Raw genomic sequence first — 72,089 nt, 5'->3', positions numbered from 1 at the left:
GGTATATTTATTTAATACATGGCTACATCAGCTATGCATAGTATATAATTTATAGCCAATTACTACATGGGAAGATGATAATAATGACGACCTGAGGATGTTTTCAAGGAACCTCCTCACCTTAGCCAATACGGTATTTATCAGGGAAGATATCTGAACATATACACTCTTTTGTAGGAACTCGTATAAGAAAAAAGGCAAAAACAGAGGATTTGCTAACATTACATTAACTTATTTTGTCACAGACAAATCACTGGTAATAGATTTAAAGAGTTAACACTTACTACTTATGTTAGTATATACAACTTGATAACACAAGTATGGGATTAAAATCATTTTGCATTTCCTGAATTTAGAAAATATGTATGCTTAAGAAATACCTTGAGAGGGGATCTTATGGCATTAATCAGACAGTCCATTCAGTTGGACTTAGTTTTAGTTGATGTTCATATGGAATCATTAATGACTGCTTTATAAGACCCATCGGATATTATTAGAATACTGGCTTGTAATTGAATACCAGATACGAATAAACTAAAACACAGAGCGTTTTTAGACAGACTTGAGACAAGTCTTACAATAAAAGTATACTTCTAGGTGATTTTAATTATAAGGACAGAGACTGGAATACACACTATACAAGAAATATATACTCCTGCAAGTCTATCCTATTTTAGTACATCTCAAATGGTTGAATATTAAACTAGAAGAACTAGATTACTGGATTTGATACTGACCAGTGATCCTAACTTAATTGCCAATATAGAAATTGTAATGGCATTGGGTTAGTCTGACAATAAGTCCATAGTTTTTATAAAAAGAAAGACAAGGGGCTCATTACAAAAGGTTAAAACACATAATTACAGTAAGATTTAATTTAATTTTATTTCAAGTGTAATTAAAGACTAGACTGGAATATTGAATCTGCTTTCTCTGGTTGTTGTTTTAATACTTTTGAAAAGATCTTGAGCAATGAAATTAAATCTACACTACTTAACAATAAATCAAGTAATACATATCTATTCTGGTAGAGTGAGTAACTAATTAGATTTTTTTAAGAAAAAGAAGAGGATATTCTTAAAATATAAACACATTTCCGATATCATAAAAATATCATGAAAAACATTAACTAAGGAACTACAATTTAAAATAAAGCAGGGGAAAACTGATTTTGAAATTAAATTAGCTACCGTTAACAACAAAATGAATTATTATAAACATATAAATTCAAATAATAAATGATAGTTGAATCCATTGGTTACACACTATTTGATCCAGTGGTAATTTCTAATGAATTTAATAAGCATTTTACTGGTATAACTAATGCTCATGGAGTTAACAGTTACGCTTTTTTCAAGTTAAATACACAGCAGTATGACTGTCCTATAATTTTATCAGCTAGTGCTGAAAGAGCATTAGGAAAACTTCAAAAGAAGACATCAGCTGAGCCAGATAATGTTCCATTTGTGTTACTAAGACAGATTAAATATAAATTAATAAACACCCTTGTGTATATTTTTAATTCATTACTAACATACGTGTACAGTCCCAAAAACTTGGAAATTTTAATCAATAATGCCAATATACAAAAAGGGAAAAACAACTGATACAAACGTATTAGACAATAGTAATTCAACATCTACTTCTCGTCTGATAAGTTTAACACCTACTTTAGGGAAATGCTTCAAAAGGAGTTTAGTGGAACTGTCAGAACAAGATAAGGCAATTAATTGTTTGTATGATTTAAAACATGGTTTTGCAGTTTGAAAATACACCAAGTGACATTAACTGTATCAACCAAGGAATGACAGCCTTTGTTATATGCTTGGACGTGGCCAAAGCACTTGATATTCTACAATAAATGAGACATTAAGGATAATTTCAATATGTCTTTTATTAATTGGATGAAGGAATGGCTCTCAAAAAGGGAATAAGTAGTGGTCATTCAAGGACAGGACTCTGATCAATAATATGCACTGCTAATTGGAGTGGCCACAGAGGTTTCTCACTAAAAAAATACAAAGCATAAGGCACATGTCTTATGCAGACTGACTAAAGGCCCGATCCCTTCACTTCGTCTCATACTGTTTACTGAGAGTGGACTTATGCCTGACCTATAAGGCATTCTCTGATCCAGCCCTGATGAAAATGATACATATTCACAAGAAAAATTATACAAGGGTAACATGTTCCATGGACCTGGACTTTATTTCTGACTCTAAACAGAACTTGCTGGAGAGAGTTTCGTATCCCAAAGGGTGCCTCATCTATGGAACAAACTTCCCATATTTGTAAAACAAAGGACATCCCACACTGTCTTCAAAAAGAATTTGAATGAATGGGCGGGGAACTATATATTCACTCCTGGGATACTACCCATGTCCCTTATGGATATAGGTAGTCTGTAAAATGACTCGGGGTTCCAACACCCAAATACCTACTACCCTGATACTACCTCACCCCACATCTGGGGAATTAAGATACAATACTGTCATATCCTGGGTATTATTAGCTAGGCTTGTAAAGGCTCTTGTTCCATTAGCCTAGTAATCTCCTATGAACCTATGGTGTCCCGCAGGGATATACATGTTAGGCCCCCTTTTAATATTGTCTTTGCCTCTTTTGCCACCATTAGCATTTGTTGAATGAAAAAAATGTGCTGAGAAGATGGTAAATAAGGGTTATCATCACTACCGCTAATGATTTTGATAATATGATGAAATGTGTGATATTTAAAGTTTAGAAAAATAGAATGTTATGTATTTTGGTAAGATTATAAAACAACCAGATATTATGTATTTTGGTAAGGTAATGAAACAGCCAGATATGTATTTTGGTAAGGTTATGAAACAACCAGATATTATGTATTTTGGTAAGGTTATGAAACAACCAGATATTATGTATTTTGGTAAGGTTATGAAACAACCAGATATTATGTATTTTGGTAAGATTATAAAACAACCAGATATTATGTATTTTGGTAAGGTTATGAAACAACCAGATATTATGTATTTTGGTAAGGTTATGAAACAACCAGATATTATGTATTTTGGTAAGGTTATGAAACAACCAGATATTATGTATTTTGGTAAGGTTATGAAACAACCAGATATTATGTATTTTGGTAAGATTATAAAACAACCAGATATTATGTATTTTGGTAAGGTTATGAAACAACCAGATATTATGTATTTTGGTAAGGTTATGAAACAACCAGATATTATGTATTTTGGTAAGGTTATGAAACAACCAGATATTATGTATTTTGGTAAGGTTATGAAACAACCAGATATTATGTATTTTGGTAAGGTTATGAAACAACCAGATATTATGTATTTTGGTAAGGTTATGAAACAACCAGCTCTGTTACAGAAACTGTGGATTACGTAGATTTGGGAATATTAATTTCCTCCAACATGGATTTTACTAAACTTGTTAATGCTACTGTAGCAGAAGCAATGAGACAACTAGGTTTACTAATGAAAAACATCTCATTTAGTGAGGAAATGTATATGGTTGAACTGTATAGGACATATTAGATAAGTTTTTGCACTTAAATTAAAGCCTATTATAGTATAAAGGGCAATCAGTAAAACTTGAATGGGTCCAAAAAAGTACTAAAAATGAAAAACATTAAAATGATCATAAATATGAAGGAACGTGTTCCCAGTTAAAATTATTCATAATTCATTAGCAATATTTAAAAGGGAAATTAATATTTGGCTCTAACTTATTTAGAAGTAAATGTTACAGGCTATGTTTAACCTGGATATTAATGATAATATCAAAACCCATAACTGCCACTTAAACCTATTTAACTTCACACAGCCTATCCAATCCCCCACCCATATAGACAAATCCACCAAAAAAGAATCCATATTAGACTGGATCCTAACCAACAAGCCTTCATCTGCCAATATATCTGGTACGTTACCTGACTCCCTCAGTGATCACCTACCCACATTCATACTAAGACAGCACACAAAACCCATAAACCCCCCCCATCCTACTTTCTATCTGTAGTTCCAAAAATGTCCTACCAGACCAATTCATCAACACCTGAAAAAAAAAATGGCCACCTCTTGAAATTCTGCCACTAGATGAAGCCGTGCAGTACTTTAATACTACCTTCTTAGGTATCCTTAATCTTATGGCCCCACAACTTATAATTTGTACTAAAACCAACCAAGCCCCCTGGACCTCAAAGGACACAAGATCCCTACTCAGACAACAAGACATAGCTTGGGCAACCTGGCATACCAACAAAACAAGTACAAATTGACAATACATCCTAGAGCCCAGAAACAAAGCAAAAAAACAACTACATAACGACAAAAACGTTATTATATCCAGCTACAAAAAAATCACTACAACAATCCACAAAAATTCTGGTCAGCAATCAACCACATTCTCCAACCAGGCAAAATCACTTCACCAACCCCTAACACTGAGGGTGATAACAATGATATTGCCACCCAGTTTAATGACTATTTCACTTCCTCCATCCAAATTTCCCCACTACTACTACAAATACCCCAAAATACAAAACTGCCACCATAAGATCAACACCCAATTCTCTCTTAAACCAGTTCCAACTGACCTAATTCGTAAACACCTTGCCAAGCTGAAACCCATCGCACTCGCTGCTGGTAAACTCCCCGCTGATTACCTCAGGATAGCCGCCTCTGCCATCGCCTACCCTATTTCCATACTCCTCAATAGATCCATAGCTGAACAAACTGTCCCTCTCTCTGGGAAATTTCTTACATCGCCCCTTACACAAAGGTGGTTCCTTGATAGAACTTAGTAATTATTGCCCCATAGCTATACTATCTCCCCTATCAAAAATCTTAGAAAAATATGTACACACCCAACAACTGAATCATCTTCTTCAATATAACCTGCTAGCAAATTCCAAACATGGATTTCGGCCAAACCATAGTACCACCTCTGCCCTTGTATCCTTTACTGATCACGTCAACCAACAAAGAAATCTTGGTAACTTAGTATCTGTTGTCTTCCTAGACCTGTCAAAGGCATTTGACATGGTATCCCACTACAAATTACTATCGACTCTCTCTCAGCTCGATCTGGATAACTCCTCTCTACTGTGGTTTAAAAATTATCTGTCCCTACGGCAACAAGCTGTTAAATGGCATAACTCTCTCCCCTCTCCTCCCAGTGGGACAAGGTGTTCCACAAGGATCCATTCTTGATCCCTTACTATTTTCCATTTTTACCAATAACCTCCCTTCGGCTACCCAACAAACTAATATAGTACAGTATGCTGATGACACCACCCTTATTTGTTCTGCCCCCTCTCTATAATTACTCCAAGACAGAACCCAGGAAGCCTTCACTAGTACAGAAAAATGGCTAAATTCTTCCCAACTCATACTAAACCGACCAAAGACCCAACTCAAGATCTTCCACCCATACAAAACTTTCACCCCCACCTCACCATTCTCAATAACATCCTCCAACAGTACCCTTATCACACCAGTAACTCAAGCCAAGCTACTAGGTGTAACTATTGACCAAAACCTAACATTTAACAAACATATAGAACTAACAATTGCCAAAGTTAACAAAAAAACTAGGTTCACTCTACCACTGCAAGAGCTTCTTTACACAGGAATCCCAAATCACTATCTTTCGTCCCCATCTGCTCTCCACCTGACTATAAGTTTCCCCCATTCTAACTAACCTAAACAAATCTGACCTTCTGAAACTATCTACCTGCTACAATAAAATCTCAAAATTTGCAACCAGTGCTAAGTTTCATTCTCACCATTGCCTCCCCCTAAGACAACTAGGATGGTTAGAACTCCCTAACCTACTATAATATTAATCAACTTCTCCTGACCCATCAGCTGCTATACCAACCAAATAAAGTACCTGCCCTCTCTGGTCTGCTCACCTTCCATAATACTGCACATCAACTAAGATCTTCCAATATCACCCTACTGACTGTTACCAATTGCTTACATATCTCAGGCCAATCTCTTTATTCCTATGCAGTTGCTAAGGCCTGGAACTCTCTATCCCCTAACATTAGATGTCTAAATAGTAAACATACTTTCAAATCCCTACTAAAAGATCTCCTATTCAAAACTTGGATATGTTCCTGTACAGAACCAGACTAATTTCACCTGTTCCTGACCTTCAATATCCCTAGAACACAGGTGTACTGTGTAGCTTCACTTAGTGCATAGTACTCTGAACCAGGTGTTTAGGCCACCTTTGTAGTTATGGTTTCTAGTTGATGACCCTGTTTGTCTATGGAAACTTCTTTTTGAATTTATGTTCAAGCGATTGTATATTTGTTGTACAATATCTTGTTTAATTGTTTCTCAATATTCCAACCATTGTATGCTGCATCATTTGTAAAACGCTGATTTTTACTCCTTTTATATGGTCTATGCTCTTTGTACAAAATAGCTATGTTTATATATTTTTTTTATTTTTTTACTATGTATTTGGAGCCTCCACTGAAAACGGTTACCTTGTGTCCAGTCGGACTAACCCAATAAACAAATGGAAAATAAATAAATGAATAAATAAAATATTAGACCTTTAAGACAATGGTCTGATCTGCAAAGCTAGGCAGTACATCATAAAATGAGCTCCTCAATTAAGATATCAAACAAATTTCAATAGGTTAGACCCTCAATAGGTCAGCATTGTTAAAGATAGCTCCTGCATATCAAACCTAGTTAACTTTGAGAGGGTGACACAGAAGACCTAGCTGAAACCTTTGGCATCACACCCAAAGTGGTACTTACTGTAAGCTAAACAGACATTTACATGACAAAATTGATTGCATACTAGCTGAAAGACAGAACTCTCACTGTTTAAGTGTTATGTGTGCTATCCGAATGTATGACGTTACCAGCAGAGTCACCTAAGTCTCTGTACTGGGAATCTTCCTTTTCAGCATTTACTTCCCTGATGTCCATTCTGACAAAGGACTCTGCTAAGTCTGCAGATGAATACAAACTGGGGGTTACTTCAAGACCTCCCTCTTACCTTTTATAAAGGACTTATCCTAGATGATACCTGGTGCCCCAAAAATTCAAATTAAATATGAAAAGGTGTAGTATCATTTCATTTGGCAAACTGCCCCTACCTTCAACATAAAGTTTCAAATGCATATCCAATACACCACTACCGAACAAAAATGTCTCTGGATTGACAGCTCTGTCTCAGTTACTCACCATGACTGTAGTCAGAAATTCTCCTACTTAGCACAACTAATACCAAAAGACATGAGCAAGATTTAAATGTCATCGTTCCCTTACTTTCAGCACCAAAGCTGTAGACTTCAATGCCCTCTTCGGGATGCAGTTTCCTTGACATATTAAACTAAAGAAATCCCAGAGTGTCCTGATTAAGAATGCTTCAAACTTAAACTAAGACAGGCTAAAATCATTGACTTTACTCAGTATCTTAAAGACACTGTTCAAGGGTGATCTGAACCTCACTTCCCATGGCATTAGAGACCATGTTGTCCTCACAGTCCTCCATCTTTGTAAGGATAATAGCTTAGTGAACACCATAATTGCAGAACTAAGTCTTCAGTAGCAGATAAATAGAACATGGTGGAGAGATAGATTCATTTTACCGCTCCTTCCTCATCGCTGAAAGAAGTTGCCCCTACAGGGTAAGCAGGGTGATACATCATCATCATCATCATCCTTCAAATAGACCCTGGATGAATGGATAGGTACCCTCGAATTTAAATCTACTTGAGAAAGGGGGTACAGCATGAGAGTGGGCATTGGTAAGGCATCTACGGTCACAAGACTAGTCTGCATTGAAAATCCTGGGGATCTCTCTCCCACGTTAGGCTCATCATTTTACATTCCTTGCCCTAAGATATGTAGTCAGCACTATAGTCAGTGCAAAGGAGGAATCTAGAAATTTAAAAAGGAATATTATCTACAAATATAGGTAAAACTACAAACGCATTGCTAGAGTTCGGGTAAATAAGCCAAATTGTCTTTATTTATTTAATTACTGGTAGCTGGGTAAGTGAGATGACCACACAACCATTTTCGGGCATGATAAAGGATATCCTCACAGCATGAACACACAAAAATACAAGCATTACAGACATTACATATCAGCATGTTTAATAAATCCATACACTACACTATAGCAAGTAAAATAAGAAACCTGTTTGTATACAATGGTGTTAATCAGAATCACATTTATTGGCCAAGTATGCACACATACAAGGAATTTGACTCTGGTTTTGATGACTCTACAATTATATATTACATAAAAAAACTTACACAAAACTATTAATCACATCTAAAAAAATAAAAACAAAACAAAGAATGTACATAAACATACAAAATACAAAGTGCAACCCATACAAAAAAACAGTATTGCAAAAACCAAAAAGGTTTGGAAAGTAAAAAAAAAAAAAAAAAAAAAAAAATGCCAACACAATTAACTAAGTTAACCATTTATAATCTTGATGGCCTGTGGAAAAATGCTGTTCTTATATCCGCTTGTTATAGCATGTATTAAAATCGATAACATCGAGCTGATGGGAAAAGTTCAAAAACATTATGTCCTGGGTGTGAAGAATCTGTAATGATATTCCCTGCCTGTTTCTTGACTCTAGAATAGTACAGGTCATATAAAGTTGGCAAACTAACACCAATAATATTTTCAGCAGACCTGACTATTCATTTTTAACCTATTTTTGTCATGTTTAGTCACTGACCCAAAACTCACTATTATAGATGAACTGAGAACGGGCGGCCACGGTGGTGCAGCGGTTAGCGTTGCCACCTCACAGCAAGAGGTTCTCCGGTTCGATTCTCGGCTGGGGTGCCTTCTGTGCAGAGTCTGCATGTCCTCCCTGTGGTTGCGTGGGTTTCCTCCCACATCCCAGAGACATGCAGTAAGTGGACTGGACACTCTAAATTGGCCCTAGGTGTGAGTGTGCGCGTGTGTGCCTTCTGTGGAAGGTTGGGCGCTGGGCTGGCAACTCGATACTGTAAAACTCCACTGCCAATCATGAGCGGACAGATGATCCGCTGTGGTGACCCCTAACCAGGAAAAGCCGAAAGAAGAAGATAGATGAACTGAGAACAGACTCAATAACTGCAGTATAAAACTGAAATCAACAGCTTCCTTAGCTGCACAAAAACTACATTCACTGTTGAGTCTTTTTTATAATAGGCCCTACATTAATCTCCCATTTCAAGTCCCAAAAGATAACAGATCCCAGAAACGTGAAAGTTTCCACAGCTAACACAGCAGTGTTCGATACAAAAAGGGGGGATAATATAGTGAAACCCTCTCCTAAAGTCCACTGTCATCTCCACAATTTTAACAGTATTTAACTCCAGACTTTTCTGACTACACCTAACAGCCAATTGCTCAACCTCCCCCCATATGCTGACTCATTATCATTCCTGATAAACCAGACGACAGTTGTATCGTCCATTTATTTAATAAATGTGACAGCGGGGATCCTTAGAGGTGCAGTCATTAGTGTACAATGAGAAGAGCAGAGGGGCAGAACACATCCCTGGGAGCTGCCCGTGTTGATCGTGCGACAGCTAGATATAAATTTCCCCAGTTTCACCTGCTGTTTCCTATTAATCAAGCAATTAGTAAACCAATGACAGGTGGACACAGGGACAGAAAGCTGACAGAGCTTCAAGTAAAGAAGGTCCAGGATTACTGTACTGAATACAGAGCTAAAGTCCTTTAACAAAATCCTTGCATATGTCCCCGGGTTGTCAAGATGTTGAAAGATAAAGTGCAGATCCACATTAACTACGTCATTCACAGATCGCTATTCTCAATACACAAACTGAAAAAGGTCCAACAAGGGAAGTGTCATGTCCTTTAAATGGGCTAACACCACTCTCTCAAAAATCTTCATGACCACAGATGTCAAAATAACATGCCTCTAATAATTTAGTTCTATTATACTGCATTTTTAGGAACTGGAATGATTCTGGCTTGTTGAAGTATAAAGGAATGTCACACAACACTAACGATTTGTTAACAATTACACTTCCCTTATTGGACCTTTTTTTGTTTGTGTATGGAGAATGCTGGTTACTGGCCAAGATTCTTGCCACCCCTATAGTGCGTTTTTTAGGCTGTGTTCCAATGACCAAATTACCACCATAACAGCTACAAACAAATGGAATCTGAGGGTCATGCTGCTCAATGCTAGAATTCTAAATCTCAAAATGCACTCACTCGAAGTACTCCTCAAAATGGAGAACATCGACATTTGTGCTGTAACAGAGACCTGGTTCAAGGTAGCAGAAAGCACCCATGCACTACCAGGCTATAACTCATTCCACGCTTTTCGGCCCCAGAACTTGGACTGAAGCTCCAAAGGTGGTGGTGTTTCCATATTCATAAAGGTTGCGCACACCTCCAGACTGGTAGCCCAACATAATGCATCAGAGATACTTCAGGTGCAGCTAACATTGGGTAAGACAGCGATTCAGGTCAAGGCCTGCTATAGGTCCCCAACCATGTCCCAAGACTCACACTCCAAGTTCCTAAGCACCCAGGAGAATATTAGGGTCAAACCTAACACTCTCTTACTAGGTGACTTCAACTACCCCTCCATTAACTGGGAAAGCTACTCATGTACCAATACACTTGCTCAACATTTCCTGGAGTTCATTAATTCCAATGCCCTGGACCAGCTCGTTCTTACCCCCACTAGAGGTAGCAGCATCCTTGACCTGGTCATTACTAACATGGGCAACCATTGCTCTACACCAATAGTCAGCTCCTCCCTGGTTACATCTGACCACAAACTAATCACCTTGGAAGTCCACATCCCTTCACCCCCCCCCAAAGGTACCACCATGAAAAACTTCTCCAAAGCTAACTTTGGGCTCCTAAAAACAGAGGTGGCTAACTTCACAGCACCCATGCAAATAGAGAATAGTTGCATGACGGCCGAATAATACACCAATGCACTGTACAAACACATACACAAATGCATGGATCTCGCCATACCCAATAGAACCAAGATGCTTTCCTCCAAAAAAAGGAAGCTAATCTGGTGGTCCCCTGCCATAAACAAACTCTACAACAGAAGGAGGAAAGTGATGCAGAATAAGGTGAAGTCCCAAGACTGGAAAAAGTCCATTATCAGCCTGAACAAAAAGTTGAGATCCCTCATCAAATCCCATAAAGCTAGCTATGAAAACAGAATTGCAGCAGACAGTAAAGACAACCACAAGGCCTTCTATAGTTATGTAAAGAATATCCATGGCAATACCCAGATTTGCAATGAGCTACTGCACAATGGTACCTCCTATACCAAGCCAACAGATATTGCCAATATACTGGCACACAGATTCAGTGCCAACTTTACCCCCCCCAAAGGACCAATCACAATACCAGTAGATTGCCAGGCACCCAGTATTACTGCTGCACAGGTTAAAACAGCACTGTTCTAGGCCAAGAATACAGCTTCTATGGGACCTGACAATATCCCTGGTTGTGTTCTACATGAACTACAGAGTGAACTGGCACCTCACCTGTGTGCCCTATTCAATCACAGCCTCACCTCAGGCTTTGCCCTACCAAATAGCGTACTGCTACAGTCATCCTTCTCCACAAGGGAAGAGCGACTACAGACCCTGGGAACTATCGCCCCATTAGCTTGACGAGTCTGATATGCAAAGCTATGGAATACATCATCATGGACCTAATAAACAAGGACATAGGGAATCTCCAAACTCTGGATCCCTTACAGTTTGGTTTTGTGAAGGGTAGATCATGCCTGCTCAACTGGGTTGACTTCTTTGAGTCAGTCACCAGAGCTGTGGATGAAGGCAAGGTGGTTCATACAGCCTACCTTGATCTGGCCAAGACTTTTGATACCATTCCCCACTCAGGAATCATAGAAAAACTCACTAAGCTAGGCATCAACCCCTATATCACTAGGTGCATTGCAAACTGGCTCACAGATGGAGTCAGCAGACTGCTGTATAGTCACGAGTAGAGTCCCACAGGGTTCGGTCCTGGGTCCTCTACTGTTTGATATCTACTTCTCTGAAGTCCAGGCCAACACAAAGGGACTCTGGCTGACAATGTTCACAGATGATTGCAAGTTGGGAGCTATTATTAACTCCACAAGTGATGGTGAGATCCTACAGAATGGCCTCACTGAGACCAACGACTGGTGTCAGAACCATGGCCTTAAGCTCAATGCCAAAAAATGTTTTGTCATTCCCTTTGGGAAAATCCAGCTCCCATGAATTACCACATTGATGGTAGTCCACTGAACACAGAAGATTAATAGATTAATAGATTAGTACAAGGCTAACTGCCCTTGCAAGCCATTTTAAGCCTAGTCAGTTATCCCCTGTGAGATTCAAACCCTGCACCTTGTGTTTGTAAGGCAATTACCTTAACCATTAGGCCACCCTCCCATCCTCCCAGAAGGCATTATAAGAGATCCGGGAACACAGGTTCACAGCAACCTCTCTTTTGATCACCACACTGCCACTGTGGTCAGAAAGTCCTTCTATGTGGCACATCTCATTACTAAGGGTTTTGCATCCAAGAAGAAAGAGGTCATTGTCTCCCTCTACTCTTCCCTCATTACACCAATCGAGTACAATGCCCCATTTGTCATGTACCTCACTAGACACCTGCAACAACTGGAGAGTCTGCAAAAGTACTTCACAAAGAGGATCATAGGCTTTAAACACTTGTCCTATACGGACAGACTCAAAAAACTCCAAATGTTCTCTGTCTCATATCGCCTACTTAGAGGCGATGTCTGCTTGACTCACAAAGCCATGTCTGACCCAGCTCTGTTAGAAATGCTACATCTAAAGAAATCCCAAACCCTCCGCACCACACACTCTAGAGACTTAAACCTCATTACCACAATTAACAGAACATGCTGCAGGGACATGTTCATAACCCAGAGACTGCCCATGCTACGGAACAGACTTCCCATACATGTCAAGCAGAGCACCTCGCTGACCCTCTTCAAGAGAGCTCTTGATAAGTGGATGGAAACAGAAAATTCACCCCGGGGATAACTTCAGTGGCTGTACACGACAGAGGCACTGGGAACTAAGGTCGGGTGGCACTATGCCAGGGTAATCCTATGGCTAGGCTTGTAAAGGCCCCAGGGCCATTAGCCTAGTACACACCAATGAACCTATGAAAAATCTGAGTAAAAACAGGGGCCAACTGATCAGCACATATTTTTAAACAAAAAGGTGAAACCCCATCTGGACCTGTTGCTTTCCCAGTATTGTGCCTTTTAACGAGCTGACTTACATGTTTTTCAAAGATATTCAATGCAGAGTGAATGAGAGAATGGCTGAAAGGAAGGAACATATGAGACTTGGCAACAGTGTCATTTGTATTCTAAGCTTATCAAATCTACAATAAAATGCATTCAGATCTGCCAACTGACGATTTACTACAATCTAGAGTGATGGCTTTCTACAGTTTGTAATATTTTGCAGACCTTTCCACACTTTTCAGAACAATGCTTTTTAGCCAATCTGATTTCTTTCGTCAGTGTTCCTTATTTGTCTAAACAGTGCTCTATCTCCACTTCTATAGGAAGCTTCTTTGGCTTGACAAAGCTGCTTAAGTTTTACAGTGAACCAAGGTTTGCTGCTGCTAAATTTTAGCCAGGTCTTGGTTGAGACACACATATCTTTACATAAACTAACATAAGGTGTTACTATGGCTATCCATTCATGTAAGCCAACAGCAGAAACTTCAAAGATACCCCAGTGTGTACAGTCAAAGCAGGCTTGCAGCTTCAACTTGGCTCAATAGAACACTTTCTTCTCTATTAATCGCAGGTTTAGATGATTTAACTTACGGAATGAAATGGATCAAACAGTGATCAGACAAACCCAAAGCTGCACAGGGACAATGCAATACGCATGTTTTAACACTGTACAACAATGATAGAGTATTTCTCTCTCCAGTAGGGTACCTTATATGCAGTGCAAATTTAGGATGTTTGTAGCTATGATTTGCCTTATTAAAATCTCCTAAAATAATCAAAAAAGAATTTGGATAGTTTTGGTCCATGCTCAATATCTGGTCAGTCAGTGTTTGTATCTCTGCACTCATGCAGGCTTGAGGTAGAGTGTAAACACCAACCAAAATAAATGAAGAAAACTCCTGCAGTGAATAAAAAGGTCTACAATTAACAAAGAATGTTCCTAAATCAGGGCAACATGTTTTACTTAGCATCCAACACCAGTATACTAACCTTCATTGATCTAAAAGCAAATTCTACCCCCCCCCCCCCGATGTCTCCAATGCATGGTCTGTTCTGTAAAGTTGAAAGCCAGGCAGATATAATACAGGGTCTGGGGTGGCTTCATTTAACCAAGTTACTGTGAAACACAGAACAGAAGAGAAAGAAAAATCCTTACAAGTTTTATTAAAAAGTAGAAGTTCATCAGTTTTATTGCCTAATGAATGGAGGTTTGCCAAATGTAAAATAGGAAGCACGACTTGAAAATCCTGCCATCTCAACCAATGAGTGCATCTGCTCTCTTCCCCCTTTTGCAATACATCCCTGCTAATTACATTATAGATGGCACCCCCTAAGTGTAGACTCAGTGGTACGTGATCTGGGTACTCACATTGATAGCAGTCTGAAATTTGACCACCACATACCCATAGTAGTAAAGAAATCCTTCTATGTGGCACATATTATAAGTAAAGGCATCGCATCTAGATCTAAGGATGTTATGATTCCATTATACTAGGCTCTCATCAGACCATTACTTGAGTACAATGCTCCCTTTTGCATGTACCTCACCAGTCACCCGCAACAATTGGAGAGACCACAGAGGTTTCTCACCAAGAAATTACAGGGTACACAAATCTTACGTGGAAAGACTGAAAGCCTTGTCACCGTCTTCTGTCTTCTACAGGTTGCTAAGAGGTCACGTATGCCTGGCTTAAAGGGCAGTCTTTGACCAGACTCTGATGAAAATGCTACACATTTGTAAATCAAACTGCACAAGGATCACTCGCTCCAGGGATGTTAACATAGCCTTTGACATAAACAGGTCATGCTGGAGAGACAGATACATCTCCTAGGGACTGCCACTTCTCTGGAACAAGCTTCCAATTCATGTGAAACGGAGCACCTCCCTGACCCTCTTCAAACTCAACCTACATCAACGGTTGACCACAAATTCACTCCTGGGATGGCACCCATGTCCTTCCTGGACAGAGGAAGTTGCTATTAACTTCCATAGGCCCTTACACCTCTGTGAATGTCACTCATCTAATCAGCGACTACTGGGGCAACCTGGAATAAATATGACTAGGCTTGTAAGGGTTCTAGGGCCATTAGCGCAGTAACCTTCTATGACCCTATGAACAAGCTTTTTAGTGTATGAATAGTTAGTTGGGCATTGATATCAATAAAACAAATACACATATGCCATCTAATCATGGCAGTATGACACACATCTATAGCACTAAACTTTTTGGATCTTTCACTGCAACTTACCTACATATCTACATTAATGATTCATATTTCTATATTTTCATGAATGTGTCTCTCTTAGTTTGCCTGTCGTATATACTTAAGGAGAGAATGGGCTGTAGAGCTCACAGTCAGGGGGAAATGAAAGGGTAGTCTCACACACACAGACACACATTGTCACAGTTTTTAGTATGCTCCATAACATAAAATCAACTATGAACTACACAGACATCAGAACTTCTGTTTGACTTTGCAGATTTCTAATAGTCAATTAAGCCACTTTCATGATTGATGCATTTATTTATGTAACATGCTTTATAGCACTACAAAATCAGATACTCAAATACAAAGAAATCTACAAATGGTTAGAACTGATGATCACAGAATAAGAACAACTTCTACCATAAGGGCAATACAGTGCAATGCTAATTTAATATTTAGTGTTGCTTTACACTGCTGTATTAACCCAAACAGATAACTATTCCTTAAAAATGATGAAACAGGCATGGGCATTCAGAATCACCAATTAGCTGAAACACCTGATGTTCATAAGGGTCATTTGCATATATCCCATATGCCTCTGGTACAAGAGGTTTGGGAGGTCACTCAGTGGAAGTTCTAGATTTGCTGGAGTTTTAATTTTGTTTTTACTGATTGTTTTTCAGTGACCTTCTCACTTATTGATTTAGTTAAAAAAATAAATAAATAAATAAAATCCCATGAAATCTCCCAGTGCACTGCTTACTTCAACATCGTTTCTATGTCCCCACCAACATAAGGTGCTGACTTAGGAAACGCAAAAAACATGCTGCCCTTTAGAAGTCAGGACTAGAATCACAAATGATATTTACTTCACTTAAAACTGGTTTCCTCTGCAGCTCCTGGTAGCTCAGAGTTCCTCACATGCAGCTTTGTACCCTCCTGTTCCTGTCCCTCCCCCTGTAACACAAACTACACTGCTCAAAAGTACAACCACAGCCTTAGGTTAGAACAAAGACCATTTGTTACAGGAAGCAGGTTTTCCCATCTGCTCAGACATTCTTACCTCCAACTTCATGATTCCCTGTTTCAGACTCCAGTCCCACAAGCCACACTGTTCATAAATTAGTAATTACTGCTTTAACATAAACTGGCATAAAAAAAAAGGGTGAAGTATTTTTTGATTCTCAGCACAATTCAAACAACTTTTTTAAATCTACCCCTGACTTCCTGTTCATCTATAAAATATGTCCTACCTGCTGGTAGAACCCTTATTAATATTCATGAAATAATACTGTGATGTAAGAAGAGGAGGGCTTGGTTATCATGAATTTTTAATAAGATAGGCTTTATACTGGTATAGCCCATTCCACTCTGATGAGAGGAACAGCTTTACTGTATGAATTTGTGCTGCAAGCGATGGAAAGCAAATCAAACTGTGTAAATTTCCCTCATCTTTCACTTTCCTGTGTACATGTGTTGCACTGTATTTGTTGCATTGTTACAATTTCCTTCAGTCTCCTGCCCTGTGTGTTATTGTACAGAGTGTATGTTCTACCTTACCTTTTAGTAGTTCTCAGTCACTTTTCAAGTGCCCTATAAAATGAAGTTAAATCTGACTGGACTGGATAAAACAAGACCATAATGCATTAAGACATTAATGAGGAGTCCTATATGATTTCATTACTGCAGGGTAAATATGTATATGAATGAATGAATTAATGAATAAGTACATAGCATACCTCTAAACTGTACAGATATTTAAAGAATGCCCAGATTTTTGCCTCAATTTTTTTTGGTCTGTTCCTCATAAAATTTGTGAATTTCTGGCAAATCATTGGGATGATCTGAGGATTGAAGTCACTCAATAATGATATACATTTATGTTTCGGACTTCATATTGTTCAGAAAAACGCATGTTAAGACAAATCTTGTTATTCTAGAAACTTTCTAAGTTTATAAAAGCAATATTTAAAATATGTCCCTATTTTTAGGCCTTTTCCCCCATTCCTTCAGTCTTTGTCCACATTTTGTGTGCTAAGAGGTTGAGAAGTATGCTAAATAGTGAAGGGAAATATCCACAGTTGTACATTTGCTTCTTCAGCCATGGCTGATCTCAGAAAGATAGCATTTGATGACAGGTAAGAAGAGTTTGACTGATCTAGTTCACCCATTTCTACCATCTTGATAAGATAAATATCCTACTTAACAACCAACTTGTTTATTTTTTCCACATAGCATATCCTGACTACATTGTATTCTTAAATTCTACCTCTGTTTTGATGCTGCAGCCTCTTCGGGAAGGCTAATACAATCACACACCACTCTTTCTGTGAAAATAACATTTTCCATAAGCCTTCCTTCTTGTATCTTTGGATGTTGACTTGTTTTTCTCTTGTACCACTTTTTTGGAAAGTACACGCAGATTTGCTTGTGGTGCTTACATGTTCCTATATCTCCCTGCTGCCTATTTTTAACGCAGTATGTGTTAAACCAGTCTAGTCTTTGTGTGGCTTCTGATGAAAACTGCAGACTGTTTCCATTGCTCGCTCTGTACCACCTCTATCCTGTCCATGTTCTAATAAAAGTGAGGTCTCCAGAACAACATCTGGTACTATAGATAACATCTTATTATCTGTTTTTATTTTTTATTAATTATTTGTTAATAAGCTAAGTGAGCAGATCCATACTGAACCATACAAAGACTTATTGAAGTACAACAGCTGAACATATAAATAGCAGTTACATTGGATAACAATAAGCCTGGATAGGCTAAAAAAGCCATCACAAACAGTATCAATGTATGTACTAGAAATGCAACAATGGCACAAGAGCAGAGAGTTTACACAATAACAATAAAATGTCCCTGTGTACAATAAAAATGCACTAATTAGGTTGACTGTATAAAAGACAAGAAAAGAAAAAGAACAAGTATATATACTTACATTAAATGGCAGAACTCCATAGAAATAATGCCAAAAAATACAAATTTATACAAGTTTAAAACAAGTTATCCAGCAGTTAAGCACATCATCATCTTTAAGAATGATATAGTTACAAAGTAAACAATGATGGATTTGTAATTGGTTAGATTTGCAAACCAATGGGTAGAAAGTTAATAGTCTTATCTATGCCAGTGCACTTGTCAGTAACCCCCTGTCCTTGTGGAAACTGCATTTATTTTCTTGAGAAGGTGATCTCTGAGATCTTTCTTGAATGGTTATCTAGGAGAAGGTGATCGCTGAGATCTTTCTTGAATGGTTATCTTGGAGAAGGTGATCGCTGAGATCTTTCTTGAATGGTTATCTAGGAGAAGGTGATCGCTGAGATCTTTCTTGAATGGTTATCTAGGAGAAGGTGATCTCTGAGATCTTTCTTGAATGGTTATCTTTCTCTCACAAGTGGAAAGATGTCTATACAGCAGGATAACAGCTGCTTGTTTCCTACTGCCTCTGATTCTTCTTAGACGTCTCAGCATACTGCCTGCCTTCTTTGCTCCTTCCCTACACTTCTCACGCACTGTTTACTTAGTTTTAGACAATCTGATATGTGCACCCGTGGGTGTTATACACCTAACCAAAAACACACATTTTTGAATAACAAATGGTAGAACACAATGGTCAAACATCAGCCTTTTGAAAGTTAAACAGAATAAAGAAAAAACATTTTTTTTTTTTTGCAAATGGCAACAACCTGTATCCCCACAACCCATATATATACCAACTCCAAGATTGTAATACAATGGTGAAACGATAAAATCCTAAATCCACAGTGTACTGTGATATTGGACTAACTAATGCCAGCATTCTTTTGTCAAATGATATGTCCAGTGATTGTGCCAGATTCTGAATGTTTGAGATTCTAAACTTTCAATCAACTGTTTGTCTCCTGCGACCACAGAGTCCCTTCTACCATTGTTACTACTATTTCACCTCCAGTTGTAGACTCATTTTCAGATACTATCTCTTAGATTTTTTTTTGCACTGACTTTAATGGACAATGACTTGAACCGTTTTTCAGTGTCAGTAAAGTCTTTACCATTTTCCATCCTTTTTGTGTGTTCATAATATTACATATTTTTATGCTATCAGACTTATTGACGTACAACAGCTGAACATATAAAAACTTTCCAAACTTCATCACACAGTCCCCATCTCAAACATATATTATATATATATATATATATATATATATATATATATATATATATATATATATATATATATACTGTACACATATATATTTATTTATTTATTCATTTGTTTACTATTTCTTCTTTGGTTAAGTTGACTGGTCTAATGTATTTTTTCCTTTAAATCTTCTGCTGTGTTACTTTTAAAAAGATTTAAAAAGCTACAGGCTCATTTCTGACTCACTGTGGTACCATTCTGGTGACCTGTAGTTACTACGACCCAGCCTAGTACTGACTCACTGTGGTACCCTACCAATGACCATCCTATCATTCACATAGTCTCTAGTTACTATGACCAAGCTTTGTGCTGAATCACTGCCGTACCCTACTGATGACCATCCTATTATTCGCATAGACTCTAGTTACTATGCCACGCCTGGTACTGACTCACTGGGGTACCCTACTGATGACCATCCTATCATTCGCATAGACTCTAGTTACTATGACCCAGCCGAGTACTAACTTGCGGCGGTACCCTATTAATGACCATCCTATCATTCGCATAGAGTGTAGTTACTATGACCCAGCCTAGTACTGTCTCACTGTGGTACCCTACTGATGACCATCCCATCATTCACATAGACACTAGTTACTATGACCCAGCCTAGTACTGTCTCACTGTGGTACCCTACTGATGACCATCCCATCATTCACATAGACACTAGTTACTATGACCCAGCCTAGTACTGTCTCACTGTGGTACCCTACTGATGACCATCCCATCATTCACATAGACACTAGTTACTATGACCCAGCCTAGTACTGTCTCACTGTGGTACCCTACTGATGACCATCCCATCATTCACATAGACTCTAGTTACTATGACCAACGTAGTACTGACTCACTGTGGTACCCTACTGATGACCATCCTATCATTCACATAGTCCGTAGTTACTATGACCCAGCCTTGTGCTGACTTACTGTGGTAACCTACTGATGACCATCCTATCATTCATATAGACTATAGTTACTATGACCCGGCGTAGTACTGACTCACTGCGGTGTCCTACTGATGACCATCCTATCATACGCATAGACTCTAGTTACTATGACACAGCCTAGTGCTGACTCACTGTGGTACCCTACTGATGACCATCCTATCATCTGCATAGACTTTAGTCACTCTGACCCAGCCGAGTACTGACTGACTGTGGTACCCTACTGATGACCTTCCTATCATTCGCATTGACTCTAGTTACTATGGCGCAGCCTAGTGCCGACTCACTGTGTTACTCTACTGATGACCATCCTATAATTCGCATAGACTTTAGTTACTATGACCCAGTCTAGTCCTGACTGACTGTGGTACCCTACTGATGACCATCCTATCATTCGCATAGAATCTAGTTACTATGACACAGCTTAGTGCTGACTCACTGTAGTACCCTACTGACGACCATCCTATCATTCGAATAGACTCTAGTTACTATGACACAGCTTAGTGCTGACTCTCTGTTGTACCCCACTGATGACCATCCTATTATTCGCATAGACTCTAGTTACTATGAACCAGTTTAGTACTGACTCACTGCCGTACCCTACTGATGACTGTCCTATAATTCCCATAGACACTAGTTACTATGACACAGCCTAGTACTGACTCGCTGCGGTGCCCTACTGATGACAGTCCTATCAGTCACATAGACTCTAGTTACTATGACCCAGCCTGGTACTGACTCACTGTCGTACCCTACTGATGACCACTCTATCATTCCCTTAGACTCTAGTTGCTATGACCAGGCTAGGACTGACTCACGGTGGTACCCTACTGATGACCATCCTATCATTCACATAGACAAAGTTACTATGACCCAGCCTAATAGTGACTCACTGTGGTACCCCACTGATGACAGTCCTATCATTCCCATACACTCTAGTCACTATGACCAGGCCTAGTACTGACTCACGGTAGTATCCTACTGATGACCATCCTATCATTCACATAGACACTATTTACTATGACCCAGCCTAGTACTGACTCACTGTGGTACCCAACTGATGACCATCCTATCATTCACATAGACTCTAGTTACTATGACCCAGCCGAGTACTGTCTCACTGTCATACCCTACTGATGACCATACATACATTCCCATAGACTCTAGTTAATATGATCCACCCTAATACTGACTCACTGTGGTACCCTACTGATGACCATTCTATCATTCACATAGACACTAGTTACTATGACCCAGCCTAGTACTGACTCACAGCGGTACCCTACTGATGACCATCCTATCATTCGCACAGACTCTAGTTACTATGACCCAGCCTAGTACTGACTCACAGCGGTACCCTACTGATGACCATCCTATCATTCACATAGACTCTAGTTACTATGTCCACACCTGGTACTGACTCACTGTGGTACCCTACTGATGACCATCCTGTCATTCACATAGACACTAGTTACTATGACCCAGCCTAGTACTGACTCACTGCGGTACCCTACTGATGACTGTTTTATCATTCACATAGACTCTAGTTACTATCTCCATGCCTGGTACTGACTCACTGTGGTACCCTACTAGTGACCATCCAATCATTCACATAGACTCTAGCTACTACGACCCAGTCCGGTACTGACTCACTGTCGTACCCCACTGATGACCATCCTATCATTCTCATAGACTCTAGTTACTATGACCCAGTCTGGTACTGACTCACTCTGGTACCCTGCTGATGACCGTCCTATTATTCAAATAGACTCTAGTTACTATAACCCAGCCTAGTACTGACTCACTGCGGTACCCTACTGATGACCATCCCATCATTCACATAGACTCTAGTTACTATGACCCGGCCTAGTACTGTCTCACTGTGGTACCCTACTGATGACCATCCTATCATTCGCACAGACTCTAGTTACTATGACCCGGCCTAGTACTGTCTCACTGTGGTACCCTACTGATGACCATCCTATCATTCGCACAGACTCTAGTTACTATGACGTAGGCTAGTGCTGACTCACTGTGGTACCCTACTGACAACCTTCCTATCATTCGCATAGACTCTAGTTACTATGACGCAGACTAGTGCTGACTCACTGTGGTACCCTACTGACGACCTTCCTATCATTCGCATAGACTCTAGTTACTATGACGCAGACTAGTGCTGACTCACTGTGGTACCCTACTGACGACCTTCCTATCATTCGCATAGACTCTAGTTACTATGACGCAGACTAGTGCTGACTCACTGTGGTACCCTACTGATGACCTTCCTATCATTCGCATAGACTCTAGTTACTATTACCCAGCATAGAACTGACTCACTAACGTAGCAAAAACAAATTCCCAACAGGAACAAAAACTTGGAAAAATAGAAGAAATGATCCCAACAACGACCTGGAACACACCAGCTTTAGTGACAACAAAATGTTCCTTTGAGTAAGCGCTTTCACCAGTAATTGGCTTCATCAGAGTCATAGAAATCTCTAACTACAGCAGAATAAATAATGAAGAAGTTTTTTACAAACAATTAAATAATTGATAAGCCAATCATCAGCCATAAAATAACATTAGTTGAACTGCCCTTAAGAAAGTGCTTAATGCAAATCATTTCATCTAAAACAAATCAAAGAATCCATTCAACTATGCATATAGTACTAACATAGCAGCAGGCAATGTTAGTAAACATACCCAAGCTGAAAAACTATTAGCTTTTAACTTTTGAAGTTTGAAACAGTACCAAAATATGGTTTCAGACTTGTTCAAAACACTATTACGTCCCCACAGTATACCTGTTCCAGGTACAAAATTAACGTTGTACCCACTATAGTAAGTGTACTAAATAATGTTATTAGATCTCTGCTTTAACATGGGCATGAGGGAAATACCCTCATTAAGTCCTGGTGGTCGCGTGGCATTTAACCTCAATTGCCACCTTGCTTCTTTGCTTTCAACAAGAAGTCTGTCATCGCCACCCCTACAATTTGGTACCACCCGGTCAATAACAAAGAAAATACATTTTTTAAAATTGGGATAACCAACACTATGGTTGAATAAAGCATTGTGCCCATCTTTCCTTCTAATGGCCCTAAGATGTTCACCAATCCTGTCCTTTAGCTTTCGGACAGTTTTTCCCACATAGAAAGCATGGCAACTGACACACGTGGCAACATAGACCAACATCGTAGTATTACTACTACATCTCCCTGGGCATGATAAAGCATAATCATGCCCGTGTATCGCCACATATGGCCCGTCATTAATGTAGCGACAAAATTTACATGACCCACATTTGACCATCAAAGACTTGTACCATCTATTTTTCTTGTCCTCCAGGATGTTTTTAATGTTTTTCCCCTACTGAATACCACCGTGGGTTGAGCCCCCAACTTTGTCTTAGTGTATTCATTGAAACAAATGTGCCACAATTTTTTAGTTGTTTCAATAAGAGGGGTACACAAAGGGTTGTATTTTAAAACAAGTATGTCAGAATTGTCCCTTGTGGTAGTGCCCACAGTTTTAGTACCTGATGTTAAAATAGGAGAAAAAGATGTATACCTTTTGGAAACCACTTCACGTTTTGTGTTTAAAACCAATTTTAGGGGATAACTTCTCTCTAAAAACATCCCTACTAAAGTGCACATCTCATCCAAAAAAATCTTCTCATCACTGACCAGTCTTGATAAGCTCGCCATTTGACCGTTAATAATACTTTTTTTTTATGGTGAGGTGGCAACTATTGAAATGAAGTAGGGAGTTGGAATGTGTTTTTTCCTGTGTATGTTACTTTGTACCCCTTATCAGTGATCTTGAGATGAATGTCAAGATAATCTATTTCGGTCTGGTGCCACATGTAGGTGAATTTAAGGAAAGTAGTGGTATGATTTAGGTACTCTACAAATGTTTTAACCTCCTCCTCATTGCCTTTCCACAAAATAAGAACATAGTCAAGGAACCTATTATACATCAGAATATTTTGCATAAAGTTAGTGCAAAAAATATGGGATCTTTCCCAATGCAACAAAACCAAGTTTGCATAGACAGGGGCACATTTGGCACCCATGGCCACACCAGCAATCTGGTGAAACAATTCACCTTCAAAGGTTAAATAGTTGTTCCTAAGAACCAATTGCATTAGTTCCACCAGTTGGTCAATCTTTTTTCTGTCTATCCTATCACATGTGAGCAGGGATTCTCTGAACCAATTTAATCCCTCATCACGTGGAATGACTGGAAATAAATTCACCACATCAGTGGTGAGAAAGGAATATTGAGTGGCACTGTTGGTATGTCTCAAGTGTTCCAAACAGTGCCAAGAATCCTTCAGAATATGATCAATTCCATTGACCATACATTGGGACCCAAAATCCACAAATGCCGCCAAAGGTTAAGTCTTAGAACCCCTGGCCACTACAATAGGTCTAAAGGGTGGGTTGTTAACATTTTTGTGGATTTTGGGAATCCCAAAAATGACCGGTGTGATTGGGTCGGTGACTGTAAAAAATTTTACTTCATGCTCATCAAAGACCCCTTGATATAAAGCATCCATTAGATATAAATCTACACCAGTGGTTTCCAAAATGTACACATCTTTTTCTCCTATTTTAACATCAGGTATTAAAACTGTGGGCACTACCACAAGGGGCAATTCTGACATACTTGTTTTAAAATACAACCCTTTGTGTACTCCCCTTATTGAAACAACTAAAAAATTGTGGCAAGTTTGTTTCAGTGAATACACTAAGACAAAGTTGGGGGCTCAACCCACGGTGGTATTCAGTAGGGGGAAAAACATTAAAAACATCCTGCAGGACAAGAAAAATAGATGGTACAAGTTTTTGATGGTCAAATGTGGGTCATGTAAATTTTGTCGCTACATTAATGATGGGCCATATGTGGCGATACACGGGCATGATTATGCTTTATCATGCCCAGGGAGATGTAGCTGTAATACTATGATGTTGGTCTATGTTGCCACGTGTGTCAGTTGCCATGCTTTCTATGTGGGAAAAACTGTCCGAAAGCGAAAGGACAGGATTGGTGAACATCTTAGGGCCATTAGAAGGAAAGATGGGCACAATGTTTTATTCAACCATAGTGTTGGTTATCCCAATTTTAAAAAATGTATTTTCTTTGTTATTGACCGGGTGGTACCAAATTGTAGGGGTGGCGATGACAGACTTCTTGTTGAAAGCAAAGAAGCAAGGTGGCAATTGAGGTTAAATGCCACACGACCACCAGGACTTAATGAGGGTATTTCCCTCATGCCCATGTTAAAGCAGAGATCTAATAACATTATTTAGTACACTTACTATACTGGGTACAATGTTCATTTTGTACCCGGAACAGGTATACTGTGGGGACGTAATAGTGTTTTGAACAAGTCTGAAACAATACTTTGGTACTGTTTCAAACTTCAAAAGTTAAAAGCTAATAGTTTTTCAGCTTGGGTATGTTTACCAGCATTTCCTGCTGCTATGTTTTGTTTATATACATGTTTTTTATATAACAATGTTTTTAATTCATAGAACATATTTTTATAGTATTTTTTATATGGTCACTTAAACTTTTTCAATCAATTTTGTTGTTTTTGGAACCTAGTGGATATGTTTAAATTTGGCTAGGTACTATATGCATAGTTGAATGGATTCTTTGATTTGAAATGATTTGCACTAAGCACTTTCTTAAGGGCAGTTCACCTAATGTTATTTTATGGCTGATGATTGGCTTATCAATGAATTAATTGTTTGTAAAAAACTTCTTCATTATTTATTCTGTTGTAGTTAGAGGTTTCTTTGACTCTGATGAAGCCAATTACTGGCAAAAGCGCTTAGTCGAAGGAACATTTTGTTGACTCACTAACGTACCCTACTGTTGACCATCCTATCATTCACATAGACTCTAGTTACTATGACCCATCCTAGTACTGACTCACTGTGGTACCCTACTGATGACCAATCTATCATTCCCATAGACTCTAGTTACTATGACCAACGTAGTACTGACTCACTGTGGTACACTACGGATGACCTTCCTATCATTCACATAGTCCGTAGTTACTATGACCCAGCCTTGTGCTGACTCACTGCAGTACCCTACTGATGACCATCCTATCATTCACATAGACTCTAGTTACTATGACCCAGCCTAGTACTGACTCACCTTTCGTACCCTACTGATGACCAATCTATCATTCCCATAGACTCTAGTTACTATGACCAACGTAGTACTGACTCACTGTGGTACACTACGGATGACCTTCCTATCATTCACATAGACCGTAGTTACTATGACCCAGCTTTGTGCTGACTCACTGCGGTACCCTACTGATGACCATCCTATCATTCACATAGACTCTAGCTACTATGACCCAGTTGAGTACTGACTCACTGCGGTACCCTACTGATGACCGTCCATCATTCCCATAGACACTAGTTACTATGTCACCACCTAGTACTGACTCACTGTGGTACCCTACTGATGACCATCATATCATTCGCATAGACACTAGTTACTATGACCCAGCCTAATAGTGACTCACTGTGATTCCCTGCTGATGACAGTCCCATCATTCCCATAGACACTAGTTACTATGTCCCCACACAGTACTGACTCACTCTAGTACCTTCCTGATGGCCGTCATATCATTCCCATAGACACTAGTTGCTATGTCCCCGGCTGGTACTGACTCACTGTCATACCCTACTGATGACCATCCTATCATTCACATTGACTCTAGTTACTATGACCGAGCCTAGTACTGACTCACTGTGGTACCCTACTGATAACATAATAAACACCCTATTCCTACTCTAAAGCCTGGCACTTGCTCACTAAAGCAATTATATAAGTCATCACTAATAAAAGCACTACACCCTCACAAACTCCCCTTGAGTACCTTGTTCCCCATTTGGCCCTTTTTTTCAATTATAAAGGAATTCCCAATACTATTCTAGCATGTCCAAAGGTCAGTTGTCAATCTCCTCTCCGGTCCAGCTGGTGAACCTGGGAATCTTGAGGCAATGTTACAACTGCCTCATGTACACAGACAACCCTCTCCTCCTCCCAACAAATTCCAACACATGTGAGAGATGCAATCATATAGCCAAACTGGAGGCTAAGCTCTCTCAACTCAGTACTGGCGTAACCAGTCAAGAGGAGAAGGAAACCACACTCATTACAATTCCAGTCTCACATAGTCCTACCACGACAGCAAACCAAACACATAAACACACAAAAACATACTCGGAGATTCTTAATAAAAATCTGCCTAAGCAGCAGAGACCTCCAAAGCAGACACCCAAGCAACCGCTACCCCAAAACAAAACACGTGCAACACATAGCTCACAAAGCCAGTGTGCCAAACAGTCACAGCCCTTAAGGCTAAACAACACACCTAATACACTTGTAATAGGTGACTCTATCATCAGGCACACTAACGTCTCGCTCACCAGGCTGAACAAGGAGAAGGTCATGGTGAGCTGCCTGTCGGGTGCTAGGATCCGCCACATAACACAAGCACTCAGGTCACTCCAAGGCAAGTACAAATATGACTCAGTCATTGCCCGTGCTGGTGTGAACGACCTGAGATGTACCTCCCTGGACTACATGAAAAGAGACATAGAGGAGCTCTCTGAGCATGTAGCCCAGGCCGGTATGACCCTGACCTTGAGTAGCATCTTACCCTCACCAAGAATGATGCCACAATATGAAGACAAGATGATCAATTTCAACAATTGGCTTAAGTATTGGTGTCATTCAAAGGGGATCCAATGCCTGTCAGCCTGGGATGACATGCTCGACAAGCCACGATGCTTCGCTAGGGATGGCTTGCTCCTATCACCCCTGGGCTTTTGGATATTGGCAAAGGCTCTTGCCACCCCCATAGTGTCTTTTTTAGGCAAGGCTCAAAAGACAAACCCACCTCCATAGGTATCACAAGGGATAAGAAACTAAGAGTAATGCTACTCAACGCCAGAAGTCTAAACCTCAAGATGCATGCACTCGAAACTCTCCTTAGCATGGAGAATATCGATATCTGTGCAGTAACATAAACCTGGTTCAAGGCTCCCGAGAGCACGCCAGCACTACCAGGTTGTACCTCATACCATGCTTTTTGGCCCCAAAACTTGGACCGAACCACAAAAGGAGGGGGAGTATCAATATTCGTCAAAGATACCCACACCTCCAGGTTGGTGGCACAGCACGAAGCATCAGAGACTATCCATGTGCATCTAACTGTGGGTAAAACTGCCTTCCAGTTTATAGCCTGCTACAGACCACCCTCCCAAACCCAGGAACCCCACTCGGCCTTCCTGAGAACACTGGAAAATATGAAGGTCTCTCCAAACACAATTATATTGAGTGACTTCAACTACCCAAACACCCAAACATAGACTGGGAGCATTACTCTAGTTCCAACACCCTAGCCCATAGGTTCCTAGAATTTATAAACTCAAATGCTATGGAACAACTTGTTACCACTCCCACAAGAGGGGAAAACATACTGGACCTGATCATCACCAACATGGGGACTCTATGCTCCAGACCAGAAGTGTATCCCTCACTGGTAAGATCAGACAATAAACTAATCTCACTGGATACTCACATCCTGACCCCACCCCCTGCCCAGAAAACCATAGTGAAAAACTTCTCTAAAGCAAATTTCACACTCCTCAAAACCGAGGTGGAATCCTTCAAAGCCCCCAGGCCTGTGGAAAATATGGCCCAGACCACAGAATCCTTTATAAACGCATTCTATGAACACCTTCAGGAATGCATGGATCATGCAATCCCAAATAAAACCAAGACCCAATCCTCCAAAGGTAGGCATCCTGTCTGGTGGACCCCAGCCATAAACAAACTATATAATAGAAGGAGGAAGCTACTACATGATAGAGCAAAATCCCAAAAAGGGAAGGCATCTCTGATCAGTATTAGCAAAAAGCTATGGGCACTCATAAAATCGTCTAAGGCCAGCTTCAAGAGAAAAATTGCACAGGACACTAAGGATAATCACAAGGCTTTCTTTAGTTATGTTAGGAACCTGAGTGGGAATTCCCAGATATGCTCAGAATTAGTCCAAAATGACAAAAAATACACCAAACCCACAGACATTGCCAACATCCTAGCTGACAGGTTCAGTGCAAACCCCCCCCCCCCACCAAAAGGGCAAATATCTATCCCAGCAGTGTGCTGCCCCCTCTGACATCTCAGATGCTCAGGTAAGAGCCGCCCTCTCCAAAGCAAAAAACACAGCATCAATGGGGCCAGATGGTGTCCCGGGCCGCGTCCTACATGAACTCCAAGAAGAGCTAAACCCAAACATAAAACTACTGTTCAATCTCAGCCTTACTACAGGATATGTACCCAAAGAGTGGCGTACAGCAACAGTGGTCCCTCTCCACAAAGGTGGTGCCTCAACGGATTCTGGAAACTATCACCCCATAAGCCTGACTAGCTTGGTCTGCAAAGCTATGGAAAGGATCATCATGGACCTCATAAATAAAGATATTGGGGACGTACAGACACTGGATCCTACCCAGTTCAGCTTTGTTAAGGGCAGATCCTGCCTCTTAAACCTGGTTGATTTCTTTGAAACAGTCACCAAGGCCATTGACGAGGGGAAGGTGGTCCACACAGCCTACCTGGACCTCGCAAAAGCCTTTGATACAATAACCCACTCGGGCATTATAGATAAGCTCACCAGCTTAAATATAAACCCCTATGTCACTAGATGGGTTGCAAACTGGCTCAAGGGCAGAACCCACATGGTTAGAATTGCTGGAGCCATGTCAGACTCCAAACCAGTTACAAGTGGCATCCCACAAGGCTCAGTCCTGGGACCTCTCTTGTTTGGTATATATTTCTCGGAGGTACAGGCCAACACGGAAGGACTGTGGCTGACCAAGTTCACAGATGATTGCAAACTGGGGCGCCATAATCAACTCTCCAGCTGACACAAGCATCCTACAAAAGGGCCTCATAGAAACAGACAACTGGTGCCAGAGCCATGGCCTCAAGCTAAATGCCAAAAAGTGTATAGTCATCCCCTTTGGCAAAAACAAAGTGCCCACAAATTACCACATAGGTGGTAATCCATTAAGTACGGAAGAAGTAATTAGGGACCTGGGTACCCAGGTTGATAGCAATCTCTCATTTGACAACCACATGGCCAATTTGGTTAGAAAAACATTTTACATAGCCCACCTAATCATGAAGGGATTCACATCTAGATCAGGGGAGGTCATCGTGCCTCTTTACTCATCCCTCATCAGGCCCATAATTGAGTACAATGCCCCTTTTGGGATGTACCTTACCAGACACCTGCAGCAACTGGAAAGACCCCAAAAGTACCTCACCAAGAAGATCAAAGGGCTCAAACAGATGCCATATGCTGCCTGGTTAAAGAAACTCCAGCTCTACTCAGTGGCATACTGCCTGCTCAGAGGTGATCTGTGCCTGACGTATAAAGCCATGTCCAACCTGGAATTAATGGACATGCTGCACCTCAGAAAATCCAAATCCCATCGAGCTACTTGCTCGAGAGACTTGAACCTCAGCACTGAAATAAATAGGACATGCTGGAGGGACAGATTCATAACCCAGAGGCTCCCTTCACTCTGGAATAAAATCCCAGTCCAGGTTAGGCAGAGTCCCTCATTGACTGTCTTCAAGAGGAATCTTGATGAGTGGATGAGAGATCATAGGTTTACCCAGGGTATCACTTCTGTGTCACTGTTAGACAGAGGCACAGTAAACTAACCTTGAAAAAGGACATAGCAAAATTCATTTAAAATGGGTGGCGAAAGCCAAATACACTCTGGCTAGGCTTATAAATGCCCTAGGGCAGATACCCTAGTATGAACCTATGAACCTATGACCATCCTATTATTCGCATAGACTCAAGTTGCTATGACCCAACCTTGTACTGACTCACTGTGGTACCCTACTGATGACCATCCTATCATTCGCATAGACACTAGTTACTATGACCCGGCCTAGTACTGACTCACTGCGGTACCCTACTGATGACCATCCTACCATTCACATAGACACTAGTTACTATGACCCGGCCTAGTACTGACTCACTGTGGTACCCTACTGATGACCATCCTATCATTCGCATAGACTCTAGTTACTATGACCCAGCCTGGTGCTGACTCACTGTGGTACCCTACTGATGACCATCCCATCATTTGCATAGACTCTAGTTACTATGACCAGCCTAGTACTGATTCACTGTCGTACCCTACTGATGACTGTCCTATAATTCCCATAGACACTAGTTACTATGACCCAGTTTAGTACTGACTCACTGTGGTACCCTACTGATGACCGTCCCATCATTTGCATAGACTCTAGTTACTATGACCAGCCTAGTACTGATTCACTGTCGTACCCTACTGATTACCATCCCATCATTCACATAGACTCTAGTTACTATGACACATCTTAGTACTGACTCACTGTGGTAACCTACTGATGACCATCCTATCATTCGCATAGACTCTAGTTACTATGACCCAGTTTAGTACTGACTCACAGCGGTACCCTACTGACGACCATCCTATCATTCCCATAGAGACTCGTTACTATGTCCCTGCCTAGTACTGGCTCAATGTGGTACGCTACTGATGACCTTCCTTTCATTCGCATACACTCTAGTTACTATGACCCAGCCTTGTACGGACTCACTGTGGTACCCTACTGATGGCCATCCTACCATTCTCATAGACTCTATTTACTATGACCCACCCTAGTACTGTCTCACTGTGGTACCCTAATGATGACCATCCCATCATTCACATAGAATCTAGTTACTATGACCCGGCCTAGTACTGACTCCCTGTGGTACCCTACTGATGACCATCCTATTGTTTGCATAGACACTAGTTACTATGACCAGCCTAGTACTGACTCACTGTGGTACCCTACTGATGGGTCTATATTAGATAAACAAAAGTTTATCTTACCGAACGCTAACTTGAGTGAAAATCCCGGAACCCAAAACAGGAATTGTGAGATCACAGTACTGTGAAGATGGGAATATTTGCCCTATCCTCACTGTAGTGCGATGTCGGTGTTGGAATATATATTTAGCAGGGGGTGTGGGGGGTGCAGCCCCTCACAATTGCAGTTTCGAGTTCCGGGATTTTCGATAATGTCATCGTTCAGTAAGATAAACTTTCATTTATCTAATATAGACCCCCTACTGATGACCATCCTATCATTCGCATAGACTCTAGTTACTATGACCCAGCCTAGTACTGACTCACTGTGGTACCCTACTGATGACCATCCTATCATTTTAATAGACTCTAGTTACTATGCCATGCCTGGTACTGACTCACTGTTGAACCCTGCTGATGACCATCCTATCATTCACATAGACTCTCGTTACTATGACCCAGCCTCGTACTGATTCACTGTCGTACCCTACTGGTGACAATCCTCTCATCTGCATAGACTCTAACTACTATGACCCTTTGTAACCTTTTGTCTAGTAACTGTCTTATCTATGCTGCCACCTAAAGATACCTCCAAAAACTGACTAAAGTTTTACCAGATATTTTTAGTAGTGTGTCAGATGTGTTCTTGTAGTCCAACTAGGCTTCACCTACATCCTCTTTTTGATGCATTATCTGTTTTATCTAATCAACATCTCTATTAGAACTGTCTGACATGACCTTCCTGATGTGAAACCACAGTGTCCTATAAAGAGTGCTCTAATGAGTTCTAGATACACCAAATTACTTTCCTTTAGCAGTGATTTCTGATTTTTACCTAACTAATGTCAACAATTTTCAGCAGAGGTGGATGGTGACTCTACATCAAGGAGTGCACATAAAAACATGAAATGATGGTACTAATTGGGCTGCATTGAGCATGGAATGAGTGCCATCACAGGACGTACATACACAGTCATTATATGCGAGAGCTATAATATCTATAGTGATGCACAGCTTATAAACTTATACATTTCTGGATTGTAAACACTACAGAATTTATTACTACACCTGTAAACATACTTCCAGTATTACCCAAATCCTAAGGTCCACTGGAGGTTTTCATATCTACACGGACTCCTCATGTATATTCAGCAATGTGATTATAATGTACAGGAAATGTGATATTTATGCTGAAAAAACTGGAGGACATCTGGCTGACTGATTTGGGGCTACTACAGACAACCTGGAATACTGACATGGAGAAACTGTTCTATCCCTCACTTTACCACCAATGATCGAGTCAGTGATTTGTCTGTGTTTTCAAGCAAGGATTCCATGATCCTGACCACACAATGAATAGTGAAACCTAATTTCATATTAGCATTAGATCACAGCAGCCCCATGGTGTTAATGAAAGCATTGTTTATACTAACATTAGTTGACAATTATCAATGAGGTTCCCTTTTATTTTATTTTATATTTTATGTTATTTTCCTCACAGTGGTTCAGTGATTCCTTATTCACAAAACTGTGTCTTTTTGAACTGCTGTTTTATTTTCACTCCTTTGGTTCCATAAGTCCTCTACAATTTCTGTTCTTTGGTTAAGTGGACTGGTCTATTGACCCTTTTCAGCCACAACCCAACTCAAAGAAAAGAAAATAAGTCATAGTCAATTCAACAATAGTATAAATAGAATGAGTACATAGCAAAAGTCAGAACAGAATGGAAAGAGTCAATACAAATGAGGTAAGATTTAAAGATCCACTCAGAGTATTAAAAAAAAAAATGTGTATATATATATATATATATATATATAGATGTCCGTTGCTTATTTTAAAACTGTCTCGCTATGTTAAACTCATTTAACATAGCGAAACACTAAAAAAAAAGCAACGGAGATCTTGCTTTCTCCGTTGCTTTTGCCCACAGCTCTGATGTACTGCGCAGGCGCAGTACATCAGAACTGCCGCGGATGCCAGACATCTCTTGGAAGGGCAGTAAACAGGCATTATACTATGCCATTATTTAAGAAAAGTAATAGTTTCTTTTCTTAAATAATGTCATGGTATAATAGCAATAACCATTCTGGTGTGGTAATGCTAAATTTACCCACGGTTGGCTTTGTTTGGGTAAATTTAGCATTACCCACACCCAGGCGTGGGTTATTGCTATAATATGAACTTGGAATGTTCCATCTTTTAAATAGCAGTGAAACCAGTAAATAGTGTTTTCTCCAAAGTTGAGTCTTTTCAGTTTAGGATAGGGTTGGCCATTTCAAAAGCCCTTGTTATATCAACAAAGAGACCTGCAGTAATAAATCCCTCATTCAGGTGGCACTAAATGACCAGTAGCCACTGCTCATGCTGTAAAGGTACCAAAGGCCTTGGAAAAGCTATGCTGTGCAGCCCATAATAGGCCATAGCAGCTAATGTGATTTAGTAGTTTATTTATTTATTTATTTAGCTTACATTTGTTGACTAGACATTAAGTGGTAGAATTTTTAAATATGACATTGTTAAGAATGGGAATTTTTACTCATTTTTGAAATTAATAAGGACATTATTTTACCTCTTTCTATTAATAACTTTTATTTTTACATTAATAATTATTTATGTGTTAATTTTATTAGTTAAGAACATTGATCATAAGTTTGAATATCATAACTAATTTAAATATTAAATAAATAAGCAATCAACAAATAAGATCAAATCCCTGCTCTGGAATTATACTTAACTCCTAGCCTAACAAAAAATAATTAGTCTACAGCTAAAAGATCACATCTACTTAAAGAACTACCAAAAAAGAAAACAGTGATCTGCTAAAAGTGTTTAAATAATAAAACTAACAGACTAAGATGTAATAATTGATTAAGAATAAATTCTACCCATTTAATATTATAACAATAACTCAATTTTACTGAAAAATAGCCAGTGAAATGCATTCATAAACAGACCTATAATTGCAAATATCTTAACACCATATTATACTGTCATCAAATAACTGTATTTATAGTACTCTGCATTTCATAGGTTCATAGTTTCATAGGTGTGTACTAGGCTAATGGTCCTCAAGCCTTTACAAGCCTAGCCCATAGGATTACCCTGGCATCATGCCACCCGACCTTAGTTCCCTGTGCCTGTGTCGAGTAGAGCCGCTGGAGTGATACCTGTGGTGAATTTTCTATTTCCCATCCAATCATCAAGATTTCTCTTGAAAAGGACCAGTGAGGTGCTCAGTTTGACATGTATGGGAAGTCTATCCAATAGCATAGGCAATCTCTGGGTTATGAACCTGTCCCTCCAGCATGTTCTGTTGATTGTGGTAATGAAGTTGAGGTGTCTGGAACGTGTGCTGTGGAGGGATTGGGATTTCTTTAGATGTAGCATTTCTAACAGAGCTGGGTCAGACATGGCTTTGTAAGTCAAGCAGAGATCTCCTCTAAGTAGGCAATATGAGGCAGAGAATAGTTGGAGTTTTTTGAGTCTGTCCATGTAGGACAAGTGTTTAAGGCCTAGGATCCTCTTTGTGAGGTACTTTTGCAGCCTCTCCAGTTGTTGCAGGTGTCTAGTGAGGTACATGAGAAATGGGGTATTGTACTCAATGACTGGCCTAAAGAGGGAAGAGTGGAGAGAGACAATGACCTCTTTCTTCTTAGCTTAGTAATGAGATGGGCCATATAGAAGGACTTTCTGACCACAGTGGCAATGTGGTGGTAAAAAGAGAGGTTGGTGTCAACCTGTGTTCCCAGATGTCTTATTACACCTTCTGTGTTCAGTGGACTACCATCGATGTGGTAAGTCATGGGAACTTGGTTTTTTCCCAACGGGGATGATGACACACCTATAGATATATATATATATATATATATATATATATATATATACACGCACACACACACACACACACACACACACACACACACACACACACACACACACACACACACATTGGATACAAAAAGTTCACGCACCCCTGAGTAAATGTCAGGAAAATCCTACTAGGACAGCTGAACTTTATTTGGGGTTAATCACAGTCTATCTAATTGATGGCAGGTGTGTACCCAAGATGACTGAATGCTGTAATTAAATCAAAAGGTGCTTCAACAAAGTATAAATTTAAGGGTGTGCACACTTATGCAACTAGCTTATTGTACATTTTTTTATTTTTTATATTTTTCCCTAACATATTTGTTTGTTTTTTTTTCAATTGAATTGTACAGGTTATAGGTCATATTAAAGGTGGGAAAAGTTTTGAAATGATTTATTGTGGTCTCATTCTTTTATATCACAAAAACCTGGCATTTTAACCGGGGTGTGTAAACTTTTTATATCCACCGTATAATAGATTGTTGGTATAGAAACTGAAGTAAAATAGCATAACTATTAAATATATACAACTATAGGTAATAAAACTTCTAGAACTTCATAACTAAGTTAGTGTAACAAGTAATAATCTACTAAATAATTTATATTAGATTGTTGATATATAAATAAAAGCAAAACAACATAACTATTAGGTTTATGTAATTGTAGACAATATAACTGCTAGAACCTCATAACTAAATTAAAGCAATAAGTAGTAATACATTAAATAATATATAATATATTGAAAAACCCAATGCTATTCTAGGCAAGAGGTACCTTTTTATGAATATTAAACTATGACATGAAAAAAAACTATTGCCTAATTATTATTGTGAGAAAAAGATTGGCAAGACAAAGCTGTAAAATATACTGTTTTAATAAAAACAACAACAAATACAAACTCCAAGTAATGGTAAGCGCTTTCGGGTTCTCCAACCCTTCATCAGACAAATGAAACTACACAGGTCTTTGCTTTTAAATATACTTGCAACCAATCAGAGTTCTATAATACTAATACTTTACCCGCCTGTTTTGTAAGGCAGGTTTTAAAGGCACAATCTCATTTATACCTGGATACCTGTGTGATGCTAATGTTATAATCCATTTAGATTCAAGTGTCTCCGTAAGCAATTTTATATCCCCCCCTCTTACTCCTAAATTCACATTTGTGATAACTTTAAATAAAAATGTATGTGTGGGGTTATTCATCAAATGCCTATAAAGTGCGTTGTGCTGATCTTTGTTTCTAATGCTGGATAAGTGCTGCAAAACCCTGACCTTTAACATATTGTTTGTCATCCCTCATAGTATGCTGGACACTGTGTGCATTCGGCCAAATAAACCACATTAGATGTTCTACATGTGGCTCTAGCCTTAAACTGAAATAGCTGTCCAGTTATCGGGTGTTTGAAAGTGTTAGACCCATTGATACTACTGCAAGCCTTGCACATACCACAGGGTACCGTCCCTACTTTAGTAATTAACGATTTCCGATCAGAGGCGGATCTTTCTTTGCACAGTAAATCCTTCAGATTTTTGTTGCGTCTATATCAAAGTTTGGTGTCTGACTGATCACATTATCCAACTTGGGGTCACTTCTTAGTATGTTCCAATTTTACTGACTATGCTCTGTATATCTTTGGTGTCACTACTATAGGTAAAATAAAGCCTAACTTTGTCTGACCTTTTATTTTTCTGGTGTGCTACACCTTCTATTTGACTTTGTCTCAACCATGGTTTATATCCACTGCTTCGCTTTTCTGAACTAGAGTGCACTACTTCATTAACCATGTTCTCATTATAGCCTCTCTGGCCAAAACATGCTCTCAGTTCTCCCAATTCTTTATCATATTCCTCATCTTCTAGACATAGTCTGGAAGTTCTACACACTTGGCTTTTAACTATATTTGGGAACATATAGCGAGGGTGCATACTATCATAAGATAATAAGTGGTTCTTCCAACAGTCTTTTTTGTGTATTGTCGAAGTGTACCCTTCCAAAGTATGTTTTATCCTAACATCCAAATAATCTATTTGTTCCCTGGAATAATTTAGAGTAAATTTGAAAAAGGATGTAGTGGAGTGAAGGTAATCCAAGAACCTAAATAATTGGTCTAAGGTATCCTGCCAAAAATAAAAATGTCATCTACAAAGCACATAGGCTCCTATGTGCTTCATCCACTCGTTGTTAAAGATGTTGGTCTTCTCCCAGAAAAAAGAACCAGATTTGCATATGTGTTGGCACAGGGGTGCCCATGGCTACCCTGTGCTATGCTTGTGGACCCTATGAAAATGTTGTTTTCTAAAACTACATCCAGCAAACTGTGGATCAGCTTGATTCTGTTGTCAGTCTCTCCCATTTCCTTTAGTATATGATCTATCGCTTGTGTGCCATAATTGTTGCTAATGACCGTAAAAGATTTTGCACATCTAATGTGACCAAAATACTATTGTTGTGTGTTTGATTGAGTTGAAAATCTCTCACAACCTGTAAAACCTTCGAATCTTTCAATATGGTGGGCACCCTTTCCACAAAAGGTTTCAAGTTGCATTCTAACCAAATAGACACATTTTCAGTGACCCACCCTCGTCCGAAACAATTGGCCTAAAGGGTGGGTCACTGAGTGATTTATGAATCTTGGGTAGGGCTTTAAAACAGGTGTGGTTGGCTTAGCTATCATCAGGAAGTTTAACAAATCATCATCTATCATCATTTCAAAATGGAGCGTTTCAACTCTTTATGTACACCTTCAATCACCCTAACAATTATGGTAGGGTTTATTGGAATATAAGTACTATTATCTGCCAATAACTCCTGCAATTTTTTATTGTACAATACTGTATCAAGTACAACAATGGCTCCCCCTTTGTCCGCTCCTTTTATGACAATATCCTTATTGTTGGATAAGTTTCCTAAAGCTGTCTGTTGTGCTAGTGTTAAATTAAAAAACTTGCTGTGAACACCTTCATCAAAATGACATCTCAAGTCACGTTCACAACTGTTAATGAACATGTTCATGGCTGGTGTAAATGGGGGTATGTAAGTGCTAGGTTGTCTCAAAGCTATGGCTGTAGTATTGTCCATAGACGCGCTGTTTAAACCATTATTAAACATACATTTAAGCGCCAAGTTCCTACAAAAAAGCGCTATATCCAACACTACATCATTATAAACACTGACCCTCCCTGGTACAAAGGTCAAGCCTTTGTTCAAAACAGTTAGTTCGTCCTCTGTTAAAATGTAAGAAGATAAATTATACACCATACCACAATGGTTATAGTCAGTCATTCCAAAGTCCGTCGCCTTTTGTTGGGGTCTCTCCCCTCGCTGAGTGATCTCTTCCAGGGTCCGCGTTTTTTTACCGGAGCTGGTAAACTCTCGAAAAAACGTTGTCGAGCTTGCTCCTGCTTCGGACGTGCTCCCTTATCCTTGTACTCCCCATCCAAAGTTCTTGTGTGCTGGCTCTCTGTATTCGCCGAAGAAACAGGATCTACTGCTTGCGTAGACCCTGATGTCTGACCCGTGATGGTAGACTCAACGATAAGCGGCTCCTGTTGTACATCCACCCTTCCTATCTGGGTTGGCGCCGCAGTAGTTACTGATTCTTTAGGAGTCATTTCTGTGTCTCCTGTCTTAGCTGGTTCTTTTCGAGCTTCTCCAGTACGCCCTCCATGTTGGCGTCTCATCTCACGACCGGCTCCATTCGCGTCATCAGTGTTTGAGGCCCCCTTGTATCTGGGCCAGACAAAAATATTGCCTGTAGAAAAATCTTCAAAATCACGTCTCAATTTTTGAGTTTTTTGTTTCCGCAGTTTTTCTTCATTTTCTATGAGGTCACGCTGTAAGTTTTTAAGTCTTTGTTGGTACCCGGTTTCTTTGAAATCTTCATTGATTTTATTTAGCAGCGCATCCACGCTATTTTGTAGCTCCAACTGCTCCGGACCAAAAAACTTACTGATGAGATCCATATATTTGAAGCCAGTTTCTATGTTAAGTGTCTGCCATTGCGCAAGCAACTCAGGTATCGTTCCCTGAGTTGGCATGCACAAAATCCTCATCCCACGCGGAACAATTCCGTACTGCTGACAAGCTTCAAAATGGAAATTTTGCCATTTTAACCTCTGCAATCTTGTGGCTTTGAAATTCAAATCTCGTATGAGATCCTCAAATCTCTTGTCCGTAGCTACAGGAACATTGCTTATTTCCAGTCCGGTTCTATTCACCATGAGACCAAGATCCAGAAGAGGATTATTCTGGCTAAGATAGTCTGTAGATTTCTTGAAATTAACATCAACATGTCCTGAGCTAGACTCCCCTTGTTTGGAAGTTTCCAGCAAAATATTTGCCATAGCCTGCCCAGCACAAAAACACACAGCAAAAAGTAAAATCAGGAAGGCAATGTTCTGTGCTAGGGCTAAAGTCTTGCCAAACCAAAATAGTCCAAAACTTGTGAGAAAAACATTGGCAACACAAGGCTGTAAAATATACTGTTTTAATAAAAACAACAACAAATACAAACTCCAAGTAATGGTAAGCGCTTTCGGGTTCTCCAACCCTTCATCAGACAAATGAAACTACACAGGTCTTTGCTTTTAAATATACTTGCAACCAATCAGAGTTCTATAATACTAATACTTTACCCGCCTGTGTAGTTTCATCCTCTTCTGGATCTTGGTCTCATGGTGAATAGAACCGGACTGGAAATAAGCAATGTTCCTGTAGCTACGGACAAGAGATTTGAGGATCTCATACGAGATTTGAATTTCAAAGCCACAAGATTGCAGAGGTTAAAATGGCAAAATTTCCATTTTGAAGCTTGTCAGCAGTACGGAATTGTTCCGCGTGGGATGAGGATTTTGTGCATGCCAACTCAGGGGGAACGATACCCTGAGTTGCTTGCGCAATGGCAGACACTTAACATAGAAACTGGCTTCAAATATATGGATCTCATCAGTAAGTTTTTTGGTCCGGAGCAGTTGGAGCTACAAAATAGCGTGGATGCGCTGCTAAATAAAATCAATGAAGATTTCAAAGAAACCGGGTACCAACAAAGACTTAAAAACTTACAGCGTGACCTCATAGAAAATGAAGAAAAACTCCGGAAACAAAAGACTCAAAAGTTGAGACGAGACTTTGAAGATTTTTCCACAGGCAATATTTTTGTTTGGCCCAGATACAAGGGGGCCTCAAACACTGATGACGCGAATGGAGCCGGTCGTGAGATGAGACGTCAACATGGAGGGCGCACCGGAGAAGCACGAAAAGAACCAGCTAAGATAGGAGACACAGAAATGACTCCTAAAGAATCAGTAACTACTGCGGCGCCAACCCAGATAGGAAGGGTGGATGTACAACAGGAGCCGCTTATCGTTGAGTCTACCATCACGGGTCAGACATCAGGGTTTATGCAAGCAGCAGATCCAGTTTCTTCAGCGAGTACAGAGAGCCAGCACATAAGAACTTTGACTGGGGAGTACAAGGATCAGGGAGCACGCCCGAAGCAGGAGCAAGCTCGACAACGTTTTTTCGAGAGTTTACCAGCTCCGGTAAAAAACGCGGACCCTGGAAGAGATCACTCAGCGAGGGGAGAGACCCCAACAAAAGGCGACGGACTTTGGAATGACTGACTATAACCATTGTGGTATGGTGTATAATTTATCTTCTTACATTTTAACAGAGGACGAACTAACTGTTTTGAACAAAGGCTTGACCTTTGTACCAGGGAGGGTCAGTGTTTATAATGATGTAGTGTTGGATATAGCGCTTTTTTGTAGGAACTTGGCTAAATGTATGTTTAATAATGGTTTAAACAGCGCGTCTATGGACAATACTACAGCCATAGCTTTGAGACAACCTAGCACTTACATACCCCCATTTACACCAGCCATGAACATGTTCATTAACAGTTGTGAACGTGACTTGAGATGTCATTTTGATGAAGGTGTTCACAGCAAGTTTTTTAATTTAACACTAGCACAACAGACAGCTTTAGGAAACTTATCCAACAATAAGGATATTGTCATAAAAGGAGCGGACAAAGGGGGAGCCATTGTTGTACTTGATACAGTATTGTACAATAAAAAATTGCAGGAGTTATTGGCAGATAATAGTACTTATATTCCAATAAACCCTACCATAATTGTTAGGGTGATTGAAGGTGTACATAAAGAGTTGAAACGTCTCCATTTTGAAATGATGATAGATGATGATTTGTTAAACTTCCTGATGATAGCTAAGCCAACCACACCTGTTTTTAAAGCCCTACCCAAGATTCATAAATCACTCAGTGACCCACCCTTTAGGCCAATTGTTTCGGGACGAGGGTGGGTCACTGAAAATGTGTCTATTTGGTTAGAATGCAACTTGAAACCTTTTGTGGAAAGGGTGCCCACCATATTGAAAGATTCGAAAGGTTTTTTACAGGTTGTGAGATTTCCAACTCAATCAAACACACAACAATAGTATTTTGGTCACATTAGATGTGCAAAATCTTTTTACGGTCATTAGCAACAATTATGGCACACAAGCGATAGATCATATACTAAAGGAAATGGGAGAGACTGACAACAGAATCAAGCTGATCCACAGTTTGCTGGATGTAGTTTTAGAAAACAACATTTTCATAGGGGGTCCACAAGCATATAGGCAAGCACAGGGGGTAGCCATGGGCACCCCCTGTGCCAACACATATGCAAATCTGGTTCTTTTTTTCTGGGAGAAGACCAACATCTTTAACAACGAAAAGTGGATGAAGCACATAGGAGCCTATGTGCGTTTTGTAGATGACATTTTTATTTTTTGGCAGGATACCTTAGACCAATTATTTAGGTTCTTGGATTACCTTCACTCCACTACATCCTTTTTCAAATTTACTCTAAATTATTCCAGGGAATAAATAGATTATTTGGATGTTAGGATAAAACATACTTTGGAAGGGTACACTTCGACAATACACAAAAAATACTGTTGGAAGAACCACTTATTATCTTATGATAGTATGCACCCTCGCTATATGTTCCCAAATATAGTTAAAAGCCAAGTGTGTAGAACTTCCAGACTATGTCTAGAAGATGAGGAATATGATAAAGAATTGGGAGAACTGAGAGCATGTTTTGGCCAGAGAGGCTATAATGAGAACATGGTTAACGAAGTAGTGCACTCTAGTTCAGAAAAGCGAAGCAGTGGATATAAACCATGGTTGAGACAAAGTCAAATAGAAGGTGTAGCACACCAGAAAAATAAAAGGTCAGACAAAGTTAGGCTTTATTTTACCTATAGTAGTGACACCAAAGATATACAGAGCATAGTCAGTAAAAATTGGAACATACTAAGAAGTGACCCCAAGTTGGATAATGTGATCAGTCAGACACCAAACTTTGGATATAGACGTAACAAAAATCTGAAGGATTTACTGTGCAAAGAAAGATCCGCCTCTGATCGGAAATCGTTAATTACTAAAGTAGGGACGGTACCCTGTGGTATGTGCAAGGCTTGCAGTAGTATCAATGGGTCTAACACTTTCAAACACCCGATAACTGGACAGCTATTTCAGTTTAAGGCTAGAGCCACATGTAGAACATCTAATGTGGTTTATTTGTAATGCACACAGTGTCCAGCATACTACGTAGGGATGACAAACAATATGTTAAAGGTCAGGGTTTTGCAGCACTTATCCAGCATTAGAAACAAAGATCAGCACAACGCACTTTATAGGCATTTGATGAATAACCCCACACATACATTTTTATTTAAAGTTATCACAAATGTGAATTTAGGAGTAAGAGGGGGGGATATAAAATTGCTTACGGAGACACTTGAATCTAAATGGATTATAACATTAGCATCACACAGGTATCCAGGTATAAATGAGATTGTGCCTTTAAAACCTGCCTTACAAAACAGGCGGGTAAAGTATTAGTATTATAGAACTCTGATTGGTTGCAAGTATATTTAAAAGCAAAGACCTGTGTAGTTTCATTTGTCTGATGAAGGGTTGGAGAACCCGAAAGCGCTTACCATTACTTGGAGTTTGTATTTGTTGTTGTTTTTATTAAAACAGTATATTTTATAGCCTTGTCTTGCCAATCTTTTTCTCACAAGTTTTGGACTATTTTGGTTTGGCAAGACTTTAGCCCTAGCACAGAACATTGCCTTCCTGCCTAATTATTATTGTTATAACAGAAGAGGAAGATGCGTAGAATGCAAATCACTAAATAACGTTTTTTACACATGAAGAAACTGTCTTAATATCAAGTAATGTTTTTGATAATACTACCAACGAACATACATTGGTGCCAGTTACTGCTAATGTTAACAATATGGATGAGAGTATGAGTGAATTTTTAAGGTGGTTGGAAGGTCAAGACAGCATTAATGTATGTGATTATAGTAACAATGCTAGCTCAAGTTTCAATGAACACTTTCCTCCCCAAAATGATTTTGGGACCGATGTAGTTTGTTATACATCTAATATACATGACACTGACACTTTGTTAGATATTACAACACACAGCATTATGGATTTGAATAACAGTAATGAGGGTAATTTTATAGATTTGGATACACATAATATATTCATAAATGGTTGTAACATATTAAGAGGATGTGGTTCTCATTTAAATAGTGTTACCGATACAGACTTCTGTATGAGACCAAATGAATTGACATTTATTGACCCAATGACAACAGACAGCCATAATGTGAGTGTGAATAATTCATCATTGTCTTGTTCTAATATTATTACATCTGAGTTGGGTCCTATTAGTAAACCTAAGATTATTTGCAACAAAGCTAATGATTACAAACTATATAACTATTCTGGTTTGGTTCTTGAGACACAACATGTCAAACATTATCTAAGGGTTTTAATTTTGTACCCTGTAGAAATGCTAACATAGTAGACATCATGTTTGACCTCAAACTCTTTGTTCAGTAAGCTAAATCTGGCTTATTTTGGTTTTAGTGACAACAGAAATGGCACTATTCAATTGCAAAGACCTAGTATATTTAATCCACCTTATATTAAAATCACTGAATTATTTGAAAATATGTGCGAATTTGACATTAGGGATTTTTTCTAAATAACAGTACAGTCATTTTTGTAAAATGACACATGAAGACATCAAGAATATAGAATTTCTATGTAATATCAAAACACCAGATCATGAAGCCCGATAAGGGCAATGGAGTGGTTATAGTGGATAAATGTGATTATGTGTCCGAAATGTTTAATATGCTTAATGAAGATAATTACATTGAGGTCAGTAAACATGAAATTAATATGGCTTATCAAAAGATAGATTTGATATTAGAAGACATGTTATTTCAGGGTAATATTAGTGAAACTGACTTTGATTATATGAATAACAATTTTCCTTTGGTCAGTGGAATATTTGGGATACCTAAAATCCATAAAGGCCTTGATAACGTTCAGTTTACACCAATAGTTGACGGAAAAAGAAGCAAGGTGGCTTTTATAAGCAAATATGTGGACAACAAAATGAAGCCAGGATTGAAAAGCTTTTCTTATATTACGAAAGACTCTTGGCACTTTTTGGAGAAAGTAAAGAAAGTTGATTTCCAAGAGAATTGTTACTTTGTGACGATTGATGTAGTTAATTTATTTACATCTATTCCCCATGATGTTGGTTTAACATGGTTGGGAGAACAATTGTACGCCACAGGGAAGTTCGATCAGGATGATATTAATACTTGGGTGATGTTAATGGAATTGGTCTTACATAATAACTTTTTGTTTTTTGAAGAACGTTATTTCAAACAAAATACAGGTGTTGCTATGGGGGACGCTTGTGCCCCCACTTATGCCAATTACGTAATGGCCTTTTGGGAGAACAATTATGTTTTCAACAGTGAATATCGTCCATTTATTAAATTTTACACACGGTTTTTGGACGATATTTTTATAATTTGGCAAGGTGAAAGGTTAGCATTAGAGGCCTTTATGAATTATATTAATCAAACTGCTTGTTTTTTAAAATTTACTTATAATATACAAAAAGACAAAGTAACATATTTGGATGTGAGTTTAGCATTTGTTCAAGAAAAGGGATGCCTGGTTTCAAACATATATAGAAAATCCACATTTTCCAATTCATATCTTCATTATGATAGTTGGCACCCCAAACACCAAAAAAGAGCTATTGTCAAGGGACAAATGGTGAGAGCGCCCGCATGGTGAGAAAATGTCTGATTTTGTAAATGAATTGGAATTTATAGCACAATTATTTTTTAATAGGGGTTACCCCAGAATTTTATGTGATGAAATCATCAATGAAATACTCTTTAAAAGAGATAAGGGCATTATTCTACCGATTCTTAAAAATAATGTGGAACTTTTTAGTGGCACAATGGAACAAAACACTGATGATTTTATATCAAAAGGAATTTTTGTTTGTTTTGACCTACAGTGCAGACGCTGAATTTGTTAGAAGTATTATAGAAAAGAATTGGGAATCCTTTTGTAGGTTAAAGGATTTTCAGGAATTTGCTGCTCGTCAAATTAAATTCATTTTTCAGAGAGATATAGCATTTAAAAGATGTTTGAAACATGTACATTAAACAATGGTTCCAACAATAATAAGACTAAAGGAAATTTTAAATGTGGAAGATGCTTGACGTAGGCATATTATGACGACTGGCAAGAGATTGGTTATTAACAACATACCTATTAACATTATGTGACACTTTGATTGTTATTCTGTTAATGTGGTATATATTGTCATGTCAGTCATGCACTGCCTTTTATGTTGGAAAGACATGTAGGGCTTTTAGAGAAAGAATAAAGGAACACATATTGGATATCCAACATAAAACCTTCAAATGCCTTGGCAAGGCATATTATAACGCATAATGATCATCATTTTAAGTTTTGTATTATACAACAACTAGAAAAAGATCCACAAGGTAGAGTCACTGAATTTCATTTAGATGTTTGTGAAATTAAATGGCAATTTAAACTAAATGCACACTCACATCCAGGGTTAAATGAGTTTGTGTCAATCAAGCCATTCTTGAGATTAAGGCATATTTTGGGATAAACACACCTATAAGGATAATACAAATAAAATCAATCAATATACTATATGGTATATTATTAAATTAAACATTTTTAATATTTGTACATTATTAGTACCATAACTACAATACAAATACATTTTAATTTTAACAAATATATTTATTTAAGTATTTAATGTATTTGACATGTTATGTATATACATAGTTAATTATAATAAGTTATTTGATTATACACAACACAAGTTAGTTACTATTTTATGTGGGGTAGTTTTTGTGATACTTATGTGTTTTTAACAAAGTATTTTTTAACTATGATTATTTTTAACAATACATTAATTGTCAATTTATTTGAAGTGATAATTGTTGTAATTAGTGAGTCATTATTGATTGTGGTTATATACTGGTTCAACACACTCTGAAGAAGTCATTTGACGAAACCTAGGTCAGTTGTGGAGAACCAGTTTTCTCATTTTTGTCTTTCCAGTTGGTGAAGTTTGTGCAATAAAGTACTGTGGTGGTTGAGCTTCAGACTCCGTGGATTTTCTTATTGGTAGTGTAACAAGTAATAATCTACTAAATAATTTATATTAGATTGTTGATATATAAATGAAAGCAAAACAACATAACTATTAGGTTTATGTAATTGTAGACAATATAACTGCTAGAACCTCATAACTAAATTAAAGCAATAAGTAGTAATACATTAAATAATATATAATATATTGAAAAACCCAATGCTATTCTAGGCAAGAGGTACCTTTTTCTGAATATTAAACTATGACATGAAAAAAAAACTATTGCCTAATTATTATTGTTATAACAGAAGAGGAAGATGCGTAGAATACAAATCACTAAATAACAGTTCAACATTCCTTTTCTTTGTTATTCTTATGAATGTGGGAACATTTAAATTTTATGCATAACATCAGGCCAGTCATTCTTACCACATGATCTCCTTAATGATTAGTAGGACCAGTCCATTTCCACAGTGATAGTTTACCATAAGATGTGAGTTTTGCAGAATTAAAAGCTCTGGGACAGGATGGCAAGAGTAACACATAAACTTTGATGTTTTGCTTCAACTGTTTAATCAGGGGCCAATATTCCCTCCTTCTTTCTAATGTTTGGTTGCAAAATCATTATTAAATCTTACTGTATTTTGATCTATTTTAATAAAAGGTTTAGTTCAAGCAGATTTTAAAACCAATTCTTTATCCAAATAAGACATTAACTTTATGACATTAGATCTTGGGGAGTACATGTAGTCACATGAACCATTTCCCAATCGATCTATGACCCCTCCTGATGCCAAAAAGAGGCCTTCTTACCAACTTAAAACTTGAGGAACCCAAGTAGTCAGAAAAGACACCATATCAGCTCCTTCTAATTTTTCAGAAATAACGAAGATCCTTATATTTTCCTTCACTCTATCTTCCAGGTTTTCAGTCTTGCTAATGAGACAAGTATCTTGCTCTAATAAAAATTCAGTTGGACATTCATTGTCTTTTAATTTCCCATCTGTTTCATTTAAAGTAGTTTCAACATCTTGACTCTATTTACCTTGTTTTTCTAGCATTGGAACAGTTATTTTAAATAAATTCCATTTTATTGTGGAAATGATCATTTTTTAAGAGTAAGCTCTTGTAGAGATGCCATAACTTGCAATCTTATAAAGGACATTTCTCCTAAAAAATGAATAGATTTAGGTGAACTTATTGATGAAGATTAAAAAGTTTTTTTATATATAATTGGAAGTCTGTCATAAAAAAAAAGATCTAAAGTTAAAGCAATAAATCTCTAATTTCTAGATTAATAATCCCCCTTTTTCAGAGCTGTTAACTGAAGATATTACTCTGTGGCCACCTTGAATGGAATATTGACTGTCCCATTGTCTGCCCTGAGGTGCTGGAAAACATAAAGCAGTATTCAGCACAGAAGATACCTGACAACAAAAGGCAATTACAGCTACAGATTCTTGACTTAATGTACAGTACCAAACCAAGACCAGAACACTTACCATAAAAGGCGGCCCCTCTCCCTAACCTAAATATACTGCTCAGACAAGCTCCACGTGGGTTTGCAGAATGGTCCTAGCAGCAGGGAACTCAGAAAAGTGACTACCTTCTGGATTTAAGTATCTTTGCTTATTTTTCACTTCAAATAGCTTCTGTAGCTTACCTTGAACTAGTCTGAACTGTTTTTTAACTGATTGCTGCATTATTTTAAAATCTGCACTTAAAGTTACATTTTAGTCGAATTTGATCGAAAGTTTGCTTGTTTGTTTGTTTAATTTAATCAGGAGGTTGCCCACTAAAGTGTGCTAGCCTGTGTAACTAATTTATCACTGTTTCTGCATTTTCTGTGTGTTTCTACCAAAAAAAAAAAATAATCCTTGTTTTCCTGCCTTCCTCGACTAGTTTAGACCAGTTTACAGGCATTGCTGTATTCTGGGCTGTGGTGTAGTTCCTGTGTTGTCCATTACCTTACTTGGATAGAAGGAAGTTTCTTTGCTCACCAGTGGGAGTGGGGAGCCTTGAGCAGCCTACCTGTCCTTGGGGGAAGTGACCTCAGCACAAGAAGCTGTAGTAATTGGTTGTTTTGGACCATTTCTAGCTCTTTTGTAGTTCACTGTTTAAAATCCGCCTCTGGGCGTTTTTTTCTGGCTATACTGCTCAGACAAGCTCCACGTGGGTTTACAGAGTGGTCCTAGCAGCAGGGAACTCAGAAAAGCGACTACCTTCTGGATTTAAGTATCTTTGCTTTTTTTTCACTTGAAATAGCTTCTGTAGCTTACCTTGAACTAGCCTGAACTGTTTTTAACTGATTGCTGCATTATTTTAAAATCTGCACTTAAAGTTACATTTTAGTCAAATTTGATCGAAAGTTTGATTGTTTGTTTGTTTAATTTAACTGTGGAGGCTGCCCACTAAAGTGTGCTAGCCTGTGTAACTAATTTATCACTGTTTCTGCATTTTCTGTGTGTTTCTACCAAATAAACAAAAAAATAATCCTTCTTTTCCCGCCTTCCTCGACTAGTTTAGACCAGTTTACAGGCATTGCTGTATTCTGGGCTGTGGTGTAGTTCCTGTGTTGTCCATTACCTTACTTGGATAGAAGGAAGTTTCTTTGCTCACCAGTGGGAGTGGGAAGCCTTGAGCAGCCTACCTGTCCTTGGGGGAAGTGACCTCAGCACAAGAAGCTGTAGTAATTGGTTGTTTGGGACCATTTCTAGCTCTTTTGTAGTTCACTGTTTAAAATCCGCATTTGCATGGCTTTGCGCGTTAAACAAGGTTAAACTTTTTCTGGCTCCGCCAAGTCTGCTCTTCAAATTTTCCCTTAAGGAAGCTCTCCTCTTAGTATAACCAGAATACTCCCTGTATTATAAGCCTAGCACTTGTTCTCAATACTTCTCTACTAAGTAAGCACTCTCGTACTAAGTAAAGCACTACATTTACTTACCACCCCTGTGAATACCCACTTCCCTTAAAGGTATACCACTCCCTTATACTGTTCTAGCATGTCGAGTGGTAGATTACTGGCATCGTCTCCAGTTCAGCTGGTCAATCCGGGCATCTTGAGACAATGCTACAATTGTCTCATGTACACAGACAACCCTCTCCTCTTCCCAACAAACACAAATACATGTGAGAGATGCAACTATATAGCCAAACTGGAGGCTGAACTCTCTCAACTCAGGGCTGGCATGACCAGACAGGAGGAGATGGCAACCACACACACAACAATCCCAGTCCCACATAGACCTAACACAACTGCAAACCAAATACATAAAAACACAAAGACATACTCGGAGGCTCTAATAAAAAAATTACCAAAACAACAGAGGCTCCCAAACCAGACATCCAAAAATCCACCACCTCAAAACAAAACACATGCAACACATACTTCAATAAATCAGTGTGTCGACCAATCGCAACCCTTAAAGCCAAACACCTTGCCTGATACACTAGTAATAGGTGACGCCATAGTCAGACACACTGATGTCCCACTGACCATGCTGAATAAGGAGAAGGTGACTGTGAGCTGTCTATCGGGAGCTAGGATCCGCCACATAACACATGCACTCAGGTCACTCCAAAGCAAGTACAAATATGACTCTATCATTGTCCATGCTGGTGTGAATGACCTGAGACATACCTCCCTGGACTACATGAAAAGAGACATAGAGGAGCTCTCCGATTATGTAGCCCAGGCTGGTATGACCCTGACCCTGAGTAGCATCTTGCCCTCACCAAGAATGATACCACAATACAAAGACAAGATGATCAGCTTTAACAATTGTCTCAAGTACTGGTGTCATTCTAAGGGGATCCAATGTCTGTCTGCCTGGGATGATATGTTGGACAAGCCACGCTGCTTCACAAGGGATGGCTTACACCTGTCACCACTGGGCTTCCGGATATTGGCTAAGGCTCTTGCCACCCCATAGTGCCTTTTTTAGGCAAGGCTCAAAATACAAACCCACCTCCTTAGAAAACAAAAATGGAAAAAAACTAAGGGTAATGCTGCTCAACGCCAGAAGTCTAAATCTCAAGATGCAGGCACTTGATGCACTCCTCAGCATGGAGAACATCGATGTCTGTGCAGTAACTGAAACCTGGTTCAAGGCTCCTGAGAGCACCCCAGCACTACCAGGCTATACCTTGTATCATGCTTTTCGGCCCAAAAACCCGGGTCGAACCACAAAGGAAGGGGAGTGTCCATATTCATAAAGGACACCCACACCTCCAGGTTAGTAGCAACACATGAAGCATCAGAGACCATACAGGTGCAACTAACCATAGGCAAAACTGCTATACAACTGGTAGCATGTTACAGACCACCCTCCCAATCTCAAGAACCCCACTCAGCCTTCCTGAAGACATTGTAGGATATGAATGTATCACAAAATACCATCATACTGGGAGACTTCAACTACCCAAACATAGATTGGGTACATTATTCTAGCCCTAATACCCTAGCCCAAAGGTTCCTGGAATTCATAAATTCAAATGCACTGGAACAATTAGTCACCTCTCCCACTAGGGGAGATAATATACTAGACCTGATCATCACAAACATGGGGACAAAATGCTCCACACAGGAAGTATACCCCTCACTAGTGAGATCTGACCACAAACTAATCACCCTGGATATACATATCCCACCTCCACCCCCAGCACAAAAGACCACAGTGAAAAACTTCTCAAAAGCAGACTTCACTCTTCTTAAGACTGAGATGGTATCCTTTAAGCCCACTGTGCCAGTGGATACCACATCCCACAATGCCGAATCCTTCACAAATGCTTTCTATGGACATCTCCAAGAATGCATGGATCATGCAATCCCAAACAAATCCAAGTCCCTCTCCACCAAATGTAAGCGTCCTGTCTGGTGAACCTCAGCCATAAACAAATTGTATAACAAAAGAAGGAAGCTACTGCACGACAGAGCGAAATCCCATGAAGGGAAGACATCTCTGATCAACATTAGCAGAAAACTACGTTCTCTCATAAAACATCCAAGGCAAACTTTGAGAGAAAAATCACTAAGGACACTAAAGATAACCACAAAGCCTTCTTCAGCTATGTTAGAAACCTGGGCAGAAACCCTCAGATATGCTCAGAGTTGGTTCACAACAACAAAACATACACTGAACCCACAGATATTGCTAACATTCTGGCTGACAGGTTCAGTGCAAATTTCTCGCCTCCTTCACCCCCAAAAGAAGAAATACTTATCCCAGCTGAATGTAATCTCCCTGTCATCTCAGATGTCCAAGTGAGAACCGCCCTAAACAAAGCAAAAAACACAGCATCAATGGGACCTGACGGTATCCCGGGGTGCGTGTTACGTGAACTCCAAGAGGAGCTAAACCCAAACATAAAAATGCTATTTAACCTTAGCCTTACTTCGGGATATGTACCTGAACACTGGCGTACAGCAACAGTGGTCCTACTCCACAAGGGCGGTGCCTCTACAGACCCTGTAAACTACCGCCCCATAAGCTTAACTAGCCTGGTCTGCAAAGCTATGGAAAGAATCATTATGGAACTCATAAACAGAGACATAGGGGACCTACAGACACTTGACCCCACCCAGTTCGGCTTTGTAAAGGGCAGATCCTGCCTTTTAAACCTGGTTGACTTTTTTGAAACAGTCACTAGAGCCATTGATGAGGGCAAAGCAGTCCATGCAGCATACCTGGACTTGGCTAAGGCCTTCGACACAATACCCCACTCAGGCATCATAGATAAGCTCAACAGCTTAAAAGTAAACCCTTATGTCACTAGATGGGTTGCAAACTGGCTAAAGGACAGAACCCATAAAGTTAAAATCGCTGGAGCAATGTCAGACTGAAAGCCAGTCACAAGTGGTGTCCCACAGGGATCTGTCCTGGGACCCCTCTTGTTCAGCATTTATTTCTCAGATGTTAAAGCAAACATGGGAGGGCTGTGGCTGACAAAGTTCGCAGATGACTGCAAACTAGGCACCATAGTCAATACACCAGCAGACACACACATCCTACAAAAAGGCCTCACTGAAACGGACAACTGGTGCCGTAGTCACGGCCTTAAACTAAATGCCAAAAATGTATAGTCATCCCTTTGAAAAACAAAGTACCCACAAATTATCACATAGACAGCAACCCACTGAGTATGGAAAAAGTAATCAGAGACCTAGGGACCCAAGTAGACAGCGACCTCTCATTTGACACCCACATTGCCAAAGTGGTTAGAAAAACATTCTACCTTGCACACCTCATCATGAAGGGATTCACATCCAGATCCAAGGATGTCATTGTACCCCTATATTCCTCCCTCATCAGACCCATGATTGAGTACAATGCCCCATTTGGTATGTACCTCACCCGGCACTTGCAACAGCTGGAGAGACCACAAAGTACCTCACCAAAAGGATCAAGGGTCTCCAACATATGTCTTATTCCGCCAGACTAAAGAAACTTCAGCTCTATTCAGTAGCATACCGCCTGCTCAGAGATGATCTCTGCCTGACGTACAAGGCCATGTCCAATCAGGATCTGATGGACATGCTCCACCTCAAAAAATCCAAATCCATCAGGACCATGAGAGCTAAAGACTTAAACCTCGGCACAAGTATGAATAGGACATGCTGGAGGGATAGATTCATAACCCAGAGGCTTCCCATGCTTTGGAACAGGATCCCAGTTGGTATTAGGCAGAGCTCCTCACTGACTCTCTTCAAGAGAAATCTTGATGAGTGGATGGGAGATCGTAAGTTTACCCCAGGGGTCACATCTGTGTCACTGCTAGACAGGGGCACAGTAAACTAATTCTATTATATAAGGGGACCTTCATTGTGTCACTACTAGACAGAGGCGCAGTATTCTAGATTTATTCTGTACATTTTTGTACCATTTCATGGGGTGGCAAAAGCCACATCACTATGGCTAGGCTTACAAATGCCCCAGGGCAGATAGCCTAGTACTATACTATGAAACTATGAAACTAAACCTCTTCTTCCCTCAAAAACAGGGAAGCTCTGTTTGGTGCCTCTGCCTTTATATACTGTTTGTCAGGGTGGGTGAAATCAGTGGCATCACTCATTGCCTCGGCAAGCTGATGCCAGGCATCCATTTTTATAAACAGCACCCTCATTGTGTCCCAGCATGTTATCCCTGTGGACCCTGTACAGAAGGAGAAGGAAGATTTTACACTCCATGCTACACCAGGCAGGATCTGTGTCAGTGTGTGTGTGTGACTGTTCAGGCAAGTCCACTCTCCAGGTCTTATCCAGATGACAAATAGTAACCTGATGTACATAATCATGTATAGTGGACATCATCACATGATGCACATTAATAGTAATGCAATTCAAATGGTCATTAGAATGTTGTAAAGTCACAGTATCATGCCCAGTCTTGTTAGCGGATGTGCACATGCTTATGGCATTCATGACTGCACAGCCTAGTAGCAGTGAGGCATGGGTATTGTAGTACAGGGCAGGCATGATAACCATACTGTTATATGCATGATTCAAAGACAACCTTGAAAATCACCTAATTAACAAAATGAATGCACAATGAGCCCCATTTAGCATGAAAAAATAGTAGTCGTCATATTTAGGTAATTTACATTATGGTTAGCAACATAGGGAATTAGAATATAAGTGAATGTCAGAGTGTACTACTTTATGGGGAAACAAACAGCAGGCAGAACTACTGGTCATCTAACTTGGGAATGCAGTGATCACAGAATGGTGCCTAGAAGCAACTGATGTTGGGCAAAGAAGTGGAGTGTGTAAGTAACATTGCTTAGGGCACGATAAGGAACTGGGGGTCAACATGACATGGCATGGGCAAAAGATATGAAAAGTTGCAGTCCTGCAGAGGTGCACAGCTTGACAAGGCACAAGGAATAGGGCAAGGCAAGTTTCAGTCTTGCTGGGGGATCAACCTGACAGGATAGGCCAGTATAAGCTGCAGTTCTGCGAGGGGGGGGTGGATCAGCCTAACAAGGCACTGCGGACAAGGCAGGAGAGATTGCAGTCCTTTTTTGGGGGGAGCACAGGGAACACAGTCAGACCCAGTCACTCTCTTTCTGTACAGATGTTACAGTACCATTCTATATGCATACAGGCTGTATGAAATGCCACAGGAGATATGAGTACTTGAGAAGATCAGCCATAGATTGTGCAATATGCACAGCTCCTGTGGATATTAAGCATAGATAATATGCCTACTGCTATTTTGCGGTAACATAGTGTTGGGATGGTAATATTGTTTCAGCAAACAGATCTGGAAATCCTTATCACAGATGATATCACTTTCCAGAAATATGCGACAATGTAGACTAACACTGGAAGGGTTTCAGTGTCACCATTGCCAGCAATTTAATGGATGGTACCACTGTCAAGAAATATGAAGGACTAGGATGTCACTGGAGGGGCTTGAACCTGATCAGTGCAAACCAGTGTACCACCCAGGTATCTGGGGTACACTGCTTAAGTCCTTGGGTCTGCTTCACTGCACCATAAGGGTCTGATAGCTATCCGAGGAATGGCATCTCAGGTCACACCACTTGTACACAACTGACTAAACTGAAAGAAGGAAAGAAAGAAAAATGCACACAATCCTGCTTTAATAATCAATTTGCTAAATGCAACATGGACCCAACAGCAAAAGTGAACATGCACTGCTACCCTGAATATGGACTTCCAACATCCACACCCAGACTTGGATTACATACTGACTACATGCAGTGCTGAGTCTTTGGCCTGAGTAGACACACACACACACACACACACACACACACACACACACACACACACACACACACACACACACACACACACACACTTACTTACCAGGGAAGGCTCATACAATTCTAAGATTCTCCGCAGCTTTAATCTTGGCACAGTACTAGTGCCACCACTTGTGATATGACAAGGAGCCAGGCACACCAGTTACCTGCTACTCTTAACTTAGCCGAATATAAAAATTATATCTAGATTGCACCTATCCTCTCAAGGATTTTATATATTAGTTTAAACTTTGCCCATACCATCCATAGTGCTGTTTTTAAGAAATGTCACTCTTCAAAAGTTAATATTTATTTATTTTATTTATTTATTTATTTTTCATTTGTTTACCGGACTTGTCTAACTGGATATATTTCCATTTTCAGTAGAGGCCCGGTTAAACAAGCAGGCAAAAGAAGAAGAACTAGACAGTATAAATACAAGTATATAGAAAATATACAAGTCAGAGGAATATACATTCAGAAAAGACATGGTCTAAATACAAAAAGTACCAGAAGGATAATAATGTATACAATTTGTCAGATTGATTGACAGGCAAAAGTATTCGATAGTTAATAGCTGGAAGCAGAAAAAGAGATTAGAAAGCAAATTAGGAGAGCAGTTTGTACCTAAGAGGGGTGAATGTGGACCCAAGGAAGTAGGAAGATAGAAGTGAAGGAGGTAAACAATTTAGTTAGTCAGGGTGAGTCTTTGTTTAAAGAGAGACAGAGATGGAAGTAGAGTTAGATCTGTAGGTAGAACTTTCCAGTGTTTGCCAACAGTGTTTGAGAAAATGCTATCACCTGACAAGTTATTAGACTTAGTAGTACAAACAAGTAATCTACTTGAAGAACGTAATGAAGTTAGATTAGTATAAGGGGTAATAAGGTTAGCAAGAATAGGAGTATTTTTAGGTTGATAAAAGATTTTGTGAGCAATGATGAGTTGGGAAAATGTTAGCATGTTAGGTAATTCAAGCCAGTTGAGCTGCTTAAGATTAAGACAGTGGTGTGTCTGGTATGGATTGCTGGTAGCAAACCTGGCAATATTGTTATAGGTGTGAGAAATTTTGAGGAGGTTAGTTCTTTTAGATTAGTATAAATTGGTGAAGCATATGAGATTAAGTGAGAGTGGGCAATGGTGGTTCTGGCCAGAGGAGTAAGGAAGGGTTTGATTCTGTATAAGGAACCAATTTTTCTGTTCACTGCTTGTATGGTGTTGTTAATATGCATATCATAAGTGAGGTTGTTGTCGATAGTGACTCCTAAAAGTTTGGTAGATTGTTCAGGAGTTATCAGGGTGCCTTTGCTAGATACAATAGAGAGATCAATAGGAGAGGAGAGAATAACATAACAAAACAGAATCTGAATAACATAAAGGTTTTACCACTCAGTGCCAGGAGCCTTAAAAAAAACTTCACTCCATACAAGTATTGTTATGGAGACCTTGTTCAAAACCATTGAGAGCAACCCATCAGTTCAGGTTTCAGCACCTATCACACATTCAGGTCCACTGCAGTAGATGAAGACACTAACACTTTACCTCCAGACTAGTTAGACAAGATGACAATCTTGAACTCCTCCACATCCAGTTTACCATTAACAAGACTCCTTACCACATCATGTCGTATAGGACCCCCTCTATGTCCCCATCAGCCTTTAACTCTTACTTAACTACTATGGAGTCTCTGTGCATTAATTCAAACACCATTCTCTTAGGGGACTTTAACTACTCCCCATTAACTGGGAGACATATATATATAGCCTGTAACATGTGTGCCCAGATATTTCCGGACTTTATCTATACAGACTCTTCAGACCAGTTATCCTGCACCTCAACCAGGGTTGATAAAATCCTGGACTCAGTCCTTACCAGTATGGCACAGCTCTTTTCTCTTCCAATTGCAATTCCCTCTCTAGTCAATTTGCACCACATTCTAGTCTTAATAAGGAATTCTAGACCCTAATCAAATCAACCAAGGCCTTTAATGAGCTAAAGAAGTGTCAGCAAGGGCGAAGGAAAACCATAAAGCCTTCCTTAGCTGTGTTAGAAACATTACAAACAATGCCAAACATTATGCAGAGCTAATAGTAAATAATATCATGTGCTCAGACTCAGAGAATCTAGCCAGTCTACTAATGGATACATTTAGGTGTACCTTCACTGGCTAGCCTGAAACAAGATGTTAGCCTCCAAACAGACTTGGCATGGGATGAATGGAAAACAGCAGCTGTTATCCCCTTGCACACAAGTTGGGGTGTCAAAAGAGTCAGAAAATTATAGATCCATAAGTCTGACCAGTCTCATCTGTAAGGCTATGAAAAGGATCATTATGGAATTAATAATGGACGGCGCAGTAGTGCAGGGGTAGCATTGTCACCTCACAGCAAGAGGTTCTCCGGTTTGATTGTTGGCTGGAGTGCCTTCTCTGGGGAGTCTGCATGTCAGCCCTACATTTGTGTGGGTTTTCTCTGTGTACTCTGGTTTCCTCCCACGTTACAAAGACATGCGTCTGGAGCGTTTCTCCCTGGGTCTCCACTGAAAATTGGCTTCATTCCAAGTCAGACTTTCTCGGTTAACAAATGTTAAATAAAAATAAATAAATAAGGACATATTTAATCTACAAACTCTAAATTCAAGTCAGTCTAGATTTGTTAAGGCTAGATTGTGCCTACTTAACATGACTGATTTCTTTGAGAAGATTATTGCATGAATGAATGAGGGCAATTCAGTGCACACTGCATATTTAAACCTTGCAAAGGTGTTGAACACCATCCCACACTCTGGTATTAGATAACTTTCCCAACTAAATGTTAATCATTATGTAACTCATAGTCTCAAATTAGGGTGGGGTGCTCTACCTTCTCCAAAAGACCTAACACTAGCTGTGTACCCCAGGGTTCAGTCCTGGGCCACTCCTCTTTGGCATTTACTTCTCACAGGTCATAGCTACTGTTAAGGGTTAAAGGATATCCAAGTTTGCAGATGACTGTAAACTTGGCCCTGTTTTAAACTACACAGAGGGCACAACAATCGTCCAAAAGGACCTTTCCCAAATCAATAGCTGATGTCAAAACCATGGACTACAGCTGAATTCCTAGAAATGTATAACATGTGACTTTGCTGCTTATCTATCAGCATTTGATTTTGCATTGGATTCATTAACTTAAGGTTTGGATACTTCCATTTTTTTATTTTTTGCTCTTATATTTTTAATTCTGTTTTGCCTCAAAGTTTTTCTCTTTGGAGTTTTAAAACTTTCTGGCTAGGGCCAATTAGAAAATAATTCTCTTTCCATTCACTGTTTGAAAAGGAATCCAATCTTGCTAATTAGTGGAAGGAGTTGTACAACAGGATTAGTTATCTAGCTGGAAGTATTTAACTACATTATTATTTAACACACTGCTGTGTGACTCTGTTGTTATCTGACTGTATTTGCTTTTTTCCACCCACCAAACCCATCTCTATTGTGCTTTTACTTATTGTGGCTTTTCAGCTGCCTATCTCTACTATGACTTTGGACACTCTTCCCAGTCTCATGTCATCTGCTCATTCTACTGGACACTGAGAGATCATTGGGTAGGCCCTCACCTTAGACTCTTGAAGCTTTAGACATGCCTCCCAGTCTCATCTCTTCTGCTCATTCTACTGAACACCGAGATCATTGGGTAGGCCCTCACCTTAGACTCTTGAAGCTTTAGACACGCCTCCCAGTCTCATCTCATCTGCTCATTCTACTGAACACAGAGATCATTGGGTAGGCCCTCACCTTAAGCTTTAGACACGCCTCCCAGTCTCATCTCATCTGCTCATTCTACTGAATACTGAGAGATCATTGGGTAGGCCCTCACCTTAGACTCTTGAAGCTTTAGACATGCCTCACAGTCTCATCTCTTCTGCTCATTCTACTGAACACCGAGAGATCATTGGGTAGGCCCTCACCTTAGACTCTTGAAGCTTTAGACACTTAGTAAATACTTCAGCTCTTAGGGTATGAACCCATTTTTTCCATCTTACCTTTAAAATTATAAACTCCTGGTCCAAGACCAGCAAACACCGGAGAGCCCACGTCCACCTCTCCATAGTCATCTAGGGATTAGTGTTTCTGTTTTGTTCCTGGTAAGAGAAGGAGCACAGGGACATTATTTCCTGGAGACTGCTGATCACCACAAAGCCTGATAATTGGTTCAAAGGAGCCAGCCTGGAATTTGTGCTGCTGTTTTGCTCTGGTGAGAGTGGGAACAGAGGGCCATTGATTCCTGACTGGCATTGATTGGCAGTGATAGTCTGTGTTGGATCTTCCTCATCGGTCTGGTTGTTATTTAAGTCTTCTACCAGAAAAAGGCTGTGACAAGCCTACAGACTTGTGCACCATCTGTGACAAGACTATTGATCCCCAAAGAGCCTGTCATCTGCTACTATTCTTAGGATTAGTACTACTGTTTTTATTTGCTGAGAGAAGAAACAGGAGGCATTGAATCTTAGCAGTGTGAAACTGTGGTGAGACCAGCACTAGCTGTCCCCCGGTAGTAGCCAATTAGAAGAATCCAAGTAAAAGGAGGAAAAGGCACCAGAAGTCACCACCAACAGAAAAAAAGTGCCCTGATAACCATTTCCATGAAAACACGTTTATTGACAGGTATTAAGCACAGCACAGCACTTACTAACACTAACCACAACAGTATGCAGTACGTTTTCATCCACAACTTCTTCAGATACACACAAGCATTACGATTTCCATGGCAGCTTCACCACAACAGACTTAGGGTTTGATGTCATGTTCACATATTTTGAATAATTTTGATTCAAATGTGGGCATCAAGGTGACAATTGCTGACATTCTGAGCCTTTAATAACATTTCTTCCTCATAGATTTTCTTCCCTGAGCATTTTTTTTTTTTTTTTTTTTGCCACTGGTTATAAGCTTAAAAGTTGTTTGAGCCGATGTTGAACAATCTGGAATGAAAAGCCTTTGGCCTGGCTCCCAAATGCTCAAAGTTAGGGTTATTGTCTATTTTCCAATTTCTATTATGTTCTTTAGCAGAAAAAACACTAAATTCTTGCCCTTTTACTTTTTCATTTTGGCAGAGCCTCTCAGAATGTTTTGGCAATTGTTCACTGTTTCCAGCTCCTTCCTGGAAGCCTAAATTAGAATAATCTCTACTATTCAGCATGTTGACAAAGTCACTTCTTTCTTTTCAGTATGTACTGCTTAATTAGCTAATGTGTAACCTAACTTCAGAGTATCTTCCTAAATATAGAATATAACCAGTCAGTGATCCAAGGACTTTAAAAGTCCTTGGATCACTGACTGGTTGTATTCTATTATTTTCCTGTGTTTGGTAGCTGTTGTTGTTTTATCTTCCTAAATATGTCCCCCATAAATATTTAGGGTCTACTGCAGTAGTTTCCCCTCAAGTGTTTGGCAGTGCCCTGTATACATGCAGGCAACTTGAGCAGAAATTTTCTCTGTAAAGAACCCGTGAAATTTCACAGATATCCAGTTGTACAGTTGTGAACAACCATATGCACCTAACTTTACTCTATATTCTCAAAGCAACCATCTAATTAATAAAAACGGCCCTGTTGTCACGGATATGAACTTTCCAACTCTCTCTCTCTCTCTCTGTTGCCAGATTAGTGGATATGGGCATCCTGAGTTAAAGAAGAAATTGCCTCATGTTCACTGAGATCCAACTAATTCTCAAACTGGAGAAAAAGTTGTCACATAAAAGCACTCCTAATGTCAGTCACACACAGCACAAACCAGACACATAACCTCACATTTGCTGAGGCACTTAAATGTAACCTTCCTAAACCCCAAAGACCTACTAGATGAAGACTCTCTACATAGCTCACTTTACACGTCTCTGTCTGCACTATGAAAACTGTATACCATAATTTTTTCTTTGAGTGCCTCTTTCTTTATAGTTCTGTTTGTTATATATCCTTATATCTCTACTAAGTCTGTTTCTGTTGTTGTGTTGTTTTTGTTTCTGCTGTAAAAGCTTTCACATTTTTATCTATTTTTTTATTGTATTTATTTTTAGTATCTTATTTTTATTTCTATTTTCAGTATTTTTAAATTATTATTAATCTTCCTTCTGTAAACTATAATTCAATTGGTACGAGCCTGAGTATCGAAATTTCGTGCAGTGACACACACTTTTTCCTTTGTGTTTCTGTATGACAATAAAGTTTACTTTGACTTTGATGATGCATACTTAGCAATTGCCCTCAGCAGTTCCAAATAGACTCTTTCAGATCAATACCTGCATCAAAATATACTGACACATCTCATGGAGCCTCTAGTTCTAAGCCCATAAAGTCTGCTGTCACACAACCACAAATTCTAGTAATTGAAGACTGCATTGTGGGACACACTGATGTCCCACTTGCCAGGCTGAGTAAGGAGAAAGTCACAGTCAGTTGCTTATTAGGGGCCAGGATCCACCAGATTATGCACTCACTCAGGTCATTGGACCACAAGTACCATTATGACTCCATCATAGTCCATGGGGACCAAGAACACTGCATTGAATTGGATTTGGGAGGAACTCTGCTTCACATAGATGGAGTGCCTGTTCCAGAGAAGAGATAAGAAGAGATAGTCTCTGGACATAGCTAAAGAATTCCTTGTGATTGTCCTTGCTTGGGTGTCAACAATATCCCAGGCTGCTTTCTAAATAATATGAAACACAACATATCAGGCCATTTGCAATCACCATTTAACAATAGCCTCCAAACAGGGTTCTTGCCTCACAAGTGAAGAATGGTAACAGTCATCCCTCTGCACAAATGTGGGTTATCTACAGACACAGGAAATTACAGACCCACAAGTCTCACTAGTTTCATATACAAAGCCATGGAAACCATTATTGTGGAATTGATTAATAATGACAAAGGAAACATCCAGTCACTAGACTCAACCCATTTTGTTTTTTTCAATAACAGGTCATGCCTACTCCACCTGGTGTACTTTTTTTAGAAGGTCACCAAAGCAGTGGACAAGGGCAAAATATTTCATACTGCCTACCTTTACCTGCCAAGACATTTGATACAATACTCAACTCACATTGTTTAAAAATTCAAGAGGTTACATATAAATCTTTATGTCACCCAATAGATAGCCAGTTGGTTCACACTAGACCCAGAAAGTTAGAGTTTGAAGTCCACCTCTACAAAGACTCTAACTTTTCTAAAGTCAAGGCCAATGTCAAGGGCTTCTGGCTAACCAGTTTTGCAAATGATTGCAAATTAGGAGCAGTCATAAGCCCCCCCCCCCTCCCAGGCAACCACAGGCAATAACTGGTATCAACGCTATGGAGGTAAACAAAATGCCATGAAATGCATAATAGTATCTTTGGGAGGTCAGCCTTGCCTGGTAACTACCATATTGATATCACACCCCTATGAGTGGACCCAGTAGTCAGGAACTTGAGTACATATCTAGACAGTAATCTAGCAATTGACCATCATGTGTCTACGACAGTGAGGAAGCCCTTCTTTGTCGTGCAACCTAACAACAAAGATATGACAACTTATTCCAGTGAAGTCATTGTTCCACTGTATATGGTGCTTATCAGACATTTCATTGAGTACAATGCCCCCTTTGTTATGAAATAAATGAAGTCCCTCACTAAAAGAATATAGGGTGCAAATACCGTCACTTACACAAACTGACAAAAAACCCTTAGCCTGTATTCTGTCTCATACAAGGCATTTTCAGACCCCACTCTGATGGACCTCCTTCATATCAGCAAAACAAACAGAATCAGAACTACCCATTTTAAAGACTTAAACCTTGCCTGTGACATAAATAGGACAGACAGGCATGTGTCCTACAGACTACCCCTTCTCTGGAACAAGGACACCATCCATGTGAAACAGAAGTCCTCCCTAATCCAGTTCAAGTGTAGCTTGATACCTGGATAAGCAACCAGAAATTAACCCCTGGATTGGCACCTATGTCTCTAATGGACACAGGCAGCCTGTAAATGGTTAATCTCCAAGGCACCTCCTTGCAAATGTTTCATGTTTGCAAGTTCCTGCTTACATTATAAAAGGTATCAGAACTTGTCAGAAATTTGTGATACATGGCTTGACTTAAAAAGGCCCAAGTGGTCATTAGCCTAGAACACACCTATTTATTTATTTGTCTTTGTTGACTGGAAATGTGCAACAGGGTTCAAGCTCTTTTTCAGTACACGTTTGTGGAGAAAAACTCAGTGTTTACACACTTAAAACATTTTCAATACATATACTATTATAACATCGCAAAATACATATTGGTTACATACATTGAAAATTTACAATACATATATATATATATATATATATATATATATATATATATATATATATATATACATCCCACAGATGGTATTGACAACTATACTAATGAATACACAAATATCCTGTACAAACACTTATACAAATGTATTGACACAGCTGTACCTAATAGGATCAAAACAAGATCCTCAAAAACCAAGAAACGAACTAAACTTGAATAAAAAAAAGAAAAACCGCCTCAAATACGAAGAAAAATACTCTTTTAATGAGCACTTTCGTCAGTAGATACACTTGACTTCATCAGATTACATAAAACATTGACATCACTTCCTCTTAAAAGCCAGGCACCACCACATGACCACAATTAATTTCCTCTACAGGATTCAAATTGTATTGCAACACTGTTTCTCAAGCTATATTGCTTCTATAGGATTCAGGTTGTATTGCAACATTATGTTTTAAAAGTAAACATTGAAATATATGTGAAACTTGATTAAGAAATAATAATAAAAAAATTGCAAGACAAAACAAACTACAATAGTGTTTGTTCTTCACAGTAACCCATATGTATAAATAAATGACAAACATTAATCTAGCATACTGTTAATTCACTAAGACAGTATAAAAACATGTATTCTAAACATACATTGATCACATTTTCCCCTACTTTCCTTATTTGCTGCGCAAGTTAAAACATTACAAAACTATCAAAGATAAAAATCAGCTTTCAGTTTTAAATAACTAGAAAGGGAAATAACATAATTCAAACCAGGGGGGTTGTTGGCATTAAATCTTAACTGCCACATACATTCTCTAAATTTGAGAAACAATTCTCATGGACCCCTCCTGTTTTTAAGAACAACTTGGTCAAAGCAATAAATTTAAACCTATGGTCAGGATTTTCCTTGATGTGCAATGCCAATGCATTTTTTTCATTGGCTTTTTTAATATCACAATTGTGTTGGTATACACACACTTTGAAAGCCTTTTTAGTCTTGCCTATGTAAAATCCTTCACAGGATTGATATAAGGCTGCATAAACTACAAAAGTGCTGTTATAATTCAACCTATGGTTCAAATGTATTAGACCATAATGTGGAATATGTAAGGTGTCCATTTCAAAAATACTGGAACACTGTGTATAATGACCACATTTGGTCATCCGTCCTTTTCCATAGGTTTTATAACTCTCTGTGTTTTGTTCAAGTACATTTTTAAAACAGGCATCTTTTTTATATACAACACATGGCTTTTCCCCCACATTTTTAACAATTCTTGATCTCCTCTAAAAATAAACCAATTCTTATTTACTATGTCCTTGATGTCATAAAATAATGGGTTATAAGTTAAAATAAGGGCCTTGCTGAAATTTTGTGTCATGTTAGTATCTTCACTCAAAATGTTAATATTAGGGGTAACAATACCAGATGTATCAGTCCCTAATAATGGAAAAAAAGTGTCCTCATACCCTTTTTTCCATGACCTCATTAAGAATTGGTTCAATAAAATTGTTAGGATACCCTCTTTGTTTTAACATACCCCTCAACCTGTCCCTCTCTTTATAGAACATTTCTATGTCACTGATCATACGTGCCAATCTAACACTTTGGCCTTTGACAAGTAACTTTTTTTGAAAGCCAGGGTGTCCACTCTCATAGTGTAAGAGGGTATTAAAATATGTGGGTTATCTGTATATCGTGGTTTTAAAGTTCTGTTCTACTTCATTTTTGATGATAAATATATCCAAAAAATTGATCTTGTCACTGCTTTGTTCCATAGTGAAATTTAAAAATGATGTACTAGTATTTAAAAATTCAAAAATATATCTGTAATTCATTTTCACTGCCTTCCCAAAATATTAATATATTGTCCAAAAATCTCCCATAGAATTTACACAGCTTGAATAGCTCTGAAGTGAATACCTGAGTGAATTCCCACTGGGCAAAAACTATATTTGCAAACAGGGGGGCACAGGCCGCCCTCATTGCTACACCTGTTGTCTGTTTAAATAGCTGGTTCTTAAATATGACGTAATTATTGTAAAGGACCAATTCCATTAAAGTTCTAAACATTAATATCCTTTCATGCCTTATATTTGTGTTACTGCATAAAAAAATCATAAAATAGGTCAAGGCCCTCTTCATGTGGTATTACGCTAAATAAATCTTTTATATTAATAGTAGCCAAAATTAATTTATTACTATGCAATTCTTTTTTGATTTTCTTCAAACAATCCTACGAATCCTTGAGTAAATGTTGGTAATCAAGAAGCGTAAATTTAAAATGAAAATAAAGAAATGTGGCTAAAGGTGTTGTTTTCCATGCTTTTGCATCCACAATAGGCCTTAGGGGGGTTCTGATGCTTTTATGTTTCTTGGGGATTCCAAATATTGTTGGAGTTTTGGGGTACATTTGTGTTAGAAAGCTATGTTCTTCCTGTGTTATCTGATAGTTAAATAATAAATCATTCAAAGTGACATCAGTATTTCTGTTAGCTATATTAAACTCATTTAGAGAGCCTTCCACATAACAGTCTCCATATAGAATCCCCAACATTTTATTTATGTACATTTGTTGGTCCATGACCTTCAAACCTCCCCCCTTATCAGGCTTCATAATTCTAATGGATTTATTGGAACAAATACTCTGGAAAAGTGTTGTTTCACACTCAAATTAAATTTAGTAATTTTGGATTTATTTAACAACATTCTGATATCATTCATACACATATTTTCAAATAAGTGAATAGTAGGGTGGGGTGGGGGTTGAATGTACTCGTTCTTGTACAACCCTTAAATGGATCATAGGTACCATTCTTCTGAAAAAAGCTATTTAAATTTAATTTCCTAGTATATATTTTTAAATGTAGGAGATACTTGTCAACATTAACATTTCTTAATGATACAAAATTCATGCCCTTTTCAAATAGAGGCCCATTCACCAGTAACAGTTTCACTACTGTAATTGTAAATCATAAAATCATTATGTTCATTAGTCACAACAGCACACACTTCATGTTCAACATCACTATTTTCAGATACTAGAAACGTCTCTGTGTTCTGACCCCCCCTCACTGAATAACCATTTCACTGTCCATATTGGTAACCCCCATTTGTATTGTTCCAGTCCCTGTTGGCATCCTGTTGCCTCTGGTTGTGGATCCTTTTGGATCTTCTAGGGGGTTCCCCTAAAGGGGCATTATCCATTTCAGGTTCATTAGACATAGCTGGAGTGTCTTCCAAGCTATTAATATTCTGCTGTACACCACTACTTGAATTGTTAGTATCATAAATGCCCCTATTTTTAGGACGAGGGAAGACACAACCATTCTCATATTCATTTTGTCCCTAGCAAGTTCTTTAATCTTCTTTTCCCTTATAACATTAATTTGTCTGTCCACATTGACAAATTTTCCCTTATAACATTAATTTGTCTGTCCACATTGACAAATTTTCCCTTATAACATTAATTTGTCTGTCCACATTGACACATTTTCCCTTATAACATTAATTTGTCTGTCCACATTGACACATTTTCCCTTATAACATTAATTTGTCTGTCACATTGACAAATACTGATTGATATTCAGCTTGTTTAGTACAAAAGGCTAAATCATTCAAAATGTACTCATTCAAGTTATTCACAGTCAATTTAAACTGATTTAGTTTTCTTTCATTGTCTCTTACCAGTGTTTCCAGTAATTCGCACCCATGTTGGTTAAACAAAACAACAAGTTCCTGGTGTAGTTCTGACCCTTCCACAAGGCCACTAGGGAACTTCCAGCATCTTAAACCCTTAGGTATGTGTTCCCTGGCCAGGCATTCCCTCAAGTAAGCATTTTCAACTTGTGTTTTCTTTAACTTAAAAAGTTCAGCTTCTAGAGTCTTTAACTGTTGTTCCACAGTGCCGTAAGAAGGAGCTGGTACGGCATTGCAAAAAATAGTTAATTTCCTTTGTTCACCCAATCCATAAAGTTCGGTGCATGAAAATCGCTCACCCGATTGACTGAACCAGTCCCTTTGATGCTTCTTGTACTACGTGACGCTGAATTTATGTTGTTTTGTGCCTGGCTGTTCCAAACTGGGCTACATTGTGAGGGGGTGATTAAGGAGGGTGAAATCTGATACCCCCCAATATCTGAACCACCAGAATCACCACTGTTATTGCTTGAAAGTAGTACAGGGCTGAGTTTGGCTCCAAACCCAATAAGCTGTTGTGTCAGCCCTGTTATTAAGGCTGAAAGGTTCCCAGTGGCATGAACCAAATCATTTACAGAATCAGTTGTACCTCCTTCACTTTGCGAGCTGTTTTCCATGACAGGGCAAACCAATAACCAAGAAACGAACTAAACGTGAATAAAAAAAAAAAAAAAAAAAACGCCACAAATATGAAGAAAAATACTCTTTTAATGAGCACTTTCATCAGTAGATACACTTGACTTCATCAGATTACATAAAACATTGACATCACTTCCTTTTAAAAAACAGGCACCACCACATGACCACAATTCATTTCTTCTACAGGATTCAAATTACAATTTGAATCCTGTAGAGGAAATTAGGTGTTTTTTTCTTTTTTTCATTCAAGATCCTCAAGAAAAACAAACGTCTCTGATGAATATCTAGCATTAGTAAGTTATACAACAAAAGGAAGAAGTTCCTGTCTAAGAATAGAAAAGAGAGGTCCCAGCACTGGAAGAACACCCTCCTCTGCTTGAACAAACAAATAAGACAACTTATAAAATCCTCTAAGGGCAACTTCAAGAAAATTTAGCAACCATGGCTAAGGCTAAGCATAAGGTATTCTTCAGCTATATCTGTAACCTAAATGGTAGGAACCAGACTTGTTCTGGACTAGCTGTGGATGGCATCACATACACTGATCCTGTGAAAATAGCTAACCTATTAGCAGACAGGTTTGGCAAATATTTCACCCCCATCCTTTCCAAACATTCCACAAAACATTCCTTCTACATCTCCCCTACCTTACATCTCAAAAGATCAAGTCGTTAATGCCCTTGCCAAGGCCAAAAACACAGCCTCTATGGGAAAAGATGGCATCCCAGGTTGCATTTTAAATGGTCTAAATCATGAGTTAGCAACTCCATTAGGTCATGTTCAACCACAGCCTGAGTACTGGTTTTGTTCCTGCTGAATGGAAAACAGCAACCATCATCTTCATAAAGGGGGGTACCGCAACAGACCCTGGAAACTACAGACCCTTAAGCTTAACCAGCTTTATCTGTAAGGCCATGGAATGAGTCATCATGGACTTTATAAATAAGGATATAGGTGATCTCCAAACTCCTCATCTGACACAGTTTGTTTTTTAAAGGACATTCATGCCTGTTAAAACTGGTGGATGTCTTCAAAAATGTCACCAGAACAATAGATGAAGGCAAATCTGTGCATACAGCCCATCTTGACGTAGCCAAGGATTTCAACACAATCCCACATTCAGGCATCATTGATAAACTCTCCCGGTTGAATATCAACCCTTATGTTGCCAGATGGGTTGCTAGCTGGCTCACTGACAGATCATACTCAGTCAAAGTTGGGGACTTTACCTCAACAAGCAGACCTGTCACCAGTGGGGTTCCACAGGGGCCAGTGCTCTGCCCCTTATTGTTTGGAATATACTTCTCAGAAGTTCAGGCCAAAACTGAGGGGCTGTGGCTGACTAAGTTTGCTGACGACTGCAACTAGATACAATCATTGAATCCCCAAATGATGTCAGTATACTTTAAGAGGGACTTAAACCAATGACTGGTGCCAAAGCCCTGGACTCAAACTCAATGCAAAAAATGCATTATCATTCCCTTCAGTAAAAATGATATTCCTACAGACTATCATATAAATAATAATACCCTAAGTAAAAGCTCAGTGGTGAGAGACTTGGGAATGCAAGTTGAATGTAGCCTAAACTTTGACCCCCATGTGTCTACTGTGGTAAGGTAGGCATTCTATGTCACACACCTCATTAACAAAGGCATTGCCTCAAGAGCAAAAGATGTCATAACATCCCGGTACTCAACCCTCATCAAGCCAATATTTGAGTACAATTCTCCCTTTGGTATGTACTTTACCAGGCACCTGCAGCAACTTGAGACCTCAGACATTTCAAATCAAGAAAACTGAGGGTCTCCAGCATGTCATACATTGACAGACTGATGTCACTGTACTCAGTAGTGTACAGACTACTTAGAGGAGACTTGTGCCTGGCCTACAGAGCAATCTCTGATCCAAACCTAATGCAAATGCTGCACATCCACAAGTCAAATGGGACAATGGTCACCCACTCCAGGGACATTAACCTGGCCTGCAACATGAATAGGACCTGCTGGAAAGACAGATATGGCCCCAGAGGTTGCCACTCCTCTGGAATAGGCTACCAGTTCACTCAAACAAAGCCCCTCTATGACCCTGTTTAAGTGTAGTCTGGATGACTGGATGGGAAACCATAAATTCCTGATGAGGATTTCCCCTATGATCCTCCTAGATATGGGCAGTCATTGCTTACTAAGATCTCAAGTTTAGCCAAGATGCTTTATATTGGGTTTCTCTAGTATTAACAGCTATAAAGACCTTCAGGTCAACAGCCCAGTAACCATATATGGACTGGTATTATGAATTATTTCTTCCAGATAGATGGGTACATGGCTTTCTCTTATGGACTGGTTAATTAGTATAGAGACAGGGAAGGCCAGGGCATTGGCAGCAAGTTTTATGTACTCTGTTGGCAGGTTGGCAGCTGCTAAGGTTGTTGGTTTGAGGGTGTGTAATTATTTTGTTACAGTAGCTACTGAGACTGGTTGGAATGAAAATGGTCAGGCTGTACTGTTACATGAGATTGAAATAGAGTTGATGGATAGAGAGAGAAATAGAGTTGATGGAGACTTGTGCCTGGCCTACAGAGCAATCTCTGATCCAAACCTAATGCAAATGCTGCACAACCACAAGTAAAATGGGACAATGGTCACCCACTCCAGGGACATTAACCTGGCCTGCAACATGTATAGGACCTGCTGGAAAGACAGATATGGCCCCA

Source organism: Protopterus annectens, chromosome 3.part1, assembly GCF_019279795.1.
Source record: "Protopterus annectens isolate FY-2018-M chromosome 3.part1, PAN1.0, whole genome shotgun sequence".
Classification (NCBI taxonomy): Eukaryota; Metazoa; Chordata; order Ceratodontiformes; family Protopteridae; genus Protopterus; species Protopterus annectens.
Note: the sequence above shows the minus strand (reverse complement) of the source record.